Source organism: Pinus tabuliformis, chromosome X (assembly GCF_031772625.1).
Source record: "Pinus tabuliformis cultivar Carrire ecotype Pingquan chromosome X, CPIR1, whole genome shotgun sequence".
NCBI lineage: Eukaryota > Viridiplantae > Streptophyta > Pinopsida > Pinales > Pinaceae > Pinus > Pinus tabuliformis.
Genome location: NC_142308.1, coordinates 1711799744 through 1711871832, shown reverse-complemented (window position 1 = coordinate 1711871832; position 72089 = coordinate 1711799744). Strand labels below are relative to the sequence as shown.

The 72089-nt window shown below is 39.7% G+C and overlaps 1 protein-coding gene across 1 annotated transcript; it reads right to left on the bottom strand.

The window, feature by feature from the left end:
• Positions 1-43217: 43217 nt before the first annotated feature.
• On the bottom strand, positions 43218-45088 carry MAMYB (Duplicated homeodomain-like superfamily protein). The gene has a single exon (XM_089447694.1). It carries the CDS (start codon positions 44692-44694, stop codon positions 43777-43779), a length of 918 nt encoding a protein of 305 aa, XP_089303820.1. The 5' UTR covers positions 44695-45088; the 3' UTR covers positions 43218-43776.
• Between the last annotated feature and the right edge of the window lie 27001 nt (positions 45089-72089).

Here is a 72089-nt window from a genome sequence, read left to right as displayed (position 1 = left end):
TCATTGATGTGACTTGACATGACAATATGATAGTGGTTTGTAACAACTTATTGGCATGAGACAAGGACGATAGTAGTGATTAGCAACAAAAGTGTAGTCCTATCAAGTAGTCTTTGAGAGCATTGCAAGCAGGTCATAGGGATGACTTGAGGCATCTAGGATTGTGTTATCATTGAACAACAGTGCCCAGTGCTTGCAATAGCACAAGCAACTTGGCATAGTGATGTGGTTTGATTGCATCATGAGCTCTTGATCGCATTTGATTAGTGTGAGCAGTGTTTTGCAGTGATCAGTTTGAGCAGTGTTGTGCAATGATCAATTTGAACAGTGATAAGTTAGAGAAGTGTTATGCAGTGAAGCTACCAGGACTTGACGAGATATACATATCACGCAGTGTAACATTATCTTCATTACAACTTTCTTATATTGATTCATAGCATGGGGATCCAATGTGAAAACTGTGAAACGTGGTTTGTCAGCTCTTTAGGGTGGTAGGTTGGTGCAAGGCAGATGATTGGAGTCACCTTCAGGTTGTAACCTGAAAACACTTAAGAGTGGCAGGGTGGTGTTAGGGCAGGTCGTAGCCTGCACAAGGCATTGGAGCATCTTTTCAGTGGGAGCTAATAAATCACAAGGCATTGGAGCATCCTTCCGATAACATCTAGTACACAGAGTGTAGGAGCGCTCATCAGGTTGGGGCTTGACATCCAGGGCATTGGGGTGTCCTTCCAATTGAAGCAAGTTAATAGGGTGTAGAAGCATCCTACAAGTTGGAGCATGTAAATCAGGGGCTTGGAGCAGACTTCAGTTGGCGCTGAAAACTTGATGTAATTAATTCTTTTAAAGAGAAGACAATTAATAAGAAGCGTTTGGTGGTTTTTGACCCGAGGGGATTTTCCACCTAAAAATATGTCTATTGTCTCTATCTTTCTACATTGTTGTATGGTGTTGTTTACTATTTATGAATGTTTATGATTATCTGAAGATAATAGTAATATTGTCGAAGATTAACTAATGCTTTGAAAAAATATTAATAAGTGTTAATTGCTAAGAAATATTGATTCACCCCCCTCTCAGTGTTTCCAACACTATTATGCCATAATTAAGACATTTAAAAGGTAACTTACCTTTTTGTTTTTTGGTTCCTCTTTTGAGCTTCCTCATGAAATTTACTTCTTCTACATCCGATTCATCCTCCGGAGTTCCTTCAACCTTGAGTTATCTTTTTCTTGTCTTCTTCGTGGCCTTAAAAGTTGCTTCTTTGTTTGATTGTTCATCTTCTATATGTTTTCTCATTTCATATGTTGTAAGGGTGTTATGTAGTTCTTCCATTGTCATCTTGGTCAAGTCCTTGGTTTCTTCTATAGCAAATGCCTTGGCATCATCTCTCAAAGGAAGCAATCTCAACACCTTTTGTACTATCAAGGGATCTTTAATTTCCTCTCCTAATCCTCTTATGAGGTTGACAACTTCATCTACTCGGAGTAAATAAGTTGCAATATCTTCTTTTTCTTTTATTCATTTGCAGAGTTTCAAACTGAGCTCTATATTCTAAGTTTACCTCGTTTGACTTTATCATCTTCTTCATACAAAATTTTGAGTTTATCCGAAACATCTTTCGCTATAGTGCAAGTCACTACCTTGGTCTTGTTGGAAAATGCAGTATGGCAGCTATTAATTCATATTTTCTTTATCCTTAATAATTGCTAATGAACTTTATTTATCTTCTTGTGCTTTTTTTATTAGTTGTTCTTCATCAAACAATTATCAAGAGCAAACTAGTAAAGAGAGTGGGCAGAGAAATTAGACTCCAAGCTAGGGCAAAACCCTGCAAGTGGAAAACCCAAAAAAAACTCTTCTTATAGAATTTGCTTCAAATGTGACACCCAAGACCTAAACCCTAGACCAAGTCCTCCTCCAAGTACCAAGTCAGCCCTCGAAGGAGCTCTCCCAAGTAGATCAGGTCAACAAGGTTTGATTATGCTTCAACCAGTGTCCAACTTCAACTTCAACCTTGCAACTTCGACCTACAACTTCGGCCAAAAACTTCGACCATGTAGCTGCTACAAAAAACCCTAAGACAATTCTCCAAGAAATCCTCCTTTAAGCAAGACAATCTTTCCCGAGAACAACGAAGTCAAATTAGAGTACTTTGATCTTCCAGTGACTCAATCCTGTAATTCGGACCTATAATTACGACCTTTCTAGAAGCTACAGAAACCCTAGATTTCACATGTGTGAGAGAGATAAAGCCCAAAACAAACTTTTCTACTTCTTCTTGGATTCTTCTTGACTTCTATATCTTCGCTCTTCCTTTCTTTGCTTCTCCCAACTTCAGATCGAACTTCTTCTTGAGAAATCGAACTTGTGAGTGAATGTGTCAAATGAGGTCAAAGTTGTATGTATTTATAGCCTTTCCAAGGGGTCGAATTCCGTCCTTTAGGCTAACTTGAAGCTACCAAGGTTGACTTGTACTTTGAAGATTTACAGGTCCTTCTAGACTCAAAATAAATTTTTTACAAGTTACATCTTGCCCGGAAGGGTCTTTAAAACATGATGTTGACTCTCTTGACCCATAACAATAAATCCTATGACCAAACAAACCTTAGAAGCATGAAGAACATGCTTTTATCCAAAATACCATCAACACAAAGCATGACACCCATGCTTTAAAATAATAACTTTTCTTTCTTCTTTAGTTTGTTTACATAAGATATACGCATGGAAATGAGTACAACAACAATTATGAAGACCAAAACAGTTACATTTACAACAGGTCTTAACAATTCTTGACAACCTACGTATGATGGCATGAATTGCTTTTGAATTGCAGTTGAACAACTTCTCATCATGATCAATTGGAGAACTCTTAAACATTTTATCCATTTACAATGGAGAGACAAACATCCAATCCTAAAGCCTTCAAGTAGGTTTCCATGCAATTACTCCATAGTGGATAATTATTTCCATAAAATACCAAAATTGTCCTTCAAGAGACGCCCTCCATATGATCCATAGTTGTTCACGGTCTTCCCTCTAGTGATTAGATTGTTAGAGGGTAACCTACTCTAACACCAATTGTTGGAAATATTGAGGGGGGGGGGTGGTGAATCAATGTTTCCCTTTTTCTTACAATTTAGTATCAAAAGCATTAACCAATAACATCGTATCAAAGGAACACAGGAAATATAAATAAACAATTTATTTATATTACAAGGGAAGCTACAACTTTTGGTTTAACAGAGACAACGCCAAGTTTACTAGCTCCAACTGGAAGGAGGCGTCAACCTCCTGAAGGAAGCTACAACTTCTTTGCCTAGCACCACCCTGCCACCATTAACAACTTAATATAAAATAAAACCCTTGGGCTCGCATTCCAAGGAAAATGACCCAATTATAATAACTCAAACATTTTTGCCTCTGCTATATCCAACTTCAAGATTGCTTCTTGAACACTAATATGTCTGTGGTTGTAATTCTGAGTTGTAGTACTCCTCAAAACATACAATCTAACAAAAAGGCTTATAAACCATACCTCCAATTTTATGCTTAAACATGCTTCATTCAATAGTTACCTTAAGCTTCAAATGTCCTCAATCGGTTCCTCAACCAAGATAGCAAGTTTCTTCAAGATGTACTCAAAACATACTTCCATGTTCTTCAGAAAAGGACTAGGAATGGATTTGGTATGCCTCAGCCAGAGAGCCTTAGAATAGGCCTTGGCCAACTTCAAATAGGACATCGAAAAGTGCTTTGAATCATAACAAATCTATCCACAAGATGAGCAAAATTTGACTTTAAGAAAAGGCCTCAGATTCTACCTCTACAATTTGGATCAAGCCTCAAAAATCTTAGATGAATTTGAACTGCTTTAGACTTCTCAAATGAAGTAGTGTCTCACAAATGGGCCTTAGGCCACTAAAATTTTCCTCAAGAATAAATCTCATATCTTCCTTAGAAAGGATTTTTTGTCGAGCAAGTAACAATCAAGCCTAAAACCCTTACCTTACTGCCTCAAACCTTGAACATAGTTGGATTAGTCTTCTAATAGGGATCGAAGTTGAGCCTCGGGGAGGCTAATGTCGCTGCCACAGAAAGGCCAAAAAGGACCTCAAAACAGAGTTCAAAAAGATCATCCTTATTACATTGGACAGGCAAAATCTTAGATCAATACTGGCCTTAGGTCAAGCCTAGAAGCTTAGCGATAAAACCACCACAACAAGCTCAATCCACTGAACCAAAGAACCTTAGATTTTGGCCTCCTTCACTAGATTTTCAACGCAGCTCAAACCTATGACAACTCCAGCGAGTTCCTTGATCAAATCATGCCATTTGATTGCCATGACAAGGATATATATATTTATTTGGAGGGAACCTAATTTAGGGCCAACCTACCCATAAAATATTTGATTTTTTTCAATGAAAAGATGTAACTTTATATACAGTGATGTGTGGTGTGGCAGCTGAGTTCGTTGGGTGAAACCCACGAGGTCAGGGGTCAAATCACATTGAGTATATTATCCTGCTATGGTGTGCGGCTCAAGGAGTAGACTCTCCTTATCCGTGAGTCTCGGCTCTTGCCAAAATCATAAGAAATTAGTATATCTGCTTGCAGGTTGTTGGATGTACTCTTGGTGTTATAGTGGCAGCGACGAGAATTGATCCCGGGTCTTCCTTAGATTAGGTCTGGAAGTTACCGATTCACCCTGTGCCTAAAAAAAAAAGATGTAACTTTTTGCTAGAGCCAACTTGAGGGATTTGTTATTAGGCTGACCTATAAGAGGAGACTAAGAACACTTCAAAAAATCATTTTTGTCTTTCATAGGATCTCCTTTCAAGGTTAATTAGAACACAAATTTAGGCTAATTTAAATTATGATTTTTGACTTCATTTTAGGGCAGCAATGAAGTATTGAGCCCATAATTTTATGGGGCAAAAACTGGTGCTATACCCATCCATTTGGGGCATCAAACTACAAACATCAATATCTCTCCAACCAAGGGGACCCATAAGGCGTGCCACCTATCAAGTGAAATGTTGTGACAGGGCTACCAATCTAAAGGGTCCTTGCATCCAAATTCATTAGTTTGTGCACGCGAATCACCAAACAAATGCTAGCTCATTCACTCTTTGACATCAATGACAATTTCTTCCAACACCTCTCACGCCTTATCCTTTGCCACTGTTGGAAGGGATCCATGTGACTTCCTAAAGGTTCATCTCTCCTCAATCTAACATCCCTGCTCACCACAGTTTCCTCCTATGATGGAATGTACATTATGCCTTTGAAGTCTCTTTATACCTCATAATGATGCCCTTATGCACCAAGGGCTCCAACTTCATCCTCTTCTCTAAAGGTTTGCGCTAAGTACTCCAACTTCATCATCTTCTCGAAAGATACATGAAGATATCTCAAACACTCAAAGATGCAATAATGACCAACCTTCAGTTTCACCCCTGTGAATGCCTCCTTAGGAGTCTTATCCTCAAAGACCTTATAAGGACATATGTTATGAATATGTAGCCATGTTGAACGCCTTTGCCCAAAGAAACACGGGCAAATCTTGATCATGGATCATTACCTTGGAAGCTCCAATGATGGCCCTATTCTTCCTCTTTGCAACCCCATTTTGTTGTGGGCTGTAAGGATCGTCAACTCCTCCTTGATTCCTACCTCTCTATAGAAATTCTTAAAAGTCGTTGGAGGTATACTCACCCCATTATCTGACCTCAGAACTCTAACCTTTCACCATGTCTAGTTCTCCACGAGAGCCTTAAACTTTTGAAGTCGACTGAAAACTTCATCCTTAGCATTCATGAAGTAGATCCACATCCTCGAGAAATCACCAACAAATGTCACGTAGTAATTGTAACCACTCAAAGATGCCATTGAAATAGGACCCTACACATCTGAATGCATGAAATCCAATGTTCCCTTGCACCTGCTATCACTATTAAAATAGCTAGAGTCTTGGCATGCTTTCTAAGTTCAGATCCCTTAGAACTACCACTAAACTCGGGAAGACCAATGACAATATCCCTTAATATCAGTAAAGCTTTGTGGTGCAAGTGACTCATCCTCTTGCGCTATAACTCACACAAACTATCATTGTCATGAACTAGGGCATATACAGGGTAAGCCTTCAACATGTACAAGTTTCCCTCTCTGCTCCCAATTACTCATCCTGAGCTTGGACTAGAAGCTCTTGGCCTAACAAGTACCTATCCATCCCGTAAATAGACCCCACACCTTTTTCCTCCATGGCTAAGACTACAAGTAGGTTCTTGGTCAACCTTCGAACATATAACACATTTGTCACCTACAAAGGATCCCCTAACTCTAACTAAAATTATATAGTCCCAACCCCCTCTATCGCACACCTAGCATTGTTCCCAAGCTCCACATGTAACTTTAAGTCACCCTCTGAAATATTGGTGAACAACTTCTATGATCTCGTCATATGATGAGAAGCACCACTATCCACGAGCCGTGCACCTTTGGCTATGGTGCCAGAAAGACAAGACACCAACGAAAACTCCTTCTCCAACTTGTTGGCAAATTCACTCACCTATGTGCCTACTGATGCCGCAACTTGTGCCTTATCCTTACCCTTCTTGTTCAAATATTGACCTGCATAATGGCCAAACTTATGACAAGCAAAGCATTTCACCTTGCTCGTGTATTTCTTCTTTCCATCCTGGAAGGTAGCCTCCCCACCGGTATTCTTCTTGGCCTTCCCCTTACCCTTCCTTGCCTGGCTAGCAAGGGCAAGGTTCCCATAATCACTTTTTTGCTAGCCTCCATGCATAAATCCCTCTTGAATCTCTTCTTCGATAAATTCATCCCCCAATCTTTCTCAGTTTAGAAGTTATCTCGTGCCACAATACCTTTAACAAAGAGATCCCATGGCTTAGTGAAGGCATTTGCAACCGTCCTCACCAATTGGTGATCTCACACGGCCTCCCAAATTGAAACTAACTCATCATGAACTTGTGAGAACCTAGTAAAATATGATGTTTTCGTATCTTATATGGTCATCTTAGTGCCCCTAAGTTCTCCTTTTGCACCATCTCCCTATTTCGGTTTATCGTTATGATATAGTTTTTTCAGAGCTTTCCACATCTCCCTGACAGAGTTCTTTCCAAATTAATGAGGGATCACATGATCCCAACCGCATCCAAAATTATCCTCTTGGCTTTCACATCCTTTTGGTTATGACCGGCCAATTGTGTAGCGTCATTAGGAGGGATGATTTTATGATCTACAAACTCCCTAACGACATTCTACATAAGCACTAATGATATCATTTCCTTCCAGAGACTGTAGTTGGATGTACCCTCCAACCATTCTTCAAATTTGGCAATCCAGTTGCAACCATCCTTCCAAACTCCTAATCAAATACTCAACAGATGAAATATATTATTGTTGATTTGTTGTAAACATGTAACAAATCGATCTTCCACTCCTTCAAAGTTTATTTCTCTGATATCATATTAATTTCCTTAATACCATATCTAATTTAATGTTCCCAACAATATTTTATACCCATAAATCATTTAACCCAGTAAATAAATTTTTGTATTGTTGAATAAAAAACACATTGGTATTTCAATCATAAAAATGTAGTAGATGCACAAGTAGAAAATCAGTCACACAACACAAATTTCAAACCCTCCAATTTACTCTTCACTTATATTACTCGGAATAAATCAAGACTCTCTTACAAGAAAAATGGCCCACAGAGAAATACATAATTTATACAACAAAAAAGGAAACTAGAAATCTCAAAGCCCTGCAAAATTTCAAGCCCTAGAAAGCTCAACCACTAGAATATTTCGCCCTTGGAAAAATCAACTTCTCAAATCTGCAATTTGGCCTCCTCTCTCCTGGTCATGTACAACCCACATGTTGGAAGAAGATCTTTGCACCACCTAGGTCATAACCTATACAACCCCCTTACACAAACCTTTGAGATGAGTTCGAACCCCTGCAAATTCAACCCTCCAAGATCTCAACCTCCTCAACTTTCCTCTGAAATTTCCTGTTGGAACATTTCCTTTCCCTTAGTCTTGAGTCTCTCACTCTCCAATTTAAAAATCGCTCTCTCAATGTTCAATATTTTATCCTCCTCTCAGGTTTTATTTTATAATTTCTCATTAAGCCAGATCACTAACCCTAATCTCCTAAGTGATGGATGTTTAGGATTAAATCCTAAGCCTCACTTGAGAGTAATGATGGAGATTAGATCCCCACGGAAAGTGCAAAGACGGGGTGCCTCACCCGAGCTCAGGATGAGAGCTAAAGCAAATGGAAGGGAAGGCAAGCTTCCCTCCACTTGGCAACATGTATGGATACATGTAGGCCACATGAATATAGGGGAACAAGGTAACTTGAAAGAGTTTGCAATGTAGCGAATTTGGTTCATGCGAAGTTTAAACTAGGTACATTTGACCTGGTATTTTAACCGCAAAGGAAGGTTGCCACTGATTATGTGAGGTAATGGGCAGGGCCAAGTTAATTATGATGAGAGGTGGTGAGATGGAGATCATTTGGTGAAGAACAAATGCCTCCACATGCATTTAATCATCCAGCCATGGAGAGCGAAGAACAAAATTGGATTTGTTGGACTAGCTAAATCATTCATGGAATTGTTGAGGCTCGAGGTTCTACTCTTTATCCTTGGAGGAAGTTTTTTTGGCAAAACTCTCTAGCTCCGAAGCCATCTCGTAGAGCCTCCAGCAATTGCAAGTTTGGACTTTTGTTATTCCAATTTGGAATTATGTTTTGAGTTCAATCTTTGGTTTTGTGGGCTTTTGGATTTTCATTCCTTGTCTGGGTTTGATTGTCCTGGGGGATTGGTTTTTCCTTTTGGTTGATTGCAAACCTCTCCCCCTATTCTCCTTCCTTTCCTTTCACTATAACTCTCTCGACGCTCCCCTGGTTTTTTCTCTACCTCTCTTAGCTCAACCCCTCTGACTCCTCTCCTCATATGTTCCCCATCTCTTCCCTCGCCTGTTCCTCCTCTACCCTCCCACCATTTTGGCCTTATCTCCCTCCTTCGCATGTCTCTCTGTCTTCTCTCTACTCTACCCATTATATGTCTTCCTTTACTCTCTGACTAAACAAGATGCTTTCCAATTTAGCCCCACCCCCCAATCCTCTTCCCTTGATTATGGTTAGACATAGATCCACTACACTACATCACAATAGCAACCGAGGACACCTCAGTCTCACCACCACTTCTAACCTCAGTCCACCCTCTACTTGTGGTACTCGCGCCCAAGAAACTACCAAAGCAACAATGGAACGCTACAAGGACATAATCCCTGTTGTTGTTCAAAGGGCTATCTCTGACATGGAGGAACAATCCAAGCAATCTCGAAGATTCATTCATGATAGAGATGTGGAGCAAGAGACAAGAGACTAGATACCAAACATTGGGAATTATACCATGGCTAGAACAACCTCCTACATGCAAATTGTTAACTTGTCTTGGCATATAAAAACTTTTTTTTTAACCACATGGTGAATCGGTAACTGTCAAGCCTAATCTATGGGAGACCAAGGATCAAACCTCATAGCTGCCAATATAACACCAAGAGCATAACCAACCACCTGCAAGTCGGGTATACTAAGTTCCTATGATTTTAGCAAGAGCAGACTCACGGGAAAGGGGAATCCGCCCCTCTAGCTGCCACCACAGCAGGTCATTGTACTCAATGAGATTTGAACTTCGGTCTACCCGGGCTTCGCCCATGTGACTTACCGTCAAACCACACATCACTGTACCTTGGCATATAAAAACTTTAATGGGATGAGTTTTCACAGACAAACGGACACACATTGAAAAACATGAACCTTTCTTGGTCCCACTCCGATAGAGCTACAACCATCAGGCCCCGATGACACCGCTGCAAAATAAAGACCAGCAAGGCAGTGGCACTTCAATTTCACTTAAGTTTAGTTCTAGTTTTCTATGCTATAAATTGTTCCATTTTCTTATCGAACTCTCAAGTAGAAAATAATATGAACAATCAGAAAATTTTGAGCTCGTGCTATTGGTTTAGTTTCCCAAGTGGCAGACCAATGTTGATAAATATCAATGTATATCTATGATTGTGAAAGTAAAATAAATAACCTGATCTCACCAAAAAAAAAATAAACAAAATAATAATAATGATTAAAAGAAAAAAAAATAGATCTCATTCACTAAAACAAATAATTCACTTTTATTTAAAAAAACCTTAGCCCAATAGCCAACATTAATTATTAATTAATCAATGTGTTTTTCCTAAGCTAGATTTTGGAAAGAATCATAAAAGTCACCTAATAAATTAAGTACCTAGAGAGGTTTTGGACAACTTCTACATGCTTGACACCTAGCCTATGCAGAAGCAACTGTGTGAGCGATAATCATCAACACATTTCACTCACAATTCATTTGGGCAACTTGGAAATGTTGAGCTGAGTTTCTTGGGTTGAATTGGAGAACTGATGAAGGGTTGTTTTGAAAAAATTGTTGAGTTGTTCTGAAAAAATCGTTGAGCTTATTTGGAGAGTTAATTGAAGCGCAGATTTGGAGAGCTTTTCAGCAGTCATTTGGGCTGAATTGGAGCTGATACAAGGGCTTTTTTCAGAATTTATTGGATTTGTTTGGAGCTGACTAAAGGGATGACTTTCAGAAATTTGTTTTGAAAAAATTGTTGGGCTGACTTGGATAGTTGATTGAAAGGCCGATTTTGAGAGCTTTGTAGCATAATTTATTAGGCTGATTTGTAGAGGTTTCCAGTAGAGTTCCTTCGGCTGATTTGGAGCTGATTCAAGGGATGTTTTCAGAATTTATTGGATTGGTTTGGAGCTGATTCAAGGGTTGATTTTCAGAATTTCTTGGGCTGTTAGAGTGCTGTTTTTCTGCAATTAAGAGCTGCTAGTTACTGTCTAGTCATCTCAAGGACATAAATGATGAAAATTTAGAGGATTAAATTGTAGAGTCTAGTAGAATCTAGACTATCGCTATTAATTAGTACCATGCTTCATTTTGGACTCTAGAATCCATTTAGAGCTTCTTTGTTGATGTATTTTGGTTCAGATATGGATTGCACTCAGTGCTATCTTGGTTATATCCACCCTTGTTATATACATAAAACAATTTGCATATAATAGTTTGGATTCACATGGCCGCACATGACTTTAGAGAAAACAAAACAAATTAAATTAAACTAAATTAATAAAAAAAATAACATTGAAATTTTATGTATTTTTTGGTTGACGGTTTTTGTTAAGTTCTGATTCGTTTCTAGTTTATGGGGTTAACCAGTTCAATGACCACTCCAGTTCTAATAACAGTGCTTTAACTCACTTGCTATTTGCAGAGGATGCACTACAGTTTGACACTGGCTCAAGAGATGCTGAATGTTCTCAATCTATATGGTTTAGCTATTCGTATGAAAATAAATCTGCAGTGGTCTTCCATCTCTTCTCATGGTCTAAATGAAAGGCGGCAAAGGAGGTTCATCCAGATTCTTCCCTTCCAAGATCTGGAATTCTCCAGTAGCATGAAATACTTGGGATTTGTTCTAAAGGCAAATCACTACAGGTTTACAGTTTTACTAGAAAGTTGAGAAGAAAATCACACATTCATGTACAAGATGGGAGGGGTCAACTAACTCTAGTAAAATATTTTCTTGATGCTAAACCTGTCTATTGGCACTCTGGCTTATATCCATGTAGGCATTTTGGAAAAGCCCAGAAAAATGTGTTTTACTTTTCTATGGAAAGGCAAGAAGGATAAGGGGGTCAGGATTGAAAAAAACCCACCACTTGGGGAAAGCCTTCAGAGGATAATAAAGGAAAATGGTCTGTGGCAGTAGGCGATCAAAACCAAGTAAATCACCCTGCTTTCAGTAGAAGACTGGATTGAATTTGAGGATCAGGCCAACAGCAGAACCATCCATCATGAGGAAAGCTCTGATCTTAGCCTTCCTTCTCATAGACAACTGGCTGGCAGGAAGGTTGGCAATGGAATGAAACTTAGAATAGGAATTGATCCTTGGAAAGTTGGATTGGTGGCAGTGGGGAGACTAGAGCTTATGATGACCTGGTTGGTACCCTCAGACAGAAAAGAAAATTATCACTCACAGATGCAGCAGATATAAATTTAGGTTCCTTCTGGGATCAGGGTTGGAAGAGGACAAAAGATCTGATCTTGACGGTCAAGAAATTGAGCAATGGAACTCCTTGGTAGACACACTCTCTATTGACTCCATCAAATTGAAAGCTGATGAAGATTAAACAACATGGTATCACAACCCCTCTGGTGTATGTACAGCAAGATTTGGCTACCATGAAATGTTCCTAATTCATGCTTGAGAGGAATATTGGTGGTGGAAACCTACCTGGAAACAGAAAGCACCTTTGAAAAAAAACTACTCTTTTGGCTAGCCCTGAGCAACAAGGTCTCGCTTTGGGATACTCCACAAAAAAGAGCCTGGCAAGGGTCAGAGATACGTGTTCTGTGCATCACTAGTGAGGAGAAAATCCAGCATATTTTTACGGACTGTCCTTTCTCTAAGTCTGGAAAGAGGCTCTTACTCTTTCGGTGGGGTAGGTTCTTGGGAGGGCCAATCCCATTTTAGACAGTTACAAAAATTGGATGAAAGACCCTTCTGTTGAAAACCATAAGGGTTTCTGCCCCTAGTTGTCTCTTGGGAGTGTGGCTCACAAGCAACACTGCCATCTTCCAGGCTTTATCTTTCTCTTCCTTTTGGAAGTTTTCACAAGATAAGACTTATCTGAGAGGAAATCAATGAAACTTCAAAATAGAAAATTCCAAGACAGTTAGGAGAACTGGTTGTTGATATATCTTTAGTTTGGATATCTTTTCATGGTGCAAGACAGAGCAATCATGGACCTTGTGGTGCTGGGGGGATGCTGTTTAACAACAACAGAGTTGGCTTCAAATTCAAGATTGGTTTGAGGAGGGGACACTATAACTGGGCAGATTTGAAGCCCTCAAATCTCACACAGCTGAAATTGGCCACTGAAAAGAATTTAGACAGTTACAAATTTGGGCCACTCGAAATGGGTTATAGAATGGGTGAAGGGAAATTTCAGGATGAACAATCTTGCATTAACCCCACTTCTTAATCAGATCAAACAAGCAGCTTCACAATTCCAGGGCAATAGCTTTCAGCACTTTATAAAGAACATTATTCTGTTATTGATGAACTGTCAAAGTCTGGTGTCAATGGCCAATCAAGGGTTTTAATAGTTGAAGAACAAAGGGAGCGCATGGATTTTCAAATTTTGTCCCATTCCCCTTCTATTCTATCCTTCTATATCATGAATCCAGTTCGCATATTTTCTTTGTGGATGGGTCCTCCTGAAATTCTGTTTCTGTTCGAAGATGTCTTTATTGTGCTATGACATGCCTATCTCTGCTTTCACAGCACTTTGCACTTCTTTGGGTTGTGTTTAAAGCAATGTTGCACGATCCTTGCCCCCCCAAAGGATCCAAGGCCAGAACCGTGTCATGTACGGATCCTTGGGCGATCCTCCGGCGGAACCGTGGATTGGAAAATCGGATCTGAAGTTCCGCCATTTTTAGGCGATTCCTGGAAATCTGGAACCGCGCAAGTGCGATCTGCTGTTCCAGATTCCCGATCCACGGATCCGGAAAAGGATCCCTCACGGATCCAGAAAAGGATCCACCACGGATCTGTGGAGGTTCAGGCACGGACCGCACGGGTCGCCAGTGGATCCAAAGGGATATGGGCGGTTCTGCGGCGTTCTAAAAAAGATTGAATTTTTTCTTTGACTTAAGTTGGTTTGGGACATCCTGGACACTCACAAAGTGCTCCTTTGATGCTCTCTAAAAGCTCCCTCATGGGAATGTTAAATTCTTAAAAAGAATTTACTTAAATTAGGATGAAAATAAAACATAAATTTAAGTAAATTGTTAACATTACCATGAAATGACTCAGGATGATTGAAAGTGGTTCCAACCTCATCAGACTTCATATGGAGAAAATAGAATTTCATATCCTATTCAAAATTCAGCAGACTTAACATTTTTCAAGAATTCGGGATCAATGAGATTGTGGCATTTCATTAGATTATATCATGTATGAGGGTATGTGATTGGCATTTAATCAAGAGCACCAAGCCCTATATGTGCTCATGCACCCTAATGTTGGTGGTGTTAATTGTTGAGCTCCTTTCTCATGGTCTTAGCAAAAAATTACCTTTCAATCGAATTCGAAATCATTGATTTGTTGAAAAATGTGTAACTAGGTTAGGTCTTCATAAATATGAATTTACTTTTGAGCCTTGTATATTGTAAAATAAAAGAAAATTTATTATTGTTATCTTTGAAGCATGGGTTTCATGCTCAAAGTCTTTTATTTTAGAAGTCAAGCACCCATTGATTAATTATAGGGTTTGTCCTAGGTCAAGAAGTCAAAAGAGTCATTGTCATATGATGAAGACCCCATCGAGCACACTATAACTTGTAATAATAATTATTTTTGTATTTAAAAGTGTTAAAATACCCTCGAAGACCAAGTCGGCCTGCCAGCTAAAAAGTCAGCCTAATTTGGGGTACTTTGTCCACCTTGGAAGCCTATATATAGAGAGGAACTCGACCTCCTATGGACACAATTCATTCTCTCATCAAGCAAGCAATGGAGAAGAAGTAAGAGGCTAGCAAAGGGAGGAGGACAAAGATAAAGTGATTGGGTTATTTCTCTCTCTCTCATCACACATGCGAAGGAAGAAGACTAGGGTTTTTGATGTTGGGTTAGGGTTTTGATACTGCAAAATCGAACTTGGAGAAAGTGCAGAAAGGTGGTCGAAAGAAGGCTCATTAGGTCATCCTCAAGCACTAGAAGAAGGAGAAACTCAAGCGAAGGTCTCAAGAAGCCTTGGAAGCCCTAAATTAGCTCACACATGTGGAAGCAACTATTGCTGGAAGGACCGAAAAATTCAGACCTGCAATAGAGGCCGAAATTTTGTTGTTGGGGGTCGAAGTTGTGTTGCTGGAAGAGATTTGACTAGGTTTGATTGGACAAAGGAAGCACGTCATCAAGAAGGTCGGACTTGGTATTGAATGGGTATTGGTCTTGGTATAGAGGTCTTGGAATTTGTCAATTGAAGAATCTATGAGAAGAGAAGAGATTTGTGGGTTTTTCTCTCAAAGTGGAGAGGTTTTGGCCCTAGCTTGCGGCCTATATCCTATGTTCTTGTGTACTTTTGATCTTCTTGTTTTTGGTAGTTGTTTCATGATAAGAATAACATAATAATTCAAGAAGAAGCTAATAAATAAGAAAAAGTAAAAAGACATCACATGCGGTTATCAAGCTAAAGAGAAATCATCCTATCTATTGCCCTATAGATTTCTCAACATGATCAAGCACGTTAAGCTTTTTCCACCATATTTTATTGCTTGGATTAAGTAGTTTAATCAAAATTGGGCAATGTTGACTAATATCCTTAGACAATCGAGGTGGAAGCAAACAAGAGACAAGAGGAGAAGAATCTAGATTCTAGATGGTTGATGCTCAAATGATTAATCATTGATGTACAATGGATTCCATATCTTGATTTATGTACAAATATGTATGTTTTCATATCTTCTACAACTAATTTGGTATTTTGAAAGTTTTTTTAATATAAATGCAAATATATATATATATATATATATATAGTAGATGCTTCGCTTTCTAGATTTTTGGGAAAAGACGCTTCCACATATCTGCTTCCAAAAAACATCCCTGTTTCGTGCAACATTAATTTGAAGACAATATGATGACCTTTGAAGTCAGTTTCAAGACCTCTTTTTGGATATGTTTATCTATGCTGCTACAGCTATTTGTGCTTCAGGATACACAACCTTTTCTATATAGGCCTTCGAGCCTTTTCTGAGATAGCATATTACACAGATATGACAGGTTAGGAGACAATAGGAGAGATCTGTTTCTCTGATGTACCATATATATCAGACTCTCTTTTATGTTTTCACGCTTCATGCACATGCTGAATGTAACCTTTCTCTACTTGAATACAAAGTTATGATTTTTTCCTTACGAAAGAAAAAGTTAAAACATATATGTTCCACATTAATGACAATCATGCTAAGCAACACGAAAACCATTCACAATGGCCATTACTAAACTTCAACAGGATTCAAGAAAAAGTAAAAACAACAGATCTTTTCCACATTTATGACAATCATACTAAGCAAAATGAAAATTATTCACAACGTCCATCACTGAACTCCAACAAAATTCAAAAAAAAAAAGTAAAAACACCAGACCTTTTCCACAGTAATGCCAATCATACTAGCCAACATGAAAACTATCCACAATGACCATCACTAAACTTCAACAGTATTCATGGTCTCTTCTCCTCCTAGGGAATATTTTAGAACAAGACTGCCTCCTACTGATTTAGAGATTTTGACTTGTACAAAGCCTGCCATTGGGAATGAAGTTTTTTCCAGAAATTATGGCTAGCTAGAAAGCTGAATAAGAAATGGTATAATACATTTCAAGTTATTTAGCCATAATCTGTCAAACAAGTAGGGTAATTAGTGCTTTAAAATCAAACGACAAATCACCCAAATAACAAAATGGGAATTAAATATAAAAATTATGGACACCTATCTGATTTTCCTTTCTGAAGTCTCCAATAAAAGACTACATAACCTCAAGAAGCTAAGTTTTGGCATTGTCACCACAAGCAGACTAGCTGGACGCATGATCTACTATGCCCCTCTTGGATCCATATAGTAAGAAGTGAGGTGTCCACACATTTTTGGGACAGCCAGGTCTCCCCAATTTGGATGGGTTCCCCTCTTATCCTTTGCCTTCATTGCCAAGTCAGTCCCATTCTGTTTCCACAAAGGATGGAATGGTTCTCTCAGCACATGCTCTCAATCACGAATCAAGAGAGAGTCAGTCAATCTTTGAATATTATCCGATCTTTCAAAGACTATCTCGACAGACAAGTCCTGTCACCAAGTGAGGCAATACCCTTTGGAAGGTAGTTTTATAGTGGTAAGTGCTGAATCCACTCTGGTTTTGTGTGCCCCATCCTGCAGAAATTAAGGATTTGATCATTGCATACAAAAAGAGGCATTGTTCAGCAGATTCAATGAACATTGTCCATCATCCTCGGCACTTTATATTGGAGTGAAAAGAACTGGACATACATCATAGTATGTCGTAAGCTTTTGTTCAAAAGGCTAATCTAATGTGTACTTCAATAAGCTAGAAGACCAAGGGCACTGTTGTCGCCTAAAGTGTACACCTAAGGCGCAACGCTTAGAATAGGCGTTGTCACTCTAAATCCCTATTCACTCCATTTAGACTCTCTCATAGCTAAGAAAAGGCGGGTAGTCCCTAAAGATGATGACGAGGGGAAAACTTGTTGGAACAACAAGTCCTACGAGACTCGGGGCAAGATCACCACCTCTCTAAGCAACTTAATTTAAAATTATTTAGCGAGTGTGTTAATTAAATGAGCAAAGTATGTCTTAACAAGATGAAGCATTTAAAGGGAATGAGGCAATAGCAATATTAACAGATATAGACCAGTGCCTAATGAACAATGCTCAAAATATATTATATAGCTTGCATAAATATGCAAAGTTTCAAGTTGCTAAATAAGCAGTGCTGCAAGAAAAGATGTTAGCACAAGAAAATGATACAATATTAAAGCATGAGCTGATAAATAAAACTTGCAAGAATGAAAGAAACATGTACCTCAAAGTAAATTCTCAAATAAAATATGACGATGTATAAGACACCAATGCAATAAGTTATTCCAAAAAGACTAATAATCAACAACTTTTAAAATATTATTCAGTAGAGCATTAGGAGTAGTATTACCATAAGAAGTAGGAGAGAAACACCATCATCAATGAAAACCCCAAAAACTTTTGCATTATTATTATTCCAGAAAAATTACAAGAGAGCTTCGAGAGCCAGTGCATGATCCAAAGATCAGATGTCTTGAGAAACAAATGACTTCTAATTTATAGATAAATCCTCCAAGTGGAAAATAACGGCTAGTTGGCTTGATCCCCGTCAAAATAATATTGACCGTTGATAAATATTTGATCATTTTTTTAACTCCACCATCGAAAATATTTATTTTTGAGGAATTTTCGAATTTTTAATTTAACCAATTTTTTATTAGCTCAAAAATAATTATTTTGAGCTAATTTCCTCAAAAAATTGACTTTGACTTAACCACCAAAGCTCAAGGATCCAATTTTTTTTTTAATTTTCAATATTCCCTTGGTGGGGGACCTCCAAAAATTAATTTATTTAAGACCCACTAATTTTTCCACTTGGAGAATTTAATTTCTCTAGGACTTTTATTTTTTACTCTAATCAATTAAATTTTTAGCTTAAGATTTTAATTTATTTTTGCCAGATTAGAATAGAAATAATATGCACAATTTCACACAAAAAACAACACAATTTTCTAGTGAACCCAACAAGGAAAACCCTCGCTTGCTTCATAATTTTATTGAGGAAAACTGAGCAATAGATCTGATACAAATACAAGCTTGTTTCAATCTGAAAATACAATGATTTTCCTACCTATCCTCGGCCTGAAACCCCTGCTTGATCATTGATCTGCTTCTTCCTCCTATGCGCACTACAGGCTCCATTTCCTAGCTCAAATCCTTAGGAAATACCCTCCTATTTCTTAGAATTGGTTGAGCTCCTATTAAATAGGGAATTTCCCTATTTCTAAGCACACTCGAGAAGAAATTGCCCTCCACAAAAATCTGCACAAGGAAACCTTGGCTTATTCCTCCACAAGCTCTCTTGCTCGCAAACTCATGCTCAAGAATAACGAATACAAAATGTGCCTTCGATCTCCTTATAAGCAATTCGATTTGTCTATTGTTAGTGAGTTTCTAAATCAGGAAGTTGAATTGGAGCAAGTCAACACAAGTTGTTAACTAATTCCTCCTAAAATTTAGGAGGCTAACTCCACTTGAGCATTCAGTTCCCAATTTAACTCACATTAGAGTACAAATAACTTGGTCTTCCACAAACTCACACTAGTCAAACTGCTTCTTGAAATCGTCCACATCACTAGAACTCATGCATGATTAAGAAGATCACTAAATCGATTCTTTGAATTAAGGCACAAATCAAGGAATCCATTCCTTCACTACTTTTCAATAGAAAATAGGTTCAGCCATTGGATTATGGGAACACAACCTACAAGTGTAGGCTCTATCATGAGACAGAACACTTGTTGCATGCCTATCGGAAAATGATTTGCAAACAAGAAGAGATTTAAGAAATCACAGCAAAAGCAAATCCTTATAGGTTCCAAAAAGTGAATAAATGGGAAAAAAACAATTGCTAGTTTGTAAGACAACTAGATAGGGAATATTAAGAAGAGGCAATCGAACTAGGAAACTCTTCTGAGGTCAAAGGTCAACAATCCAAGAAAGAGTAGACTTCAAGGGAACTTCTACAACAAAATCCTGCAAGTGGAATAAAGGAAAAAAGAGAGGAAGATCCAGTGTTAGCCGAGTTAATGTGATAAAAAGATTCCATCCATCAAGATCTCAATACCAACTTATCAGATGAGAAAAGTAAACCTAAAGTATAATCAAGTAAAGAGTTGGGATAAACAAGATTTCAAGTTTTAGTATTCTAAATGTTAAAGCATAGGTTTTAGTATTTCGTGCTTATGGTAGTTTCACTGCTCTAATGGAAGGCCAAGGCATCGGACTGACTGAGTTGCTCAAGAGAGGTGGGAGTATTGCCACAGTTGGACCTGCAGCCTTCTCCAAGGCCCCTAAATGATAAATTTCTCTCTTGTCCTTGCTATGTTAGAGAAAGACACCTAAGGATTCTAAGCCTGCTGATGATGGTAGGGAACTTTGTCCCCAAGCCAATGATGGTCCACCTCCAATGTCGGTTTCATCAAGGAAGTTGTTTAGATGCTTTCTCAAGAAAATGTATGAACACTTCTTTTTCTTTTTAAAGGCAATTAAATGTTTATTTTTATGTTATTTCATGTGACTTTATGATTGTTGAATTTGTGTAGCATTGGGAGGTATTCCCATATGGAAAATTGGCCTAAGAATAATTATGAAAATTTAATTTTTGAAGTGTCAAGTCGGCCAGCCTATGAGGGGTGTGTCCCTTGGGTTATTTCACCTCATTCATCAAATATAAATAGAGGGAGTGATTGCTCATTTTCTCCACCAATGAAGAGCAATTTTCTTCTCTCTCTCTTATCTCTCTTGGACAATCGCACATGTAAAGGAGGATGACAATTTCACTGAGTTTGACTGGGCATTGACCAAGTTGATTTAATATATGTTTGACCGAGATTTAACTAGGCATTAACCAAGGTTGATTGACTACAGGGTTAATCGCAAGTCTGAGTTTGACCACAGGGTTGACCACTAGCTTGTTTAACCAGACCGAGTTGAATAACTTTGAAATTTTGATATTTTGGCTAGTTTGACCATCATTGACTTGCTGAAAATTTGACCAGGTTTGACTGGTATTTATCGGCACAGATTTCTAGACAACTTGTTGATTTGTAAACCTTTTTAAAGAATTATATCTCCTAAAGAAAAGTTGTTGAGTTTTCTCCCAAAGTTGGCTTTCCCAAGGTAAAAATATTCTCTATTGTGCATGGTTGTCTTTATATGATCCTTACTATTTCCACTGCATTTACTATTCAAATTTTTTGAACTGTAATTATTCAATGATAGTAGTGATACTATGTGAAAAATCATTAGAAAGTAATTATCTAGAAGAAAAATGTATCTGCTATAAATCTTGTAAAAAAATCAACATGGTATCAGAGCTTTGTTGAAAGATCAGCGATTAAAGTCAGCCTAAGAGACAACATTCAGTAGCTTGATTGGTTTTTGGATATCTTGTCAAAATGACACCAAGTCTTAGAGTTGAAGATAGGTTGGATGGTGCCACCAATTTCAGATCCTAGAAGACCAGGATACTTCTTATCTTGGAAGAAAATGAGCTTCAGGATCATGTGGAGAAAGTCATTCCAAAGCCAGAGGGAGTTGAGGAGAAAGCCAAGTATAAGAAGGATGAAGCCAAGGCTAAGAGAATCTTGATAGATTCCATAAAGGATCACTTGATTCCTCATGTTGTTGGTTTGAAGACTGCCAAAGAAGTGTATGATGCTTTGGTGGGATTGTATAAGAGTAGCAACACTAGCAGGAAGCTAACCTTGAAGCATCAACTTCAGAGTGTTATGATGTCTAGATCAAATTCCAATGTTTATTATCTTATGAGAGTCTCTCAACTGAAAGATGAGTTTAGAGCCATTGGAGACTTTATTGATGATACAAAACTTGTTACAGTGACTCTCAATGGATTCCCTTCCTCATGGGATCCATTTGTTCAAGGAATTTGTGCACAAGAAAATTTGCCCAAGTTTTATAAGCTATAGATTGTGTCCAAGAGGAGGCTAGACTATTGTCCAAGAACAGCGTGCAGAATCCACAAGACGAAACTCATGTTCTTACATCCCATGCAAGGAGAGGAAAGGGAAGAAGAAACTTTGGAAAGTTTGATAAAAAGAATACAAGTAGAAGACATGCTCCAATTCAGGATCAGAAGAAGAAGGATATGTCGAAGATCAAGTGCTTCAATTGTCATGATTTTGGACATTATGCATCCCCGTGCCCTTAAAGGAAAAGCAGGGGAAAGCAGCGTGAATCAGCAATCGATGTTGATGATGATGGTAATGAGCATCCACCACAAAAGAAGTCAAAGGAAATTTTCTTTATATGCACTCTTTCAGGCACTATTACCAATCGCAGTGTGTTTGGATGGTGGACAGCGATGCTTCTAGGCACATGACAAGTTTCTGATATTCTCTCTCAGAATTGACAGAGAGGGATTTGGCATTGCAGGTGGAACTTGGAGATAAGGCCAAGTATGCAATGAAAGGAGATGGTTCGGCATCGTTTCAGTTGGAGTCCATAGATTCACTACATATGAGAGATGCTTTGTTTGTACCAGGATTGAAGAAGAACCTACTCTCTATCTCAGCACTGGAGGATAAAGGATACAAAGTTGCATTTGAGGATGGTCAAGTTCTTGTATGAACTAAGGGTTCGAGCATAGACTCAACAGGAGTGATTGATGTTCAAGGGGAGGATTGTACAGATTGTTGAAATGACCAGCCCATATATTGATACATGTATCGGGTTGTTTAAGTCTCATATGAAGATTGATAGTAAGGAGCAAGAGGTTCTAAAGGATGCACGTACATGTCCATATGTTCCAGTGGTTCATCCTTAAGATGATCAAGAAAAGTTAGTAGAGCCAGTGGACCAATCGAGAGATGTTGCAGGGACCAGGTAGGGGTCAGTGTGGCTTCGTGATACTTTGTAGGATGTAGAATGGTATGTAGTTCCCCGTGGTACTTTCAAGAAGAGAAAATGACCACAGAGGTACTCAGGTTATATGGCATTGATGAGCCATATCATTGATTTTGAACCTTCCATTTATGAGGAGGCATCGAGCCATTAGGTTTGGAAGGGTGTCATGATGGCGGAGTATCAGTCCATCATGAAGAATGATGTGTGGGAGATAGTTCCGAGACTAGAAGGGAAGCCAATGGTGACTTCCACGTGGATCTACAAGATCAAACATGCAGCAGATAGCAGCATCGAGATGTACAAAACGAGGTTCATGGCGAGAGGTCAAAGCACTCAAGCTCTGATACCATGAAGAAATTTCTGTTTTCCCACCCCGGTTTTCAGTTTCTCCTTATTTCTCCCATGTAGTTAAATGCCCATTCCCATAACCATACATTTAACAGACTGAAAAAAATAAATATTGCTGAAAACACAAATTCTGGAAAATTTTCAGAATGCTGGAAATTGCAGAATTAAAAATCAGCAATCAAAAACAGCTATTAAAACACTGATATTTTTGGTCAACTTGACCCTGGAAAAACCCCCTACAACTCTTGGGGAAAACCAGTTTGAGAACTCTTCTTTATTTCTGAAAATTGCCTTTTTACAGTGAGAATTATTCAGCAAAAATCAGCAAGCAAATTTACAACTTATCTCCTTTCCCGTGCCTCACAGCAATCTGGAAATTACAGCAAACAGGACAGCAATAAATGTTGTACGGCCTCTGTTTTGTGTGCAGAAAAATCAGCAAACTGCTCCTCGATTTTTGTGCAAAAATCTGCCTTTCACTATGTGTTGAATCAGCTGTACAAATCTGCTCAACTGCTGCCTTGGAATGTGTGCCAAGCTGCTGTCTCCTTCTCCTCCCTGCTCAGAAATCTCTCTTGCTCTCTTGCTCTCCTTCTCCCAATCTACTCATGAAAGAATGAATGACCTTTTCCTCATTTTCCTCCTTTAATATAACTCCAAGTGACTTTTGGGTGATCCAAGTGACTTTTGGGTGATCTCTAAATCCAATGGCTGAAATAGATTTAGATCAATGGCTGAGATTAAATGCTCATTTAAATCTCACTTTCTATTTTTTAATTCACCCCACTTTAATAAAGACCCACTTAGTCATTTATTTCCAAAGTCACTTTTCCTTTCTAATTTTTCATTGACTTTATAAAAGTCACTTTAAAATTAGACTTAATAACTTTATCACTTAAAGTCACTTTTAAATTAGATTTAACTTTATAAAATTATAAAGTCACTTTAGGAGAAAAATTAAATTCTTTTGGACACTTTTCCCTAGGCCAAAGATCAAAGCCTTAGGGAACCACCTGTCCTCCGGTACCAAATTTCAACACTCCCTCTTACCGAGGAAGGTGTTCCTCACCACACCCATCTTGTCCTCGAAGTAGACATGCTTGCCGTGTGGTAAGGCTTTGGTAAGAATATCTGCAATCTGCTCATCAGTGGAAATATACTCAAGCTTCACAACTCCCTTCTGAACATAGTCTCTGATGAAATGATATCTGATCCCGATATGCTTTGACCTGTCATGAAATACTGGATTCTCCATGAGTTTAATGCAACTCTGATTATTACAGTAAATCACTGAAGGTCTCAACGGCTGACCAAATAAGCCAAACAACATCTTGCGAAGCCAGATGGCCTCACAACTAGCTAGACTGGCTGCCATATACTCTGCTTCCGCTGAACTCAGTGCTACTGACTGTTGCTTCCGGCTGAACCATGACACTACTGCTGAACCCAACCCAAAACAACACCCTGAAGTGCTCTTCCTATCAGAAGCACAACCTGCCCAATCAGAATCAGTGTATCCTGCCAATCTCACTCCATCTCCCTGCCTGTAGTCCAGACCATAATCCACTGTCCCCTGCAAGTACCGCAAAATGTGTTTTGCAGCCACCCAGTGAACCTTCCTAGGCTCACACATAAACTGACTCATCGTGTTGACTGCAAAACAGATATCTGGTCTAGTGTTGACCAAATACATCAAGGAACCAATCAGCTGCCTGTACAATGTGGGATCCACCAATTCGGAATCCGAAGCATGAAGCTTCTTCCAGTTGGTGATCATCGGTGTCGACATGGGTCTACAATCCTCCATGTGGAATCTGCTAAAGATGTCCACAATATACTTCCCCTGCCCCAGGAAGAAATGCCCCTCCTCCTGCCACACCTCCAAACCCAAAAAGTAATGCATCAAGCCGATGTCCTTCATCTCAAACTCCGCCGCAAGATCTCTCTTGCAGTGCTCTATGAGTCTCTCTGCACCTGTAATGATCAAGTCATCCACATACAGCACCAGAATGAGAGGCTCCTCACCAATCACAATAAAGTAAAGGTTCGGATCTGCCTCACTCTTTGTGAAACCCATCCCCTGCAAGTATGCATCTATCCTGGAGTACCAAGCTCTGGGAGCTTGCTTCAGGCCATAAAGGGCCTTCTTCAATCTGCACACATGGGACTCCTTCCCATGCACCTCAAAGCCCTGTGGCTGCTCAATGTACACCTCCTCCTGTATGAAGCCATTGAGAAATGCGGTCTTCACATCCATCTGGTGGATCTTCCAACCCATCTCTGCTGCTATCGATATAATGGAGCGGATCGAAGTATATCGAGCCACGGGAGCGAAGGTCTCCTCATAATCAACTCCCTCTACCTGGGAGAACCCTCTAGCCACAAACCTCGCTTTGAATTTCTCAATGCTGCCATCTGCAGCATGCTTTACCTTGTAAAGCCATCTGGAAGTAACCACGGATTTGCCCTCAGGCCTCGGCACCACCTCCCAAACATCATTCTTCATGATAGAAGAATACTCCTCCTGCATGGCCTCTCTCCAGACCTCCTGGCTAGCTGCCTCCTCATAGCTAGAAGGCTCAGAGTCAAGGATGCTGGTAAACATCGCCATATAGCTACAAAACCTCTCAGGTGGTCTACTCTCTCTGACCGGCCTCTTCGGCTCAGCAACAGATGTGGCATCTCTCAAGGTGTCCTGAAGCCACTTGGGCTTCCTCTTCCCTGAGCGCACTTCTCCCATAGGAGAATGAAACTCCTCCTCCTCATCACCATCAGTAGCCTGAACTCCTGACTGTCTGTCTGCTGTCCTCCTGCCTGCACCTGAACCTGTAGAAGCTGAGGTACCGTGTGAACTGTCCATCAGTGGACTCCCTAGTGAACTGCTCTGTGAACTGCTCGGAGCACCACCCCTCTGGCTCGGCGAGCCACTGCTCACTGATGGACCTGACATCCTCATAGATGTACCTCCGGATCCTCCTGATCCCTGCCCACTGGATCCCTGCGACTGACTCAACTGCTGCTGAGGGTCTGGCTGATCCAGATACTCTAACTCCCGTGACCTCCTAAAGGCCCTGTCCTCCTCGAACTTCACATCCCGTCTGACAACAACTCTCCTCTGTGCAGGAATGTAAATCCGAAAGGCCTTTGAGGTCTCACTGTAGCCCACAAAGATACCCTTCTCTGCAGTGGGCTCTAGTTTGGTCCTCTTCTCCTTGGGTATATAGGAGTATGTAATGCATCCAAAGATATGAAGATGACCAAGATCAGGCTTCTTCCCAAAGAAAGCCTCCTCCGGAGTCATGTGCCCCAAGGCACGATGCGGACTCCTGTTCTGCAAGTAAACAGCTGTGTTGCAGGCCTCTGCCCACAAGAACAATGGCAACCCCTGATCATGTAACATGGATTTGGCAGCCCCTATGATGGATCTGTTCTTCCTCTCTGCAACCCCGTTCTGTTGGGGGTTGTAAGGAACAGTGAACTCCCTCCTAATGTCTGCCTCCGCACAATAGTCAACAAATTCTCCAAGGGTGTACTCTCCTCCATTGTCCGACCTCAAGGACTTGATCTTTCGACCTGTCTGAGTCTCCACAAGAGCTCTGAACTCCTGAAACCGCTTGAAGACCTCACTCTTGGTCTTCAAAAAATAAATCCAGGTCCTCCTGGAGTGATCATCAATGAATAACACATAGTACTCATATCCACTCAAGGAAACATGAGACATCCGACCGCTCACATCAGAATGAATCAAATCAAGTATCCCCGTCGCTCTGCTGTCACTGCTGGGAAAAGGGGATTTGGCAAACTTGCCCATCGCACAACCTCTGCAAGTATCAAAGTGATCAGTACTGAAATCTGGCACACCTGTAGTGATCTCCCGCAATGTCCTCAAGGCTCCATGATACATATGTCCCATCCTACGGTGCCAAATCTCACACAGCTCAGAACTGCTAGCTCTGCTGTCGGTACTACTGTTCAATGCCAAAAGGGGTTGGAATGCAAACTTGTACACCTTTGCATGGCGTACACCTATCACTCTAGCTGAATCAGCTGGAGTGCCCCTGGGATACATCAACACCTGTCCTCCCCTTAACAGTACCTCATATCCTCTGTCCTCCAAAGCTGAGACGGATATGAGGTTCTTCCTCATCCCTGGCACATAAAGAACCTCTGACACCTTCAAGGGAGGTTTGGACTCCCTCTGAAATGTCACTGTCCCCACCCCGACTGCTCTAACAACTCTGTCATCACCGAGTACTACCTCAATATCAGTGCCACTCTCTGAAAGCTCTGAGAAGTACTCCCGGACTCCTGTCATGTGACGTGAAGCCCCACTGTCAACATACCAGATACCTGTAGATGCTCCGCTAATCGAGGGAAAAGCATGCTCCCTCTGAACCTGTGTGGCAGATGATCCTGCACTAGAGGACTCACATGTAGTGAATGCAAACTCCCGGTCAAAACGACCTGCAAAGTCCTTAATCTCTGGAGACGGATATGAGGTTCTTCCTCATCCCTGGCACATAAAGAACCTCTGACACCTTCAAGGGAGGTTTGGACTCCCTCTGAAATGTCACTGTCCCCACCCCGACTGCTCTAACAACTCTGTCATCACCGAGTACTACCTCAATATCAGTGCCACTCTCTGAAAGCTCTGAGAAGTACTCCCGGACTCCTGTCATGTGATGTGAAGCCCCACTGTCAACATACCAGATACCTGTAGATGCTCCGCTAATCGAGGGAAAAGCATGCTCCCTCTGAACCTGTGTGGCAGATGATCCTGCACTAGAGGACTCACATGTAGTGAACGCAAACTCCCGGTCAAAACGACCTGCAAAGTCCTCAATCTCTGCTGAAGCTGCCACGTCCTGATTCTTCCCCTTCTTCTTCTTCTTCTCCGGACACACAACTGCATAGTGTCCCATCTTCTGACAATTCCAACACTTCACCTTGGAATAGTCCTTTTGTGTGTTCCCCTGTTTACCTTTACCTTTGCCTTTGCCCCCACCACTGCTTGTGGAAGCCTGCTTCTTCCCTTTGCCTTTCTTGCCTCCTGCCACCAGTGCTACATCCTCATCCTGCTCAACTGGCTTGGCTGCCCCAAGCTGACCTTTCCTGATCTCTGTCTGAATGCAATCATCCCAAAACCTCTCCCATGTGGGAAGGGTCTCACGTGCACAAACCCCATCAGCAAAGTTCAACCATGAACGGGGGAGGCCATTCACTGCAATCCGCACCAACTCAGTGGGTGGAATGGCCTCTCCAATCGCTGCCAACTCATCTCTCACATTAGTAATCTTTGTGAGATATCCAGCTGCACTATCATTACCCATCTTAATGTTCTTCAGCTTCTCCTTCAGGACCATCTTCCGGTTCTCATTGGTACTCTGGTAGAGGTTGGACAATGCTGTCCACATCTCATGGGCATTGCTCTTTCCTCTCACATGAGGAATGCAATGGTCTTTGATTCCGTCTAGAATCAGCCTCTTACTCTTATTGTTCTTCTTTTTATACTCAGCCAACTGAGTAACATCAGTGGGCACAACAACAGGGTTCTGTGCGGTATGCACCATGATATCCCAGACTTCTGCCTCCTCAAAGATACTCTGCATTCTCTCCTTCCAAACGCTGTAATTTATATGCCCATCCAGCCTATCCTCCACCCTCAATCCCAATGACATCCTGCTGTCCTAAAACTGAAAAATAACACTGCTGTAGTAAAGATAAAACTGTTGTTTATGAAAAAATCAGCTTGTTGGAATTTTCTGAGTGAAAAATCAGCAACTGTAATTTTTCCTTTTGCTGTCCCAAACTGCCCTTCAGCACTCAAGCTCTGATACCATGAAGAAATTTCTGTTTTCCCACCCCGGTTTTCAGTTTCTCCTTATTTCTCCCATGTAGTTAAATGCTCATTCCCATAACCATACATTTAACAGACTGAAAAAAAAAAAAAAAAAATAAATAAATAAATTTGCTGAAAACACAAATTCTGGAAAATTTTCAGAATGCTGAAAATTGCAGAATTAAAAATCAGCAATCAAAAACAGCCATTAAAACACATTAAAACACTGATATTTTTGGTCAACTTGACCCTGGAAAAACCCACTACAACTCTTGGGGAAAACCAGTTTGAGAGCTCTTTTTTATTTCTGAAAATTGCCTTTTTACAGTGAGAATTATTCAGCAAAAATCAACAAGCAAATTTACAACTTATCTCCTTTCCCGTGCCTCACAGCAATCTGGAAATTACAGCAAACAGGACAGCAATAAATGTTGTACGACCTCTATTTTGTGTGCAGAAAAATCAGCAAACTGCTCCTCGATTTTTGTGCAAAAATCTGCCTTTCACTATGTGCTGAATCAGCTGTACAAATCTGCTCAACTGCTGCCTTGGAATGTGTGCCAAGCTGCTGTCTCCTTCTCCTCCCTGCTCAGAAATCTCTCTTGCTCTCTTGCTCTCCTTCTCCCAATCTGCTCATGAAAGAATGAATGACCTTTTCCTCCTTTTCCTCCTTTAATATAACTCCAAGTGACTTTTGGGTGATCTCTAAATCCAATGGCTGAAATAGATTTAGATCAATGGCTGATATTAAATGCTCATTTAAATCTCACTTTCTATTTTTTAATTCACCCCACTTTAATAAAGACCCACTTAGTCATTTATTTCCAAAGTCACTTTTCCTTTCTAATTTTTCATTGACTTTATAAAAGTCACTTTAAAATTAGACTTAATAACTTTATCACTTAAAGTCACTTTTAAATTAGATTTAACTTTATAAAATTATAAAGTCACTTTAGGAGAAAAATTAAATTCTTTTGGACACTTTTCCCTAGGCCAAAGATCAAAGCCTTAGGGAACCACCTGTCCTCCGGTACCAAATTTCAACATTCATGGCGAGAGGGTTCTCCCAAAAAGAGGGAGTGGACTATGATGAGACGTTTGCTTCAATTGCCAGGTACACTTCTATTAGAATTGTTGTTTCACTTGCTTCATTTATGGGTTGGAAGATACATAAATGACACATTACTCAATGGGTAATTGCAAAGGAAGTGTACATAGAACAACCTCATGGCTTCGAGGTACATGGGAAGGAGTCCCATGTTTGCAGATTAAAAAAGGCTTTGTACGGACTCAAGCAAGCACCCAAGGCTTGGTATTCCAAGATTAATGGATACTTGATGAGCTTGGGCTTCACCAAGAGTATTACGGATCTTGACCTTTACTTCATGATTGTTGATGGTGATCCTTTGATCTTGGTGTTGTATGTGGATGATATGTTCCTTACTGGGGCAGAGAGGCTCATTGTCAGGTGCAAGAGGGAGTTGGCCTCAAAGTTCAAAATGAAGGATCTTGGCCTGATGCACTATTTCTTAGGATTAGAGGTGTGGCAAAGACGTGATGAGATCTTCCTTGGACAAGGGAAGCAAATTGTTCAGATTTTGAGGAGATTCGGCATGATGGACTGCAAGTCCGTGGCTACACCTATGGTGACCAATTTAAAGAAGTTGAGTGATTCTGCTTCAGATTCAAATTTGGTGGATCGCACGATCAAGGTTGCTTGGAAGCGGGAGAGCGGAAGTGGGAGCAAGGAGCGACAATTTTTATATATTTTTATATATTTTGATGCATATATGTCAACAAAAGCATGTAAAATGATGAATTAGTTATAAAAGAACATAAAAGCATAAGATTAAACCATATAACGTCAATCATCTAGTAGTTATAATCTTCATCAACCACATGTCCACAAATTACAAGTTCTCATTTATATAGCATGTAAGGGTGCACATAACCAAATAGCATCAAGTGCAATCCATCTTTGAACTGAAAATACATCAACAAACACACTCTAGATGGCCTCTAACATGCACAAAAATCATGCTACAACAAATACCTACATATCATCAATATCCCCCTCTCAGCGTTAACAAAAGCTAGAAAAAAGGTAGCATGTCAAGTCAAGATTTTGTTTGTGTGATGGTTACATTTTTAGTAAGGCCACGATAGAGGAGTTCAACAACCAATGTCACTGACATCAAGGGTACATAAACGGCTTGGTGCTCTTGATTAAATGTGAGTTCCATACGCTAGTACATGACAAAATCCAATGGAAACATTACAACATCCCAATCTTGAAATTTTGAAAAATTGATAAGTTTGTAGGATTTTGAGTGAGATCTAAAATTCTATTTTCTCCACATGAAATCCAATGAGGTTGGAACCACTCTCAAACATCCAGAGTCATTTCATGGTAATGTTAAAAATTTAAGTAAAAGGGTGAAAATGAAAGATAAAGGAGAATGTCATGTTTACTTTACAAATTTAACATTATCGTGAATTGCATATCAGTACTAGGGCCATAGGCTTGAATATTAATCTGCCCCGCTCAAAAATTCTTGTTTCTTTGAAAAAAAATGTGTTTGTAACTTCTTTGTGAAAAAAAATTGCGATGAAAAGCTAGGGAGCGAATTTTTTCGCAAGAGCGTACTCCTAAAAATCACTACCAAATGGGAGCGATTCAAGAGTGCATTCCTAGGGTCGCTCTCTAAGTGCTTCATCCGAAGCATGCTTCAAGAGCGGGAACCAGGGGGGGCACTCCCCCGCAGCACTGCCCATGATGTACAAAAAGTTGATCAAACCCTTGATGTACCTAGTTAACATCAAGCCTGATATTGCTTTATAGTGAACAATCTGAGATAGTGTATTGCTAAGTCAAGGAAGGTACATTGGGTTGCAACAAAGCATGTGTTGAGGTACCTGTGTGGTACAGTTGGATATGGTTTGAGATATGTCTCAAGCGGTGAAGTGAGGTTGCAAGGATATACCGATGTAGATTGGGTCGGGAGTCCAGAGGACAAAAAGAGCACCTCGAGGTGTTGGGTCAACTTATAGCTATGATATCCTAGGTTAGCAGGAAGTAGTCTTTTGTCAAACTTAGTATAGCAGAGGCAGCAGAGTATATCACAGCCAATGCCACAAGTCAAGAAGTAGTGTAGCTTCGAAAGCTACTTGTAGGACTATTTGATCAGGAGCTCGAGACGACCTTGATATCTTGTGATAATCGAAGTTGTGTTAAGCTTTTGAAGAATCCAGTTTTTCATGACAGGTTGAAGCATAATGAGATCAAATATCACTTCATCTCAGACATGGTGTGGAAGGGAGCAGTGAAGCTCTAGTACATATCCATAAACAAGTAGATTGCGGACATTCTCACCAAGCCTTTGTCTAGAGCTAAGTTTGTATATTTCAAAGACAGGTTTGGCATCAGTGTTATTGGAACCAAACCGACTCCAACAAAATCAGTCAGTCCAATCGGTTTGGTGGCAAAACCAGTGCAAACCGGCCCTCCGAACTGGAAATGACCGGTTCAGTATTGTACCGGCCCGTTTCAATACGGAACCGGCCGATTCAAGACCGGTTTTGTGCAAATTATTTTTCTTTTCTTTTTTTTCTTTTTTTTTCAGCTAGTTGACACACTTCTTACCTACGTTACCGAAAACGCCGAGCTAGCCTCCCCGAAACGTCGTTCGGCGTTTCAGATCCGGAAACTGGTACGAAATACATAAAAAAAGGCACAAAAACGTATTGTTAGTGTTTCAGAATTTTGGAAACAGAGGGTTGAAATCCAAAAACGTTTTTAGGGCGTTTTTCGTAAAAAGCATCCATTTCCGATAGTTTTTAATACATTTCAGATTTTACCGAAACTGATCCGGCCAAAACAAGAACATAATGGGATTTTTCAATGGCCGCCGGGAACAGTTTTCACATTTGATATTTGATTTTCATTGTGTTTTTTTATGAAGCCGTTTTCACATTCTATAACCTTTACCTAGTCGGCGTTTGTCATTTTCCTGGAGTTGTCATTTTCATTTGCGTTTATCATTTTGGACTTGGAGTGACCCGACCCGCGAACGACTATGAGTCTTGACATTGTGAGCCCTCAACCCATGAGCGACTATGAGTCTTGACATTGTGAGCGAGCTGCCGAGCCCTCAACCCATGAGAAAATGTGAGTCTTGACATTGTGAGCGAGCCGCCGAGCCCTCAACCCACGTGCGACTGTGAGTCTTGACATTGTGAGAGAGCCACCGAGCCCTCAACCCGCAAGCGAGTAGTGTGGACTCTAGAGCCCTCAACTGAATGTGTCACTCAATCACAGTGGGAGGCTAAGCCGATCCCGAGAGCCGAGCAGAATAGTGTAAGTGTTCACTGTTCAAGGCTCATTTTAATTTTTGGCATGGTGATATCGGAAGTTTGGCATGGCGATATCAGAAGTCCATTTTGAATGCTAATTTCTAAACCCTCAGGCCTCTATTGGACAACCATTATGGTAAACTGAAGTTCATATATGTAGATAATAACATATTTCATTAGAAAGCATATTCAGCAAAAACAATGTGCCATCCAATCTCTAAAGATTTGTAGTTGACAATCGTACAACAAACCCTTGATCAATTGTATCAATGATTCAGTCCACTAAAGCATTCCTTCCCTGTCTTGAGATAAAATTCTTCACATCGACTTGGAACAAGGGACTTTCCATTTTCTGAAAATTTATCCTACAATCCACGTCCTACAAATATGTTGATTTTGACCATATGACATTTACTGTTAAGTAAATTGTAGAGTAAGGGTTGAGCTGAAGGATAGAGCTCTCTACAGTCTTGTTGGCTAATTGAATAGAATAAATAATTATTCCCTCATTAGAGTCACCAAAATGGAAGTGTTGAGATTCAACTTTCAAGTTTCAAGCAATGATGTGACTTCAACATGATGGAATTTTAACCTAGACCTTGCCTTCTTGGTCTAGGGGAAAATATGAAAACACACACTTTTAGGAACATGTTAAATCATTTGCCAAAAATATGGGAATTCTGTAAGAAAGAGACTGCAGTGGCTACCTAAAGAGTCACATTTCCTACCAAATAACTCATTGTATATCTTGCATAAACACCACATTTTAACCTCGGCAAAGCAATGGTGGGTCCTCTTTAAAATGACATTTTAAACTAAATCTTCTTTGCATGCTTAGGAGGATCCTTCACCTATCATAGTGATGCATCTCATCATCATGATGCACCTCACCGTGCTGCACCATGTTGCACCCATCATCATAATGTTGGACCTCATGACCATGTTGTACACATCATATTGCTGCACCATGCTTACTATGTTGCACCATGCTTGCTATGCTGCACCATGCTTGCCTTCTTGTCCATGCTTGTTGTTGTCCCATGTGCCTTTGTTGTAACATGCTAGTCATTGTTGTCCTATGTGACATACAGCTGTCCCACTGTTCATTCGAAGTTTGCTTGTTGTCCCATGCATCTTTGCTATGTAGCCTGTTGTCCCATGCATCTTTGCAGCACTATGTAGCCTTGTTGTCCCATGCATCTTAGCTACACTAGTCACCTTGCTGTCCCATGCATTTTAGCTGCACTAGTCACCTCGTTGTCCCATACATTTTAGTAGTGCTATGTAGCCTGTTGTCCCATTTACTTTGTTGTTGTCCACAACACTGTTGTTCCAATGCTACCTTTACTGCTACTTACATGGAGACTAGTTAGGGCATCTAGCAGCCCTTACACACCCAGTGATCTATCCACAAACAGTAGCATATTGCTTCTATTCTCCTCAGCCTGGTTGCTTGCCTATTGTGCTCTTAACCGTCCTGTCCCCACGCTGTCCCTACAGCCCTTTCACGTTGTCTATGGCAGCCTCCACGCTATCCCTTTGATCCTTCATGCTGCAGCTAAGGCTCAGCTGTCCACACAGCCCTTCACGTTGTCTAGGACAGCCTCCACACTGTCCCTTTGATCCTTCATGTCAGCGTCCTCCTTCTTCTTGAGCTGCCTTAGGATAGCTTCATTAGGGCTACCTTTAGGTCTTAGTGAGGGCAGCCTTTAGGTCTGCGTTAGGGCAGCCTTTAGGTCTGCGTTAGTAGGGACCAGCGTATAGGTTTAGGGCTCCTTCTTGATAGCGTTAGGGCTTTTCTTCATGATTGCATCCTCTAGATTAGGGCAACGTATTTCTTCTTGACTGCGGCTAGGGTAGCCTCTTATCCTCCAACGTCTAGGGCTTCTACTCCTAGATTTCTTTTCCACTAAAACCCAAGACAAGTGGAGAGAAATCAAGATAGAAGTGTGTGTAAAAAATGACTCTCAAGTCATCTCCTTTTATACTAAAACGTTGAGCACATGTGGGGTTTATTTGGTTGTTGGCCGACCTTGACGATTTGTCTTATAACACAAATAAATTCATAACTCCATGAATACTTATCAGAATCGGATGATCTTTAGATCAATCCTACACCTCTCGATGAGAGGGATCCAAGAAAAAGCCATAAATAAGATGACCCACATGGAGTTTGGCCCTAGTTGCCAATCTTAACAAAGATGGATTGCACTTGATGCTATTTTGGTTATGTGCACCCTTACATGCTATGTAAATGAAAACTTTTGCATATTTGTATATAGATGGTTTGGATTCATATGGATGCAGCACATGAATATATATGTTTTTCTTTTAAATATGTATATTTTATGTGTTTTTGGTAAACCGGTTTTTTCCCGGTTTTTTACCGGTTCCAGTCCGGTTCCGACTGGTTCTATGTAAATGAAAACTTTTGCATATTTGTATATAAATGGTTTGGATTCATATGGATGCAGCACATGAATATATATGTTTTTCTTTTAAATATGTATATTTTATGTGTTTTTGGTAAACTGGTTTTTTCCCTGTTTTTTACCGGTTCCAATCTGGTTCCGACTGGTTGCCGGTCCACAAGGTTTTTCGGTTCAATACCTGGTTCGGTTTTGAGAACATTGCTTGGCATGATGCAAAATGTCTCCCTCATTGAGAGTGAGTGTTAATGTATTTGCAGGATTGGGCAGACCATCTCCTAAAAAGCCATGTTGATTTGGCTGGGTCATGTTGATTTGACCAGGGGAGATACATTCACCTAAGCAACCATGCTGATTTGGTCAGGGGTGAATGGCCTAGGGGCAGACCTTCTCCTGAGAAGCCATGCTGATTTGACCAAGGGATTTGGATACATCTACCTAAGAAGCCATGTTGATTTGGCTAGGCCATGCTGATTTGGCCAAAGGTAAATGGCCTAGGTTACTCACATTCCCTGCTCCAAGATGGAGTGATCTATATCTATAAACGTGCATGTGAGGAGATGCTACATCAACTTAACAAGCTCAAGAATTTTTCTTGTGGAAGGATAAATTTCAGCTAAAGGAAAACCTGTATGCAACTAAAGAGAATACCTTCCTCACTATGAGAGAAGGTTGATTTTGTGTAGCATCAAGAGGTATTCCCATGTGGCAAAATGGTCTTCAAGTCGACCTAAGAAGAATTATGAAAATATAATTTTTGAAGTGTCAAGTCGGCCCAGGAAAGTCAAGTTGGCCCAGCCTACAAAGGGATGTGTCCCGTGGGTTATTTCACCTCATTCGTCAAGTATAAATAGAGGGAGTGATGTCTCATTTTCTCCACCAACGAAGAGCAAGTTTCTTCTCTCTCTTATCTCTCTTGGACAGCCACACATGTAGAGGAGGACAGTTTGACCGAATTTGACTGGGTGCTGACCAAGCTGATTTCATATTTGTTTGACCAAGTTTTCATTGGGTGTTGATCGAGGCTGTTTGACCGCAGGGTTGACAGCAGACCACAGGACATTGACTGCAAGGTTGACCACAGGGCCAAAATTGACCGCAGGCCTGTTTGACCAAGCTGAGTTGACCAGTGTTGAAATTCTGATATTTTGGCTGGTTTGACCAGCATTGACTTGCTGAAGATTTGACCAGTTTTTACTGGTATTAATTGGCACAGATTTCTAGACAAATTGCTGATTTGCTGAAGAGTAATTTCTCCTAAAGAAATTTGTTGGGTTTTCTCCTAAAGTTCGGTTTCCCAAGAGGTTTTTATTGTCTCTATTGTGCATGGCTGTCTTTCTATGATCTTTACTGTTTCTGCTACATTTACTCTTGAAATTTTCTGAAGTGTAGTTATTCAACGACAGTAGTGATACTGTGTGAAAATCATTAGGAAGTAATTATCTGGCAGAAAATTGTATCTACTGTACATCTTGTAGAAAAATCAACAATGAGGACAACTGTTGCTTTATCATCTGCCCAAGTTGCAATTTTATTATCCCTCTGGGCACATTAGAATCTAGATAGCATTTAGGTCATCTGTGGTAGCTGCCAGGTATTTTTTATTTGACAAAGATACACTTTTCGTATATTTCTGACAATATTAGTAGTCAAAAGAAGCATTTTTCAATCTTTTCTAGTACTACTAGCATAGCTGGGGTAGCCTGTACTTGTGTAATGTTAACATAATTATCAATTATCTATGATGTTAGAAAAGCAAAAAATGGTGATTCAATGCTTAATGAGTGAAAATACTGAATGTGCTTTCATCTCTAAAATCAAAAGAATAACCCAGAATGAATAGGGAATGGCCTTAAATTTTTCAGGACAGAAAGGAGATTTATTGCCAAGCAAAGGACACTACGAATCTTAGCAAATTGTCAAAATCATTGCTTTATCGACAGATGACCAGACACAAAATCAATCAAAGAGCTATTGATGATAATGTTGATTGAGACATAGAAGTTTAGATCCCAATATGTCATCACGATTCACAACTGTCTCAAGAGTCGGTTATTAGTCCTTAACACTGACTCGTATGGAGATAGAAATGGTCAGAATGACAAAACTTTGTTATTTATCTTCTGCTTTGGACTAAGCAACAACAAGAACAATGTACAAAACTCAGATTGAGGTAGTTTCAATATAAAACTCTCTACCACATACATCCATCAAGCCAAATTCAACAGTTCAGACAATGCAGCATTTAGTCATCCCAACATTGTTGATCATGATATATACTTGGAGTACAGTCTGAGTGAGAGCCTAATGGTTAAAGAACATGTGTTTTCTTCTTGGAGTTCATAGATCTAAATCCAGAGGGGGCATACGATATGTACACCTCTATGGCCTAAGCAGTCAAATTGCTGTGCTGAAGGGATTTTCTTCCCACAAAGAATGATGGTCTCATGCATCAGTTTGCATTTGACTAGGCTATGACCTTAAATTAGATTATTATTATTATGACATACAGGATCCAGAAATTGCCAAAAACTGACACAGGGCATGACTTGCATTGCTGACAAGGAATGCGACAGTCTAAAAATGATAGTCACAAATGCAAGAAAACAGCCTAATAACAGATGTTACAAAACCCTCAAAACTATATTTATAAGATAAATTGAAGATTCTTATGCCAGTGTCACAGAAATAAGCCTTAGTTACGATTAGTTGTACAAACTCTGAATTAAACTAAAACCCAGAACAATGCAGAAGTTCACATAATAGTGTCTAAGTCTTTATCAAATTGTAATATAACAATTAATATGAATTAAGCAGCACATAACACAAGTATAGAACTTCATACTAACATGAAGAATAATCCAAAATTCAAAGGACAGTAATGAGACCTACAAATCTGTAAGAAATATAAGCAGTAGCCCATCAAGTCTAAAATCCTCAAAAAATATTGTACATACTACAAAGTTCAAAGTTCCCATCAATTAACAAACCCATGGAATACCATTCAGAATTTACACAACTGAATACAAACAAATCAAGAACATTTAATCTCTATATCAATCAATTATAGGTATATTTAGTTACAATATTTTTCGTTATTTGTTTATATGTGAAAATCAATGTAACGGCCCTCATAGAGGAATTCTGGACTGTGTCTGGGCACCTTCTGATTGTAATTCTTATTCTGCTTGAATGAGATAGTTGAGATCTTGTCTCTAATTCATTGCCAAATCTAGGTTTCAAATAACACGCTACATGAAGTGGACGAAGTTTCATTGTAAACGTCAGCCAAACCAACTCTTGAAGCAGACAGATCCATGGAAAGCTAATATTGTTGACTCCATTGCTCAGGTAGCATCCTTCAGTTGAACAATAAGCACTTGAAGATGCTCAACAAAAGTAATTTACAAGCAGTAGGGTCATTTACCTCCAGACACAGGGGCACCTTTCAGAAGACTTGGATTAACTACATTATTTAATATCATTAGTGGAAGAAATAACTCATGTATCTGTTGTACGTCAATCAACCAGCCTACAATGTATTCATAGTCTGCCAAAGACTGTTAAAGATGCTGGAAAGTATTGTCAGTGATCTGTCTCAAGAAATTTAATTCAATCAATTTGATTCAAAATAATCCATCTGTCCATAGTGATCACTCTGACCAATCCCCTCTTATTCATAATTTCGTCTTGGGCTAATCTGCAAACTATTATAGAGACAATAGCTTGACCAATCCTTTTATGCCGGTCATCGATTATCCCTAACGCCATTCAAATCCTGTACCAGAAGAAGTCGATATACTATTGTGTGTGCCATTGTTTATCCTTTCAAAATCCACTTTCCAAAGGACTGCCATCATCCCGTGCCAACTAATAGGTTGCCAAGCATAAAATATCCTAATCAGTCCAGTGGAGCAATTCCTTATTAATAGTTGGCATTGCACTCTATGACTAGGTAACCATAATGCCCTCACTTCTACACGTTGGGCTCAATCAAAGGCCATGAGCCATTGTACAATGCAACCTCGGCTTTGGCATTAACCGTAAACCTCAATTCTTACACCACGAAGGCACACCTACAAATTCATTTGAATATGATCTAATGTACCAGAAGGTTCAACAAACAACTCAATCCTTCCATTTGTTTAAGGTCAACATATACTCCTCTAGGCTCTTCCCCAATCAACTCTATTTGGTTTGATCTTTGTTAGTCCTAATTCCATATTTGACTGGCAAAAAGTGATGGCAAGATTTATTTGTGAAGATTGAAATTGTTGCTTTGCTAGCAATGCTCCATACTTCTTGAGAGTTTGAATTGGCCTTCTCCACTGTGTTCCACAGGGATACGTCAGCCATGGTGGGGGGCATACCCCACATTTCACACTCCCAAGATCGGGAGGCACCTACAAAGATGTTTCCCCACGTCCCCCTTTTGGGGAAATGCAGGGGAAAACATTTCCCCAGTGTAGGGGGCATGTTTCCCCAAAAGAGGGACTTCTAGGTGCCCCCAAAAAAAGGGGTGTTTTTGGACGCCCCCATAAAAAAGAGGTACTTCTGGGCATCCCCCACCAAAAAGGGGTGCTTCTAGGCATCCCACCCCCGCCCCCCATTTTTGCCTATAAAGACTTTAAAAATGAAAAAAGAAACAAAATAAAATATTAAATTAATAAAAATAAAAGATAAATTACATACACACCTCATTTTCATTTACCTTGTATTCACTTTCACTCCTCACTGTTCATTTTATTTTCAATGTTAATTGTCCTGATAATTTTCAATTTTACCTTTTGAGTCTTAACTCTAAATATTGATGACCTCAAACTGAGTCTTTGACTTGTTACTCTTTACTAATTTTTGTTTTGAGTAATTTCAATTTATTATTTAAGACTTCAGTATCTACTATTTTTCTTAGCACTAATTAGATTCTAGAATGATGAATTTAAATCAATGTTTTACTCTTTCTATTTCATTTATGGTTTATAAATCAATGTATTTCATTATTGAATCTGAATCTAAATCATGTTTATAACGTTCACCGATTTGAATTTAGTACTATTTTATTATTTACCATTTACATGGCACAGTGATGAATTTGCATGGGATGGGTTGTTATTGTTGGGATTTTATCTATGTTGCATGAGTTTCTGGAACGTGGGAATGTTGGGAACTTGTGTATGGGTGTCCGGAATGGCTAGAGGTTTCCCCAAAATTTACAGGAAACGGCTAATTGGGAGCGGTAATATTATATAATAAAAAAATTAAAAATATAAAAATATAAAATATTTTTTTTATTTCAATTAACAAGCCATCTCCTCAACACGCCAAAAGTGAGGTGCCTATATATAATGTATCATACAGTATGAAAGTGCTCAGCAATTGGACCCTCAACCTAGAAACATGGTTTGACTATAATCTAATTCCTAACAATGAGAAGGTTCAATTTGACAAGTTGAAGGTTACAAGTCTTGCCAAACTATTAGTTGCAAAACATGCAACAGATTAAAATCTAACCACCACCTGGATTGGACTTGTTAAAGGCCTTAGGCTCACTTTCTATCCTTCCAACTACAAACAAGGTATTAGAGTCAAGTGGCTTTCCCTACATCAAGGATACAACATGCATGTGTTAAGACTACATCCACCAATTCAATCAGTTGCAAATTCTTCTCAACATTACTAATCCAACTAACTTGTCCTCGAGTTTAAAAGCAAATTGTAAGAACATTTGTATTCTGAAATGACGTAAGTGAAAATCACTAACCTTGACACTACATACAATCAAACACAAATGGCCAAAAAGACATTTTTAAATCAATGCAAAATTCGACAACATTCATTCTCCTCCAACGTCTCCATATCTGCACCTTGAAAGCTTGTAACTCCTACTACTATAGGTTCATCATTTTTTTGCCATCTTCTTTTTTTGATAAGTTTGGTCAATATTGCAATAAATAAAAACATGACAAGTCCAAATGTTTCGAATTGATGAAGAAAACTTTGATTGTTGAATCTCTTGATGAGGAAGAAGACGATGTTCCCATCAAGATTTGTAGTGAAGACATGAGTTATGAAGAGTTGAGGTGATTTAGTAAAGTCACCTTGCTATAGCACTCTACTCCTCTAAAAGCTCGAGATAGTTTATTCATCACACAAGCACATCTCTCCCATGACTTTTACACTACTCATATGCTTGGCAATGTCTCACAAGAGAATGTCACTACAAAATCCATCATCAACAAGTTGCACTTGCTAGTGTACCCTCATACTCATCCTCATGAACTTGGATGGAAGGATCATAGCTCCTCTTCCCTAATCAAACACACACATGCATTGTCTCATTCGCTTTTGGTCCTAAATTTGTGGATAAAATTATTTGTGATGTGACCGGTATGGACAGTTATGGACTATTGCTTAACCAACCCTATCAATACGATCAAAAACCCAAATATGATTCGTTGAACAATATCCACATACTACATAAAGATAACACAAAGCATCTTATCTGCAGTACACTTGATCTAACACATCGAAGCTGTTCCTTCAGCTAGCAAACATTCTAACCTTTATCCAAAAACAATACAAACAACAACACCATTCAATCCCAAATTTTGAGCCTCAAGTCCATTTAGCAATTTTATAAGACTCTTGTACACCTTCTATTATATTACATCCTTCAGGCTTCAACATTTGCTTTTGTTTCTCATGTCCCTCTTCATGATCGACCTAGTTGCCTCGAGACACTACTTCAGGAGAACAACCTAGAAACTTCAGTGTTTCTCATCACTTGGAAATTTAGTTTTGGTAGTCTCTTCTTGTCGGTTCCTATTACCTAAACCATATCACCGTTCACCTAAAGCTCTCAATCAAGTTTCCAATGCTTTCTGCCATGATCTTTCGAATTTGATCTTTCTAAGTCGATTGAGCATCCACAATATTGTCAACACTCATCATGGATCAACAAGTATGATTAGACATCTTGCAAATCAAGTTCATGACTCGAAGTCTCATCGAGATTTCACTGCTTCCAACCGTGTCACTATGCAATCTATGTTTTCGCAGTGCATTCAACATCGACTACCACAACATAGGTTGCATAGCGACAAGGTAGGAAGCAGGAAGATTTCACTACTTCCTACCTTGTCGCTATGCAATCTATGTTTTCGTAATCCACTCAACATCAACTACCGCGACATCTTCCATCTATCATGAAACCATTGGAGACCAATGCCCTTATTGTTTGGAGGAATGATAGGGATATTTAGCTGATATATTTTCATTATTTGTTTGCATGTGAAAATCAACGTATGACAAATATTGTCATGTGTTGTCAATTTGTTTCATGACATCTTCTCTCTAACTATATATTAATGTGATTATTTGCTAGTTTTTAGTACCTTGTTCAGATACGTGCTATTAAAGGCATGTTAGTTTTTCTTATGTAAAGTTGTTTAAGCTTTATGATTCCTTCAATTGCATAATCAAAGATTTTTCATTCACACTTCGATGTAGAACTCTCCTAGAATGGTTCAGATCCACATCAAACAGATAACTAAGTTATCATCAATATACAGCAATGTCAAACGAGTTTTCCCCAATTTGGCAACAAAATATTTAGAGACACATCCCATAGACATTTATTATTGTTTGAAAAATGCCACTTACATAATACATAATACGTTACACCAGGAAGTTTCAGATCCCTTACTACGAGGAGACAAGAAAACAATGAGATCTGATTGCAAAGCGAGATCTACACTTCCCGCTTTCTTCCTAAAACTTCTAAAACTGGCCCTAGACATGACAAACAAATCCGAAAAAACCCATGTACAATTTCGTCACATCTCTGCTTCATAAGAAAACGAAAACCGACAATTCTTCCAAAAGCAAAGAAGAATGTAAACCATCAATTGTTCTGAAAGCAGAGAATACCAAGTAAATACAGCCATTGAAGATCTCAAACGTAACAAATTTAGCCGTAACACCATTACGATTACTCGGAACAATATTTGAAAAGCAGAAAGGACATCTGCATTGAAATCCAAGAATTCGGCAATAATTAAATTTCTTTAAAAAAACCTATCTTTTTCGAGCAGTGAAAGGTTTTCCATCGTTGATTCATATCAGCATATTTCCTAAAAAAAAGAAAATTTGTGCGCTTTATTTTTCTCAATTTTGGGCTGCCCAAGTAACTCAATGCTTATCAGACGCCCATACTCTCACTATGGCTGCGGGGCTTGGAGGTGCACACTGGCCATTCCCTTTGCATTTTCCGTTACAGCGCGCATACATTTCAACACCCTTCAAAGAACAAGAAACCCTCTTCCTCTCCCTCTCTCTGCAAATGAATCTCTAGAATTCGAAAATCTTCCTCTTCTCCTCCATATTGTGAATGCCCGTACCTTTACGTATCTGATGCCTTTGAATTGCGAAAATTCAGCTTCAATTCAGAAAATCTTTTCATGCATTGCGTTTTAGATTTACCTGGAACAGCAGCGGCAACCTTCTCCCACCTCATGTTGGTGTCTTTGGGGAAGACCTTCAGAGCATTCAGAAGTGCTATATCTTCTGCAGAGCTCCACCCGAACTTCTTCCCTTTGTCCTCCTCATCATCCGCTAAATCTTTGCCCTCCGCCAAATTCATCTCTATTTTGTCTGAAATTTTCCTCTGCACCAGAAACTTAGCAAACGAATCATCGTCCCCTAGCTTCCTTTCCCCGAGCGATTTGACCTTCTTAACAATGGAATCGACGCTGCGTGCCCCTCTAAAAGCTTCGGCAATGGCCTCGTAGCGCCCGGGCTTACCAGGAGGGTTTTTCGCCAGCTGTTTCTTCAGCAATTCAACATCCTCCGCCGTCCATTCTCCGTCATCAGAAACCCTAGAAACCACAGAAACCTTAGCACCTGCTTCTCCATTTTTGTTTCCTTCCGGAATTTCGTCTGATCTGGGGATATTTAAAATGGGTATTTCGGGATTACTGTTCTCTGACCGCTTGGCCTTTCCTCTATAATTTTTCCGTTCGGGTTCCGGTTTTGGGGTTTCGATCTGTGGTTCTTCAATGATTTCGCCGCAGCCGACTCTGATGTCGCCACCGGTGAGGGAAATCGGGGCGAACGGTCCAATGGCGAGTGACAAGCCGATCCATGTCAGTAAGATCTGCCAAATGCCGGGCAAAAGGCAGCCGTAACTGAAGATTAAGATTCCTGTTGCTATGCAAAATGCTGCGTGTTTTCTGTCGATTGAAGCAGATTGTTGGGGAGCGGGTATGGAGGATGCCTGCAACTGAAAACGGGGCCTTGGGTCTTCGTCGTAGTAATCCATGTCTAAACTGAAATATCAGACGAGCATGTTAATATATCATTGATTGATCCGAGCAAATGCACTGGTTTTAAATAAGCAGGGTGTCGCTTTGGCAGATCAGAGACCTTAATGAGCGATAGTTTTAAATTCAACAGATTTTTTCAGAACTGCGTGGGTTCGCTTTGGCAGATCAGCGACCTCACTGAGTGATAGTTTTAAATTCAATAGATCTTTTCAGAACTACTCGTTCGTAGGTAAACGTAAGTATCTGAATCGGAATGCAAGATAGTGCTGAGTTGAGAGGGCTCAGCCTTTAAGGGAGTTGGCGCTGACCTCCAAGGGCAGACCATCTTTGAATTTGAAGAACTAGCAGGTTATTATACGTACGCGAAGTGTAGTTCATATGGGAGATCTAGAGCCATATGGCTATTCGAGCATCCTCTATCATATGTATATGTGTCCTTTTGAAAAAATAAAAAAGACCATTAGGTTGGGTTAGCTTTCACTCATATTATTATTATTCGATAGTATTATGCACGATTTATTTTTTTAAAGCTTCGTCAATATATTTTTATTTATAGCTAGAGATACTACACGGAGAGCTTTTCATATTAAAAACAAAAAAAATAGTTTGGGAAATCATGTATTCAACGAGGGATAACCACGAGACACCATTATCATACCTAAGTAGTATATAGCGCTCGCTATGCGATTGACTACCTATTAATTGGGTTGACTTGTTTTTCATTTTAATCATTTAACCAAACTTTTTTATGTCACTGAGCAATGTAGGAGAGATTGTAAAGTTTAAGTTAAGTTTCCTTGATTGGGCAAGCAAATGAACCTCTTATTGTAGCCTCACTTCAATTAACCTGAGCAATGTATTGATTTTACAACTTTATCCTAAGTTCTAGTTAACATCCAAGAAAACTTTACAACATACATTATTCTAAGTTTGATAACTTTAGCACTAACGCTAGCCTTTATGTATCATATCATATCCTAAGTTTTATATTCAGTTCGAATGGTGTCATGTAACCCACTGTTGGCATGTTAGCCATTTGTCATGCTTCAACCCACGCTTCAACCCATTGTCAAGCTTCAAACCCACTGTTGGCATGTTATCCATTTGTGAGGCTTCAACCCACTGTCAGGCTTCAAACCACTATTGTCAGGCTTCAAACCCACTATTGGCATATTGGCCATTTTTCAAGCTTCCCACAACTACTAAAACAAGCTTTGCTCCCGTCTTCGCTTTTGGTATCTTTGCTCCCTTCTTCGTTTTTGGTATCGGATCAACCGGCTCTGGTATTTTCTGCAAGTGCACTCCCTTTCTTGCTACCTTAGTAGCACTCTCAGAGTTGTTATTGTAGCTAATAGATTTTTAGTGGAAGTAGAGTCTGTCTCGGAAGCGAATCCATAAAAAAACACTGATTCCAGAACCGTATATGCTGGTAATGTACCCTCACTTGTGGGAGGCGGGAATAAGTGAGTCAGCTAGCTTTAGAGATGGGAACAACCAAGAACCATGTACCTTAGCTTTATCATGTCTAATATTGTTATGCTCTTAACCTGCAAAAAGATACCCAAACACAGAATATGCGAAGAAAGATACCCAGAACATAGAAGAGTGAGAGACAACAGCAAATATTTTATTATTCAGAAAGCAATGTTCACTGGCCTCTTCGAGGGGGCAACCTCCAATAGAGCAGAGCTCGATAAAAAATAAGACATGATGCTCCTCGCAGGGAGTCTCTATCCTTTATATATGACTCATACATGCAATACCACGGATCAATAACATGGGTTTTATTAATACCATCTATCTAATACTACGACCCATTTGCAACTAATTGTGGTCCCGTCATTAATTGCGGGTTAACCACTTACAATTATTAATATGGGCTTTATTGACTCTTGACTATGACTCGATCCCATTACATAAATAAGGGGGTTAGGGTGGGACCCTAACATGCCCTCTGCCTTAAGACTAGCCTTGTCCTCAAGGTCGAAGCTGCGGAAACTGCTGAAGAATAGCGGCTGGTTCTCAAGTTGCATCTTCCGGAGAGGTGTCTTTCCACTTGACGAGGACTTCCCTAATCATGCGGCTCCGCAGGTGCCTGTCGCGTGTGTCTAGGACATGTTCAGGTTGGAGCCAGATTGACCCTTCTTTGTCCAATTCAGGTAGACTGGTTTGAATTCTGCAATTGTTCCCAATTACTTTCTTGAGGCATGAGACATGGAAAACTGGATGGATTTTTGTAGTAGGTGGCAAAGCCAACTTGTAAGCCACTTCTCCAATGCGCTGAAGTACTTGATATGGTCCGTAGAATTTTGGGGATAGTTTCTGACAACCCTTGTCTTTGAGTGATGTTTGCTTATCTGGTTACAGCCTCAAAAAGACCTAATCCCCTTCTTGAAATTGGCGCTCTGAGCGATGTTGGTCTACCTGTTGCTTCATGTGGTTTTGAGCTTGATGAAGATTCTCTCTAAGAAGGGCGAGCATGGTTGCGCGATGTTGCAGGAGTTGATCCACTGCTTGTACTTTTGAGCACCCCTTGATATAAGAAGTAGGGGAAGGAGGGAGTTGACCATATACTGCTTCATAGGGAGTCATTTTGGTGGTGGCATGATAGTTGGTGTTATACCACCATTCAGCCAGAGGTAACCACTGTACCCAAAGATGTTGCTTTTCTGAAGTGAAACACCTAAGGTAGGTTTCCAGACATTTGTTGACCGCTTCAGTTTGACCATCCGTTTGCGGATGATAGGAAGTACTGAGTTTTAGTTGAGTGCCTTGTATCCTGAAGAGTTCCTGCCAAAAATTACTGGTGAAGATCGGGTCGCGATCGGACACAATAGAAGTGGGCATGCCATGCAATTTGAAGATCTGATCCATGAAAGATTGAGCGACCAAAGTTGGTGTAAACGGGTGGGGTAGGGCGCAGAAATGAGCATACTTCGAAAGTCTGTCCACAACCACCATGATGACTGACTTGTTTCCTGACTTTGGAAGACTTGTAATGAAATCCATAGAAACCTCCGTCCAAATTGATGCCGGGATGGGCAACGGTTGTAATGTGCCTGGTGTGTTGACGGTCTCCCCTTTGTGGCGTTGACAGACATCACATTCTGCTACGAAAGTAAGGATGTCCTTTTTCATGCCTATCCAAAAAAATGATCTTCTGGTGCGAGCATACGTCTTCTGAAAGCTTGAATGTCCTGCAATGGGGGATGAGTGCAATTCTGCCAAAATGCGACTTTTGAGGGTGGACGTTGGTGTTATTACGACTTTGTCCCTGTAGCGAAGAATCTCATCCTGCCACGAGTAGCCCTTGGTGGAATTTGGATCTACCTGCAATTGAGAAATGAGTTGGGAGAGCCCAGGATGTGAAAACTATTCCCTGCGAGCCTCTTCAATCCATTCTGGAATGGGGAGGGAAATTGCTAGCAGAGTACTTTCCTCCTCAAATTGGCGAGATAATGCATCTGCTACACTATTGTCTTTCCCTTTCTTGTAAATGATCTCATAATCATATCCCAGCATTTTGGCGAGCCATTTATTTTGTTGTGGGGAGGATAGGCATTGCTCCAAAAAATATTTAAGACTGTGATGATCTGTGCGGATTTGGAAACGTCGCCCCAATAAGTAAGGTCTCCAGGTCTCTACTGCATGTAAGATGGCCATCATTTCCTTCTCGTAGGTAGATTGGCCCATATTCTTCCCACTTAGTTGTTGGCTTGTGAAGGCCAAAGGTCGCCCTTCCTGCATTAAGACTGCCCCAATACCTGTACCCGAAGCATCACATTCAATGACAAAAGATTTGGTGAAGTCAGGTAGTGCTAAGACTGGAGTGGAACACATGGCATTTTTGAGAGTTGTAAATGCATGTTGTTGTGCTCAGGTACTCCTTCCTTATGAATACTGCAGTCGCCAAATCCTCAAAATGTCAATGCTGCCAAAAGTCCTGCGAAAATTATACCTCGGTATAGGAACCCCACACAACTACTCAGATCTGGTGGATCTGAGAGATCTGAATGGCGGATCGGATATCTCTGGGCGGCGGAACAGACTGCTGCTGTGGATCTGATGGATCTAATAGATCTGAATGGCTGGTCTAGAACTGCGGGACTGATGTCTGCTGTTGCTGCACCTCTTTGTGCGCTGATCTGGCAGAGATGATGTGTGATCCCCAGATAGAAAAGGGAACTATGGTCTCGAGGAGTGTCAGGTGCTACAGATCGCAATATACATAAGGGTCTAACAGTAGTACTCGGCCCAATGTTTCAGGGCTCTAACTAAGGAGGATCAATCGTACCCTTAGTCGTACAACCCGACTACCTTATCGTACGGGCGAGTAATCTCTCTGAGTGCTGTTCTCGGTGTACTATAGCAGCAAGACGGCCGACGGTTTATCTATGGCGAGGTTGCAGAGGAGCTAAGGGGCTTCCGATATACCCAGAAGGTACTTGGAAGACAGTCTGTACGCGGTTCTGTCTAATGCGCTACTACTCGAAGGGGTACCCACAGGGGTTACAAGGGAGTCCAACAAGCGTGACCACCTCTTGTATTTCCTGCGTGCATGCCTCCCCAAATCCGCAGGTTTATGCGCTCAACGACAGATCCCATGGTTTAAAGACGCTGGAACACGTCTCTAGCCAAAAAAAAATTGCTAAGAAATGGAGATCCCACTGGCCCTGGAAAGTGCTCTGATACCACTTGTTATGTTGTTAACCTCCAAAAAGATACCCAAATACAAAATATGCGAAGAAAGATACCCAGAACATAGAAGAGTGAGAGACAACAGCAAATATTTTATTATTCAGAAAGCAATGTTCACTGGCCTCTTCGAGGGGGCAACCTCCAATAGAGCAGAGCTCGATACAAAATAAGACATGATGCTCCTCGCAGGGAGTCTCTATCCTTTATATATGACTCATACATGCAATACCACGGATCAATACCATGGGTTTTATTAATACCATCTATCTAATACTACGGCCCATTTGCAACTAACTGTGGTCCCGTCATTAATTGCGGGTTAACCACTTACAATTATTAATATGGGCTTTATTGACTCTTGACTATGACTCGATCCCATTACATAAATAAGGGGGTTAGGGTGGGAACCTAACAAATATGGTGTTAGATCCTGAAAAGAAACCGAAAATCCTGAAAAGAAACAGAAAAAAACCATTATTCAGTGGCATGAAACCAGAGGCAACAAGGGTGGATGCATCATCATAAGTAGATACATTTTTCAGAAAGTGCTTGATATGCGTTCGAAAGTGCAGCTTGTCATGGGGCTAAAAACATCTATTGAAGCAGGCAGCCTGACACGACGAGTGAAGCAACAACAATATCAATAGGAGCAAGAGATGCAGGAAGAGGTACATAAAACTCATCCTTCCTATATTGTATATGTCATTGAACAACTACACTGCATATGTCATTGAATTACTATAACCATCAACCACAAAATTCACAATTCATAGTTACTGCATTTCAAGCATACCTCAAGATTTCGCCCAAGGAGGCACTTTATAAGATGTCTTAATGTATTATCTTTAAAAAATTCTTGAGTTATCTCAGCACAAGCTTCTAGTACTGGCTCTGCTTCATGTCCCGAACTGTTCACATTTTCTTGCCAAATTAGCCCGCTTCATGTTCCCGAACTGTTTACATTTTCTTAGCGCAAACTTCTGGTACTGACTCTGCTACATGTTCCCATATAGTCGATTGTTTTCATTTCACTGCATAGAATTAGCGCTACCTACCACCCATGCCAAATAAGTTGAACAATTTTTACACACCTTCTATAATCTAATGTAATCTACCTATCATATACCGAAGAAAACAATAGTAATGGTAGCAGGATCAATAGCAACTACTATGTTTATTCAGTAGATTAGGAAAATGACCCTACAACAGCATATAAACCAAGAGCTAAGGTAACACCAGAAGCAAAGGAAGAGTAGCACTAGTATGTTGGCGTGCTACAACTTCACGTTGCGTCATCCAAGTCTTGCATAATTGTTTTGGATAATGGGGTGGTAAGGAAAGTGTCCCTCAGCCTCATTGTGAATTTGAATTTCTGGTTTATTATAGTTAGTTTCAATAATGATGCTCACTAGTAAATTCCAGAGTCTAGTGGGCTTCTGGTATTATTATCCTGTTACTCATGGCCATACTGATGGCCGTCTCCTTCCTGCTGGCAAGTCATAGTTTGCAGATAAAATCTCGAGTCCTCAAAGGATGCTTCTAAGCTATTAGTTGTCCCAGGTATAACAAAAAAGGATGCTTCTCATCTATCAGTGGTTCCAGGTATAACAAGTAGAACCCAGGAGGTCACGAGCCTTCTTGATATGATAAATTATAATAGATTCCATTTTGTATATATTGTTTTATATATAGGACATATGATAAACTCACTTGCACCTTTCAAGAAACTATTTTGTACGATCTATAACATTGGCTTCCTTTGTCAAGCCCTATAACTATGCCTTTGCTGATAGGAAATGGGTGTTGTTGCTATGACTATGCCTTTGCTGATGGAAAATGGGCGTTGTTGCTATGACTATGCCTTTGCTGATGGGTAAACTGAAATGTGCGTTGTTGCTTCTTTTACAAACATTGAATATAATAATTTGTGACACATTGTACAAGAGTGAGAGCCATTCCCATATTAGGCTTCGATGCAATTTGACGCGGTCCTGTAGGTCTGGCCCCAACAAATTTGTTTCATCCTCCTTAGGCCGTGTTGCACTACCTTGGAACTTGACCAACCTGTGCCTTACTGTAATCTAACGGGGCATGAATAGAGCAGTTGGTTGATCATGTAGAGGCTATGGTTGATGATGCAACCATGGATATAGTAGAGAAAAAAATTGACTCCTTATTCGAGCCATCAATGTTCTACATAGATGTCCACCTGTCTCAACGGTGTTTTGCATGTATGTCTATCATGTGGTGCTCTGCCTAGATGCCCAGTGTCAATTCTTTAATACAATGGATACAATGTAATGTCAATCTTTCGTTAAGTAACAAGATGGTGGAGCTATATATTATAATCCCAATCTTTCATAGGAATGCTTGAAGTGACAAAATGGCGGTGGTTTCTCTTTCAAGAGAGTTCAATAAACCTTTCGAATAAGTTACAAAATTCAAAAATCAATGCTGAAATTGAACTTTTTATAATTAAAAATCAATGATAACATTCATGCCATAACAACCATCTTATTATCATATTTTATGTCTTTCATTATGAACATCAAGTTCAACATCTTACATCATGCATTTCAAAATGAAAAACTTTATGTCTTTCATTATGAACATCAAGTTCAACATCTTATATCATGCATTTCAGAATGAAAAACTAATACAGTAACTATATCAATCATACAGTGACTATATTGATAATCTTATTTTCTGTCTTTCATTATGAATAATAGTTCAGCTTCTTATATCATGTATTTCAAATGAACAACTAATTCAATAACTATATCGTGTATTTATGAATGAACAACAAATTCCATTCAGTAACTGATCTGAAATGTAAAAGAAACAAAAAAACTAAAATGAAATATAGCGTATTTCAAAATAAACAACAAATTCAATTATTGATGTAAAATGTGAAAGATATCTCGTATTTCAGAATGAAGAACAAATTCAGTTACTAAAGCATTTTTTTAAAAGTGATTGGGGGAGTGTTGTGGGGGGAGTCCCATTAGAAGCTATATAGAGCCCATATATTCACATTAATTCACAATATAATACATTTATGTCATATGTACATGATGCAGGATTGTCATAATAGCTGTCGTAGCAGCGAAGCAGAATGGCGATAACAATATGTTGTCGACATGCACCAAGAATCGATCCCGGGTGGGGAGGCGGCAAGCCGTCCGTCCTACCACACCGGCTACACGACCGTGTGCAAAACTTAACTTGGATTTCTAAATTTCAAAGAAAGTAATGCAAATTTTCAAATTCTCTTCATTCACATCATAGGCATTACTGCTTTCCCAGCAATAGACAGGCGTCTCTTTATTTAAAAATAATAATAAAAAAAAATGATTTCTTTTACAATCTCAACATTATACTCCGACCAATACAAATCATTTCAAAAAAATTATGCATAAATTATTTAAAAATAATTTTGACGGACATTTATTTAAAAACAATTTCAGCCTTATACTATGAGTAATACAAATGATTTAAAAGTAATTTCAGCAAAAATCATTTAAAAAGATTAGGCAGGGATGCCATCTGCAAAGTAGATCTTGTTATAAGAAGTCAAAAATTATCAAAGTGCGATTACTCTAAGATTATGCAAAATAAGGCAATTATAACATAAGGCAATTATAAGGCAATTATCAACAGCCTCTATTTGGCTCTGAAACAAACCCATTCAAAAGTGCAAAAATGTGCTCCACAGTAGCATTTCATAAACCCATTGACTTTGTTGACAATCCATAAAAAAAACTTGGCACAAAAGACATATACCAACCAAAAGAAAGAACTAAAGTGATACCCTTGGTGTATTGTTAGTCTAATATGATGACGGGAGAGAGAGGAGAAGAGTTGGCATGAGGAGATGTCGGAGCGGGAACATTTATGACTGTGGGTACCTTTTGTTGCTCATTCGAGTCAATATCTAATTCAGATACCACAAACCACTCCACCCTAGTCAGCCTGGCCACAATGTCATCCAAGTTGTAGCGAATATCCCTTAAAATTCTCTTGATTTCCTCCTGACTTGCAAACAGCTTGTAATTGTCAACCTGCTTATCTTGTATGACCATACTTAGTAGTGTTTCCAACTGACGGTGCAAACTAATAGAATGGAGGAAATGAAGCCTTCGCTTTTGGAATTCCCCTAGATTTGGAACCCACTTGAGGTTGTTGCCTCCAATCTCTGAATCAAAGAAGTATATATGATCCCCAAATTCCTTGGCCTCTGAGTGAAGAATTTTCTTCCTCACTTCGAGAGGAAATGAGTCAAAATGGTTGGCCACAAACTTCGTTCCAAACAAATGTCGGTGTCGCGATGAAGATGAGCCTTAAGCACCACCACCACGACTAAGTAGTCTTTTTCGAGGGGCCATAGTTTCATGTCAACTCTGGACAAGAAGGGAAAAAATAATTCTTGAAATCAAAGGGACGAGGATACACAATGTGAAGGGAGGGTAGGACCGTTGCACCAGGAAAACAACCAGCATTGTAGAGACAAGAGGGACCAAATTATGTGGTTGAAGAAGGTAGATTAGGAATCCACGATGCTTGCAAACAGAAGACAGTGTTTACTTCCTTAAACCTCGAATGTTGAATGGACAGGGAGCAAGAGAGGGTAGAAACTTTAGGGCAACTGTAGTTCTACCTGAACAATAGCAAATATCAAAATCAAATAGAGAAGGTACCTGGGTACCATACTCCCCAAACCAACACAGGACAATTGAACGAAATTCTGGCAGGGTCAGAGCTTTAAGGTGACGTAGTGGGTAACACGAGCACTAGTTCAAATGTCATACCAGACCTCGAGTTACGTAAAAAGAGCACAAATAACATTGACCCTTACAGTAATTCACCAAACAACCGAGCAAGAAACAAACCATTGAGTGATTAAACAGTGCACAAACACAAGAAATCAAAGGAAAGTGACCAGACCAAACCTCCATGTGGTCCAAAAGAGACCACCCTTGTCATCCATGCACAACTTGATGATTGCAATTTTTCACCAGCAGAAACCATATCATAAACATGTCGCCACCCTGAGACCTTAATCATGTATATATAGCAGGGCGAGGAAGTGAGAGGTCAAAGTCATTACGTGAAGTAAGCAGTGGGTGCGAGCATCATGGCAAGACAAGTGTATGACAAAGCACAGTGCTTAACTATCCCAAAAAATATAAGAAACATATGCTCTTGAATGAGCTTTATCTGTGCATCAGGAAATTCTCCACCCATGACCAATCTGCCATGAGTGAGGCTAACCATCTCAAGCATTAAGGAATTGACTCTGTTGCCAAAATAAATTTCATACCCGGACCCAAATGCGCTCACATACACGCATTTAAGTCGACAGGACTAAAGTAGGTGATACAAGGGTTATAAACTGTGAGGACGCCACACGAGGAGTGTGTGATGCCAGGTGCATAGCATGTAATGTTCCAAAATAGGAAAAACAATTATATGCAAGCAAATAACATTTTTCACCACAAAAATTTCAAAACAATTAGAAAACACCCATAACTATCAGAGAAATGGAAGCAACTGAGTCATTTTATTATAAATTAGTGCAAGAATACAAAATATGGAAGGAATGCACTTGGGCTTGCCTCAAAGGCAAGCAGAGCAAAGCCCAAGTGAAGCAATGACAACCCGAAGCTACAATCAACTAACCAACTATTGTTCCCAACAATTATACAATGTTTGCTGCAAATATATGGCTGAAAAGCCCACCTTCGTTGCTCAAAAAAATCTACAAAATTATATGTAGGCTCCTCGGGAAAAACCCACAAAAACCTAGAAATGGTTTGGCCTGATTTTGACCTTCCAAAATCAACCCCCCAAAGGACTACACAGTTCCCAACAATTATGCATTGTCTGCTACAAATATATGGCTAAAAACCCCACCTCTAGTGCTCAAAAAAATCTACAAAATTATATCTAGGCTCCTCAGGCAAAAGGCACAAAAACCCATAATGGTTTGGCCTAATTTTTACCTTCCAAAATCGACCCCCAAAAGCCCCTACACCCTCCAAAACTACTAAAGCACATTGCTTGCCAATACACGAGCAAAATCCTCCTCAAACACTCTGGAAATGTAACAATCACCTCCATTAATGCTTCCCTTGTCTCTCCAATAAGGATTAGCCTCAATGGCTAAGTCTCCACCTCCCACGTGTGCCCAATCTCCGCCTTTTGCGAAGGCCCAAGAAGTGTGAAATCTCCATTGCATGATAGCTCTCTCCTCCAGCTCCAAAACTCACCAAAATGGTAGCAAATCACCAAAGATTCTCTTCCGAAATTTCTCCTGGCCAATGCTTCCTTGAAGAATGCCAAAATCACAACTCGGTTTCTCCGACTGCGTCCTCCAGAAATACACACCACTAGGAGACATTGAATACAAATGTTGGAAACCACACTGAAAATCACCTTCGGAAATATTATGGATGAACCTCTCTAGGGTGGCACTTGAAGTCCCTCAAAGAAAGGATGAATTCTCCGCTTAGAAAACTCTTTCTAAACAACAAGTGACCCAACTAAGCAGCTCGAGCAACTAAGAAGAAATTTGATATGCCAAAGATGTCAAATGAAGAGTGTTGCCTCCTTTTTATAGATTTCGTGGAGCCTTTTTCCCTCCTTTGTAGGTCCCTCACTAAGCCTTTGATTTTCCCTCTCATGCATTTCGAACCATTGGCTTAGGGAGTGAGTATTTCCTTGTATGGGTGGCCCCACATGCTAATAACAAAATCCCAAAGTAACTTACTTCTAACTCTCAAGTCTTCTAATAAAATTGAAATGGGCCCGGTCACCTCCAAAATTGGTCCCAAAATGTAGAAATTAATCATGTTCCAAAATAATTTAGGAAGGGACATTACAATCCTCCCCTCCCAAATGCTTTTTGTCCCCAAGCAACTTCAGTGTTGGATGCTCAAGTATGTACTCGCCCTCCCAAGTAGCATCCTCATACGACAAGCTCCTCCAATGCACCAAAAATTGCTTGTCGTCAAGCAGTGTCTTAACAAGTGCCCTCTCTAACTGTGGATCCCCAATGTCTCTGCAAACTTCACCAGGGTCCCAATATGTCATTGGATCGTTCTTGATCATTGTGCTATCATATAGTGAAGGAGACCCTCGATACCAAGATCCCAAGCCAACCTGATCAACGTGAACCACCCCTTGCTCGATTCATTATCCTACCAGGTAGGGGCATGAGGTTCCATTTGTCTACTGCCAATAAGTAGAGCATCCTGACGATGTAAAACTCCATTCAAATCCTCATGGAGCTGCCCTATCGAATAGTCCACCCCATGCACTCTGATTGTGGGCCCCTGAATATACAACTCAATCCCCATGCGAATGAAGCCTCTCTTACATGAGATCCTCCTGAAATCCTCTTGCTAGCCATCCTACCATGTTGATGAAGTCTCCCACACCATCAGTGAATCACTAAACTCGATGGAAAATCTAGATGACCCCCTCTTGTAGAGACTAGCTCACCCCTATGGGTAGCTAAATCTCTAAGTATTGTGTTGCTAGGGCCCCATGCCCAGCATAGCAAGAAAATATCATGATGACCCCGCGACACCCTGGTCATCACTAATTATCTAGCATGCTCGTACCATAACCTCCTCTCGCATAACTCTTGGCCATAATCTATGTGATGATCAAGGTTAGGCCCAACCTACCAAAGTGCCTCAATAATGCCACTGCCTATCGCCCCATGGTTGGCCCCAATCTTGAGCAACAATCTGCCTCGCCCTATAGTAAGGGCTTTGGTGACTCCTCATGTGTCTATGAATCAGTTTGCATGTTATTCTGACCAAGCTCACTAAGGAGTGGAGTATCCCACCAATCCACTATATCCCTGGATCCCATAACCATACTGGAGGTCCACAACCCCAAATCCTCTCTACCTATTGTTGTGTTATGTTGTTAGTTGTTGGGACCTCTCTGTGCCCAATCTTTGTCTGCTAATCCTCAAGAAAAAATGATGCAAACCCTAATGCATCAAACAAAAAGGATGTGGAGAAGCTTGGAAAAAAAGTTGAATCCCCCAGTTCCAACAAAAACAAGGAGATTAACCAAGATAACATTGGAAGAAACCATACTCCTAGAAGGTGTGCAGAAGGTGTCAAGTATGCAAGAGGCAATGGATATCATCAAAGGATCACAAGGAAAAAAGACTTCAGAAGTGCATCAAGACAAGCTCCTCTAGGTCCCAAAGTGTTTTTTTTTAGTTATTGCTAGTCTTGCACAAATTTTGGGCATGTGGCAAAGGATTGTAGAGCATACAATAAGTACAAAAAAATGGTCCCCATCAACTTCCTAAAAGCAACTTTGCAAGAAGAAGTTATGCTTCCTCATTCATGAACAAGATGGAATGCTTCAAATGCCATAACATTGAAAATATAGTTTGTGATTTTAACTCGAATTGGGTTCCTAAATAATCTAAAACCATGACTACCAAGCAAGAAAATAAAGTTGCATGAGTTTGGAGAAGGAAGCAAACTGAATTAGAAAGTGTCTTGGACACTCAAGGCATCAACTAATGTTGTTGATCTGATGAGTACATCTTTGGTAGTTATGATATTCCAAGTTTTGATGATGATATTCTTCCAAAAAGGAGACCATGCATATTGTTAGGGGGAACTTGTGATTCTTGACCATTCTTGAGGCTATCCGTGAAGAGCCTCCTAAAACCCTTGATGAGTCACACATGGACAATCATGCTATGAGACATATCTCTTGATGGATCATCTCTCAGAAATTTTACAGAAAATTGTGTTTCACAAGTTGGCCTCTCTCTTGCACAATGACATCATCTACTTCATTCCTTTCCATGAAAGCATGAAAAGGCTTAGAGGGAGCAAGTCCATTGAAGAACATGATCCTTTGTCCCCACTACACATCCGATGGACCATTGTTGAAGATGCCTTCCACTTGATCACAAAGCAATAATCATTCTTGGGTTCCATAAGCAAAAGGAGAGAAAGAGGAGTTTATGCAGGCAGGGGGAGTTGGTTGATCACATGAAGAAACGCAAACTAAGACATCTCTCTTGTACCACATTTCTAAAAGAAGGAAAGCATGATTATAAGGGGAGAAACATGACAAGAAGAAGCATGAAAGGGGGAGCACTTGATGGAAAAATGTGTTGTCAAGACACCCCATTTTCTAGTGATTTCAAAGGGGGAGAGAATGTTGAAAGAGCGAGAATATTGCCATCAATGACAAAGGGGGAGATTGTTGGTCAAAGTTGTCATTGATGTCAATATGAGCATTGTTGAAGATGAAAACCCTAGTGCGTGCCTTAATGATCTAAGTGCATTTATGATAAACCCTAGTTATTGGAACGTGAAGATGCCCTATCTTCACACAATAAGTCCTCACTATGTGATGCCCTAAAATACCTTTACAATAATGCCCTAATCCTAGCCTAAAAAGTCCTAAAGCCTTAATCTAAGGATTGTTATAAAAACCCTAAGATTGTCACAAAAGAAAATATTTTTTTGGCATTTAGAGACATCATTTTGGAAAGGCCTTTACATCAGCTGATAGAGGGCTTCAATCCCTTTCCAATAGATAATCATATCCCCTCTAACTCCATATGGTTGTGGAGATATTAATTTTCTTAGGTGGATTGTCAAACTGCCCAAAACTGCCAAGCTAACTTGTGTAGGCTCATGATCCTTGGAAAAGATACATGTCTCTTCAATATATGGCAAAGCCACTATAAATAACAAGCTAAAATTGTCATTTTGGTCAATAAATTCAGTCAACGACAAGAACAGTGTGGACCTCAAAAGATAAGACGAAAACAAAAATATAATTCGGCCAAGATAATATAAAGAAAACTTGGATCTGAAAAGGAGGGCTAAAAAATGGAAATCAAACTTGTTTAGAACCTTAGAATAAGCTGCAGATCTAGTATATTTTCCCTTTTGGGAGAATTTTTGGATTGATCTTTGGACATGTGGATGTGAGAGAACCCCCAGTCATGTAGCATGTGTCCTTTGCTAAATTTGTGGTTTCTCAAACCTGTAACAATATTTCAGACTTGTAACACTTCTGACCTGTGGCACTAAACAAGACCTGTGATCTGAGATATATCACTTTGCTCTGTAGCATATCTCAATGGCTTGTAGTGTCCTTTATTTACAGATATATTTCAAACCCATTATTTCATATTCTTGTGGATCTGTGGAAACATTTGGACCTACTAGTACTCACCTACAGTAGTCACTCTTCCAGCAGAGTCTACTCTTGTAGACCTGCAATAAGAAGCTAGTCTTGTAGATCCGTGATAAGAAACTACTCTTGTAGACTTGTGATAATCTCTTATGTTTTGCATAGTGGCATCTCTTTGTGGATTTATGGAAGTGTAGCTCTGGACTTGTGATACTTATACTTAGACATGCATACTTGTGAGGATATATATTGTAGACCTTGAAGGCACGATTTTGGACTTGCACTGCAGAACTTGAAGACACAATTTTGGATTCATATTGCAGAACTCGAAGGCACAACTTGAAGACAAAATTTTGGATTTGTATTACAACCCTTGAAGGCAAAGTTTTAGATTTGCACTACATACCTTAAAGACATAATTTTGAATTTGTCTTGCATACCTTGAAGATATTATTGAAGCAACAAAATCTGAAGAGCAATCTTTTGGGATTGCTTAGGCTTGGCATTAATTACAGAAGCCAAATGACAATTTTGAAGGATGGCTAATGAAGTGACAAAACTATTTTTGGAAACCCTTGGTAGCATTTTTTAAGCACCATTGAAAGCACTCTTGAATATTGAAGAGGATACCCTTTGAGGACCTTTTTGAAGAAATCTTGAAAACTTGATCGGAGAGACCTTTGTGACACCTTTGGAGGAGCAGATTTTTTGTGAATAACTGTTGGAAGCAACCTATTGAAGAAGTATTCATGAAACCCTAATGAAACAACCTTGGAAAGGTGTTTGGGTATCATGAAAAGCATAGAAGACACCCTTGGTTGGAGACTTTGTTGAGCGACTCATTGAACACCTGGAAGAAGCCTCATTGAAGAACTTGTGTAGTAGTAGTATCAAAGCATTACCAAGGTAATTTTATTGAGAACATATTGTTGGGGAAAGCATTGTTGAAGATATTTTTAGAAATTGACTTGGAGGCATTATGTTGAAAATGCAACAAGAAAAATCCTAATTTCATTATGTTATTTAATTAAATTAGGAATTAAATTGTAATTCCACACCTCATGACAATTTGTAATAGTTAACTAAGTTAATTTGGCTTAGTTAGGTCAGTTAATTCAAGTTGGGAATCTAACTAGACTCATGTAGAGTGTCTCCTACTTTTTAGGAGCCCTAGTTGAATTTATTTTGAGTTGTAATTATTTAATTGAGTTTAACTGAGTTAAATTTATTTAAATTAGTTCTAGATAATGGAGGAGTTAGTGGGAGATCCAATAGTGGGGTGTAACCAACACTGATCAACTAGTAAACTGAAGATTCACTCATAATCAACTCATGCATGTCAGATCAGAGAGAGACCTAGTTGAGATTGGAGTTTAGGGATATTGACTATCAGTTGTATAATAATCTGAATTTTACAGGTAGTGCATGCAATCAGAGGAAGGCCCATGAGGATTGCGCAATTCATAATTTTGGAATTTCCCAATTAAATATGGGATAATTCCCTAGGAAACTGCAGAAGTAAATAGGAGTTTGGAAGGCAACAAAATTAGCTAATTATTGGCTTGAGCTAGTTTGTGAAGTAGTGAGATAGATTGAGATAGTGCAGAGGTTGCTTGGGCTTGAGCAAAGCATTTTAATCTCCTCATATTTTCTAATTAATGCAATATACAAATAGTAGGGGTTTTTAATTGTGGCTTTCCCCATAAAATTATTGTGTTATGTGTGATTGATTTATTTCTCTTTTATGCTTCGTGATTTCATCAATCATTTATTGTTTCCGTTGATGAGTAGAGTAGATTCAAGTCATATTAAAATCTGCAGTTTGAATCTACAATGAATTTCTACATGGTATCAGAGTTGAAATAACTATAGAAGAGGAGAATATGAGTTTGTCTTTTCAAGGAGAAATCAAATTTGCAATATCATACTTCAGAGCTAGCAGGATGTCATTCTACGGATTGAGGCTCGAATATGCCCTTGAGGTTAGTTCGAGCTATATTGCTTAGAGGGACAATATGGAGGCAGTATTGGAAGACAACGGGCTTAATGAATTCATGACAAAGATATTCCTAAGCTAGTTGAAGTGCATGATCTGGCAGAGTGAATAAAGTGTGTGGAAAAGGCGAGAAGGATTATCCTAGAAGGAGTTTGAGATCGTATTGTCTCAAACCTCCACGGTAACGAAACTCCATTTGCAATGTGGAAGGCCTTGAAAGACCTGTTTCAAAACAACAATGACCACAAGAAGTTGGCACTGAAGGACAAGCTCAAAAAGATCAAGATGAAGAAGGGTGATACAATATTGAGTAATTTACCAAGTTCACACAATGTCGGGATGAGCTTGGAAGTGTCGGTGTTATTGTTGTTGAAGACAATCTGGTGAGACTAGAATTTCTAGGCCTTCCTAAGAGTTGGCACAACTACCAAGACTCAGTTAATGGGAGGGAGAAGCTACCAGAATGGGAGAGATTGTGGTCTGACTTGGTACAAGAAGAGATTCTGTAGAACACCAAAGATGGATCCTCATCCAAGCATGATGATGAGGAGAATTGTGCCTTAATTGGAAAGGAAAATAAAGGTAAGGGGAATTCATCCTATTCAAAATCAGATTTGAGTCAGGGTGGCAAGAAGAAGGACATGTTCAAGATTAAATGTTTTCGTTTTCACGAGCTTAGGCACTATTCCACAAAGTTTCTGCACAAGAAGTTCGATAGGAAGCCCTCAAGAGGAGCGGCAAGTGAAGCTCTTGCTTCATAATTCGAACTAGACTTTACCCTCATCGCTTGCATGGTGACATCGGTGATGGGTAGTGTGTGGAACCTAGATAGTGGAGCCTCATTCCATATGACCGATAACAAAGAGTTCTCTAGTGAATTGGAGTAGAAGGACCTCTAGATGCACATTGATATGGGAGGTATTGTTAGGATATTCCGACACATAGGAAATAGTTAAGTTCAACTTGGTCTAGTATAGAGTTAGGTATAGAGTTAGGTAAAGTGTGTTTCTTTACCATTGTACATTTTGTAACTTACAATCCGACGGTCACGATATGTAGTGATCCGACGGTTCACTCTCTCCTCGGTATTACCGACACTTGATCCGTGGCTTGACACCCGATTGGTCCATGAGTTCTATTTAAAGCGTATGGAGGGTCATTGTTCGGGTAATCCGTCTATGAGAGAAAGCTTATGTAAATTTTCATTCTTTGATTAATAAATTGCCTGAAGTGGCCACGTTGGCTCAGGTCGTGGACTGTTTCCCTCTTTGAGGGTTTTAACCACGTCAAAAATACTGGTGTATTGATTTGAGATCTGGTTGTGAGCGGTGTCCTTTTGGTGTTCTTTATGAGGAACTTACCCTGTAAATTCCTACATGGTATCAGAGCTATTTGAGGCCCGCGTCCGTTGGTGATCCAAATCTGAAGCCGGTAGAACTGCATGCGGCTGTCGTTTCCTAGATCTACTGTTTCTGACTGCTTTCGGGCCGATAGGACTACTCTTTTGTGTTCGGAGCATCTGTTCCAGTGAGGAACCCCTTTCGTTTCACGCGAAAAGGTTTCCGGTAGCCCTATATGCGTCATTTTTAAGATCTGGAGGTATATAGTGTTTATCTGCAGTTTACTGTTATTTTCTCTCTGGTTATTTCGGTTTCTGTTTATTTAGCTTTTTTTATTACTGGATCTATACCTTTCATTTCTGCGTATGCTCTTTGCCCTGCGACTCTGTGCGATCTGGGCAAATCAGAAACAGAAAGGAAGTTTTTTTTCTCATGCGTATGCTCTTTTCCCTGCACCTTAGTGTGATCTTGGAAAATCAGAAACATTGAGAAAAATATTTAGTTTCCGGCTAAAGCTAACTTCGAGCCGTAAGGTTCGTTTTTCTATGCATATTCGTGTTGGGTTTTGTGTTTTTGTTTTGTAGGAAAAAAAGAGCTTTCTCAAGGCAAGCACGCAACCCAAGGCCCCCCCCCCCTCTCTCTCTCTCTCTCTCTCTCTCTCTCTCTAATTTTTTGTATAGCTCAATTGGTTCAAAGCTATTTTAAGAGAGTATAGGTCTTGGGTTCAAATCTCCATTTTGTGGGGGCGTTTTTTTTCATTCCCGCACATTCGCGCACTTTGCCGGCAACTTCAACAATTTTTTTTTCAAAAAGCCATAACTTCTTCATCCGGAAGCCTTTTTCAGAGCCTTTTTTTTTTTAAACAGCCTAATTTTTCGAGATATATCCATTGGAACACTTACTTTCAGCATCTTCAGCTTCAGTTTTTTTAAAAAATGGAAAGTCCATGCCAAGTCATTCTTGACAGCACTAACTACTTCAAATGGATATCCTACATGGAAGATTTACTTAGAAGTAAAGGTCTCTACAGAATAGCCACAGGCCAAGAGAAGAAACCAAAAGATGAAGACAAGGCTGCAAAATGGGAAAATAGACAAGATCAAGCACGTGGTTTGATAGGGATGTCTATTTCTCTTGATCTTAGATTCCATATTGCAGAACTTGATACTCCTCATGAAGCATTGGAACAAATCACTAAAGTTTTTGGGATTAAAAATGAAATTAGAGCCCATCAACTTGAAAATGAGTTGCTTACATTGGATCCTAATAATTTTTCTTGCATTGAAGATTTCTTTTCCAAATTCAAGACCCTTAGATATCTCTTGGAAGGTGTTAAGGTTAAGAAAGAAGATAGTGACCTTATTTATTCCATCCTTACTAAGTTGGGACCAACCTACTCTGTATTTCTTTCCACCTTCCATTCTACAAGGGAAGCTTTCATTTGTCAAGGAAAAGACTACAAGGCCCCTTCCTTTGACTCTTTTTTTGATTCTTTAATAAGAGAACAAGAAAAACTCTTACACCTTGGTCTTCTTAATCTTGGAAACTCTTCCAAGAAAGCGTTAGCCGCCCAGCAGCAACCAAATTCAAAGAATCCTAAGAAGTCATATCCTAAAAAGAATGGTCCTAAACCAAACAAAGGTCCTAAGCAAACTAAGCCTCAAAATGAAAGATCATTTCAGCAAAATGATAAGACCAATAAAAACAAATGGAAGAAGACTGATAGACATTGTAACTTTTGTAATCGAGATGGCCACTTAGAATCTAAATGCTTTAAGAAGATGGAAGCCTTGGAAGCCGCAATGAAGAAACATAACATCCATGTGGAGCATTCTTCAACTTCAACTTCAACTTCATCTTCAGGAATGGCACTTTCTGCATGTCGTTGTCAATCATCTCAGTCTGGTTATGCATTAAATGTATCTTCTTCTTCTCATTCTCATGAGTGGCTCATTGATTCTGGAGCCTCTTATCACATGGCCAAAAACAAAGCCATGTTTTCTTCTTTAAATGATTGTAACACCAAAAATATATATGTTGGTGATGATAGATCTCTTAATGTTGTAGGGACTGGAACTGTTCATCTAGACAATGGTCAGTTTAATGATGTATTATGTGTTCCAACCTTATCCTGCAACCTTCTATCTGTATATCAGATAACTCATTCAGGTGAAGGTAAAATTGTTGAATTTTCACCTCATGATGTTGTAATCAAGGATCTAAGAGATCCTAAACAGATTCTAGCTACTGGTATTGTTGATGATTCCACAAGGTTGTATAAGTTTCACAACTTTGGGTCATCAAATCTTCCCTCAGTATTTGTTGCTCATAATGATGAAGTGAGCAAACTTTGGCATGAGAAATTTGGTCACTTAAACTATCGCTCCCTTCAGCATCTATGTAAAGAAAATATGGTGACAGGTCTTCCTATGGTATCTTGCAGAGATGGTGTTTGTTCCGGATGTGTACTCGGAAAACATCATCGGGACAGTTTTGAAAAACGTGCCTCTTGGCATGCCTCAGCCCCTTTACAGCTTGTGCACAGTGATTTATGTGGTCCAGGATTCCTGTTGCTTCATTCTCTAGCTGCAATTATTTCTTAACTTTCATTGATGATTTCTCCAGACGCACTTGGGTATACTTCTTAAAACTCAAGAGCGAAGTATTTAACACATTTTTGGCCTTCAAAGCCTTTGTTGAAAAACAATCTGGACATCAAATTCTTAAGCTAAGAACTGATAATGGCGGAGAATATGTTAAAAACACATTCATCAACTTTTGCATCGAAAATGGAATTCAAATGCAACATACTGTTCCATACACTCCACAACAAAATGGTGTAGCTGAAAGGAAAAATCGCACCTTAAAGGAAATGGCTAATTGTATGCTGCAATCTAAAGGACTCAGTCTTAGTTTTTGGGCCGAAGCAATTAATTGTGCAAATTATATAATAAATCGCACTCCTACTAAGGTTCTAAAGAATATCACTCCAGAAGAAGCTTGGAGTTCCATTAAACCAGATGTAAGTCACTTTCGTGTTTTTGGAAGTGAAGCATGGGCCCATATTCCAGATGAAAAGCATAAAGCTTTAGAACCTAAGAGTGAGAAATGTACTTTTGTTGGATATTCTGAAGATGTAAAAGGTTATAGACTTATTCCATTTAAGTCCAAAAATGTTATCATTAGAAGAGATGTAAAATTTGATGAAAATAAATCGGCCTGCGAGCCTAGTCTGGCGGATGTGCCACCTCTTCCTATCTCTTCTACTTTTGAAAACATTTCTTCTTCAGATGATGAAAGTGAGGATGACAATCCTCCCCCACCTTCTCAGGATCCTCAACTTCCAAGATGGGTCCGTGCTACTCGGGATGCAGCAGGTGATCTTGCCGGTGATCCTACAGATCAGCGACGTACACGTTCTCAGTTTAAAAGAGCCTCTTCTTTACTGGCTCAAGCTCCAGTAAATCATGATCCTGACACTTTTGCAGAAGCTTCAGGCCATCCACATTGGGAAGCAGCTATGAATGAAGAATATCATTCATTGTTGGCAAATGATACATGGGATCTTGTTCCTCTACCAAAGGGACGCAAACTTGTTAGATGTAAATGGGTTTACAGAACCAAGTATGGACCAGATGGGAAAGTTGATAAACATAAAGCTCGTCTTGTTGCTAAGGGCTTTTCACAGGTTGAAGGCATTGACTACACTGAAATCTTCTCCCCTGTTGCCAAAATGAACTCTATCCGCCTTGTTCTTTCCCTTGCTGCCTCTTTAAAATGGGAAGTCCATCAGATGGATGTTAAATCTGCCTTCTTGCATGGGGACTTGCATGAAGAAATCTATATGGAACAACCCATTGGCTTCATCCAAACAGACTCCAGCCTTGTATGTCAACTTAAGAAATCTCTTTATGGTCTCAAGCAAGCTCCTCGGGCTTGGTATGCCAAAATGGATAGCTTTCTTTTAGAATCTGGCTTTTCTAGGTGTTATTCTGACAATACTGTCTACACTAAGAAAGTGGGCAACTCTCTTATCATCCTTGTTCTTTATGTTGATGATCTTATTCTTACTGGTAGTGATCCCAACCTTATCAACCATGTGAAGTCCAGCCTTAAAAGGAAATTTGAAATGACAGACTTAGGACACTTACACTATTTTCTCGGTCTTCAAGTCTTGCAATCCAAGGAGGGTATTTCCCTTTCCCAGTCCAAGTATGCTTGTGATATTCTTCGTCATTTTCACATGGAAGACTGTAAGCCAGCACCTTCTCCCTTTCAGTCTGGAGTCAAACTTTCAGTCTCTTGTACTTCTCCTGAAGTTGATGCTACCTTATACCGTCAACTTGTAGGAAAACTCTTGTATTTAACTCATACTCGTCCTGACCTTTCCTTTGCTGTTGGCCTTGTTGCTCGTTTTATGCAAAACCCCCGTGAAAGTCATTGGAAAGCAGCTAAAAGAATAATTCGTTATGTTCGAGGTACAGTACAGTTTGGGATTCATTACAGTGCCAAAGCAGCTCCTCTATTAGTTGGTTTCACTGATTCTGATTGGGCTGGTGACCCTGATGATTGGAAGTCTACTGCCGGTTATGTCTTCACTCTTGGTTCAGGACCTATTACATGGGCTTGTAAGAAACATGCTGCCATTTCTCTTTTGTCAGCAGAAGCAGAGTATCGTGGTGCCGTGGAAGCTAGTAAGGAAGCCTTGTGGCTTCGTCAGATCCTATCAGAGTTTGGCTTTGAGCAGCAGCATCCCACCACACTTTGGTGTGATAATCAAAGTGCCATTCAGCTATTCAAAGATCCAGTCTAGCATCAGCGCAGCAAACACATTGAACTACACATGCACTTCATCAGAAAGCTCATTCATGACCATGTTCTTGAAGTGCAATATTGTTCAACAGATGATCAGGTTGCAGACATCTTCACAAAGGCTCTCACAGAGGTGAAGTTCACTAAACTTCGATATATGCTTGGAGTTCAGGAAGTTGTCACTAAGGGGGGATAGGCTCTAGTGCCTCCTTCCTTCTCCTATTGTGTCATATTTGTAAATCCTTCAGTCCTATCCCAAGTTGTTCTTAAGGGGGGATGTTAGGATATTCCGACACATAGGAAATAGTTAAGTTCAACTTGGTCTAGTATAGAGTTAGGTAAAGTGTGTTTCTTTACCGTTGTACATTTTGTAACTTACAATTCGACGGTCACGATATGTAGTGATCTGACGGTTCACTCTCTCCTCAGTATTACCGACACTTGATCCGTGGCTTGAGACCCGATTGGTCCATGAGTTCTATTTAAAGTGCATGGAGGGTCATTGTTCGGGTAATCCGTCTATGAGAGAAAGCTTATGTAAATTTTCATTCTTTGATTAATAAATTGCCTGAAGTGGCCACGTTGGCTCAGGCCGTGGACTGTTTCCCTCTTTGAGGGTTTTAACCACGTCAAAAATACTGGTGTATTGATTTGAGATCTAGTTGTGAGCGGTGTCCTTTTGGTGTTCTTTCTGAGGAACTTACCCTGTAAATTCCTATAGGTATAGAAGAACGATATCAGTATTGTTACCTTTTAGAGGGAGTCTGGTTCTCCTCTCACATTAAAAGATGTCATGTATGTTTTGGTTTTGAAGAAGAATATGGTTTTAGTTTCCATGATGGAGGACTGTGGCTACGATGTGATATTTAGCAAGGGAAAGGATTTACTTCATCACAAAGCCTTAGGAAAGGTGAAGCGGATCGGGGTTCAGGTGAAGAACCTCTACAAATTGGATGTAGAATATTGCACTGCTTTGAGTACAAAAGCAGAGAAGGTGCAGAGATGACACATCAGTGACTTGTGGCATTGAATATTGGGTCACTTGCACCATGAAGCTTTGAAGATCATGCACCAAATTTCTACAAGACTTCCCAAGGGTACACTAGAGTAGAGGGACACATGCAAAGGGTGTACATTGGGAAAGTACACCAAAGCTTCCTTTCATGATAAAGACAGTTGAGCGTAAGCAATCCTTGATACAGTTTATTGTGATGTGTGTGGACCATTCTTGACAGCATCCACGGCTAAGCACAGGTATTATGTAATATTTGTTGATGATTTTTCTCGTAAGTGTTGGATTTTATTCATGCTGAAGAAAGATCAAATGTTTGATAAATTTTGTGAATTTAAAGCACTTGTCGAGAAATATACTGGCAAGAAAGTTAAAGCTCTCAGAAGTGATAACAGTGGAGAATATGTGTTGAATGAATTCAAGAACTTTTGTGCATCAAAAGGCATTCTACGGAAATTAATAGCACCTCATAACCCACAACATAACAGGGTGGCTGAAAGGAAGAACATAAGTATTGTGGAAGTTGCACGAGCGATGATACATGATTAGGGCCTACCATTGCACTTGTGAGCTGAAGCATGCAACAAAATTGTTTATTTGCAGAACAGAAGCCCTCATCGAATTCTCAGGATGAGTACACACTTCAAGATCTTTGGTTCACCGGTATAATGTCATGTTACCAAGGACGCACAGAAAAATCTAGAGCCAACAACTGAATTGGGAATATTTGTAGGGTACACTGATACACCTCACAACTATCGGGTGTACTTGCCATCCAACAAGACGACATTGGTTCATAGATATGTGAAGTTCGATGAAGAGAAGGCTATGAGATGTTCCCTTGAGAGGGTGCTTTAGTTACATGCAGATGAGGCGCTTTTAGCTCTGAAGGAGGAACCTCAGGATGATGTGGAGTAGCCACATGTAGAGGAGCAGAGAGTGGAAGCCATGGTTGAGGAGTATGACTCCATTATCAAAAAAAGTGTTTGGGAAGTGGTCCCAAGACCAGTAGACAAGTCAGTGGTGGGTTCCAAATGGCTTTACAAGGTAAATTATTATTTGTAGATTCAATAACTTATGTGATATGTTAAAACACAAGACAGTAATCTACTCTACTCTTCAACGGAAACCAAAATTGATTGATGAAAACAATGAGCAAAGCACATAACACAATATTTCTCTGGGAAAAGCAACTACTAAAAAAGGAAGAATGTCAACTGCACATAACACAATATTTCTCTGGGAAAAGCAACTACTAGAACCCTCAACTATCAATATTGCATTAACCAGAAGATCTAAGATGAAAATACAATGCTTGTTCCACCCGAACAATTCCTACACAAGTACAATATATCTCTCTGCTTCACAAACCATCTCAAGCCTACACTTAGCCAATTATGTTGCCTGCCAAGCCCCTACTTCCTTATGAAATCTCCAAGGGGAATAGCCCATATTTAATTGGGAAAATCCCTCACCACAACTACGCAATCCATCCATAGGCCTTCTACTGATTGCATGCACCATCTGTACAACTCAGAAAATTATACAACTGATAGTACATTATCTCTGAACTCTAATCTCAACTGGGTCTTTCTCATAATTGACATGCATGAGTTATTTATGATTGAATTATTAGATAACTTATTGAGCATTGAAGCTGCTCGCCACTGCTAGATCTCCTACTAGTTCCTCCAATAGTTGGAACTAGTTTAACTGACTTTAACTCAGTTAGACTAAATTAATTAATTACAACTCAAAATAACTCAACTTGGACCCCTAAAATTTAGAAATCACTCTACATGACTCTAGATAGACTTTCAACTCAAATTTACTAAGTCAGCTAAGTCAAATCAGCTTTGTTAACTATTACAAGTTGCTATGAGAATATAATTACAATTTAATTCCTAATTTAATTCAAGGACAAAATAAATTATGATTTCTTGTTGCTGTTTTTAACACTCCTTCTCAATAAGAAAGGGATTATCTACTACCCTGATCCTGCCTATGTGAAACTTGAATTCTCATCTTGACAAAGCCTTTGTCAAAATATCTACATCCTTCTCCTTTGTGGGAATGTACTCTAACAACATGATTCTCCTCTACACACAATCTCAAAGATGATGATATCGGATATCAATATGTTTGAACTGATCATGAAACACTGGATTCTTAGATAGTTTTATATAACTCTGATTGTCACAGTAAATCATAGTTGGATCCATCTGCTGACCTAACAAACCAACCTGAATCTTCCTCATCCAGATAGACTCATAAGTTTCTTGACTAGTAACCATGTACTCTGCTTCTCCTGAACTGGGTGCATCTGATATTTGTTTCATGTTGTACCAAGAAATAGTTGCTGACCCAATATTGAAGATCCCACATGATGTGCTCTTCCTGCCGGATGGACTCCCTACCCAATTTGCATCGGTGAAGCCTTGAAGCTTCACTCCCTCTGTCTGTTTGTACCAAATACCATACTGAGTAGTCCCTCTGAGGTATCTCAACACATGTTTGGTTCCCTTCCAATACAACTTGGTCAGCTTAACCATCGCTTGACTAAGTTGGTTAACTAAATAACACATGTTCGGTCATATGTTTACCAAATACATGAGTGAACCCACAAGCTTCCTATAAATAGTAGCCTCCATTACTTCACCTGAAGTAACATCCTCCTTCCTCTAGTTACTTGCTAGAGGAGTGTCCATGGGTTTATTGATCTCCATGTGGAACTTCTTGAGTATCTCATTGTCATACTTGCCCTAAGAGACAAACAGTTCCTCATCACCTTGCCATACTTCCATACCCAGAAAGTAGTGCATGAGTCCCAAGTCCTTCATTTCGAACTCTCTTGCAAGACCCTCTTTGAAAGACTTGATCAACCTATCATCACCTGTCAGAATCAAATTGTTGACATATAAAACAATAATCAACAATTTACATTCAACCACAATATGGTAAAGGTTTGCATCTGCTTCACTTTTGGTGAAGCCCAACTCTGTGAAATAACTATCGGTCCTGGTGTACCAAGCATGGGGTGCTTGTTTCATTCCATACAACGCTCGCTTGAGTCGGCACTCATGCGTCTCTTTATTAAAGGTCTCAAATCCTTTAGGATTCTCAATATACACCTCTTCCTCAGACATGTCATTAAGGAATGTTGTCTTTACATCCATTGGATGTATCTTCCATCCCATCTGCACTGACAGTGCTAGAATGGATCTGATTGATGAGTACCTTGCAACAGGAGAAAAAGTTTCATTGTAATCAATCCCCTCCACTTGAGAAAACCCTTTGGCCACAAACCTTGCCTTGTGTTTCTCCACACTATCATCTACT

Bases quoted from the DNA above. Each gene is read 5' to 3' on its own strand.
- MAMYB (XM_089447694.1), bottom strand. From the start codon at position 44,694: ATGGATTACTACGACGAAGACCCAAGGCCCCGTTTTCAGTTGCAGGCA.